Source organism: Neoarius graeffei, chromosome 9 (assembly GCF_027579695.1).
Source record: "Neoarius graeffei isolate fNeoGra1 chromosome 9, fNeoGra1.pri, whole genome shotgun sequence".
Classification (NCBI taxonomy): Eukaryota; Metazoa; Chordata; class Actinopteri; order Siluriformes; family Ariidae; genus Neoarius; species Neoarius graeffei.
This window is the reverse complement of record NC_083577.1, coordinates 43,387,412-43,459,500: the sequence shown is the minus strand read 5'-3', so window position 1 is coordinate 43,459,500 and position 72,089 is coordinate 43,387,412. Positions and strand designations below refer to the sequence as shown.

The window sequence follows — 72,089 nt, the reverse complement described above, 5'->3', positions numbered from 1 at the left end:
GCTGAATGTGGATGGTCTCACAGTGCAACAGCAAGCAAAGCCCAGGTGGCTGAGAAGGAGAAGCAGGCCAGGCTGAGGCACGCAGCTAAACACAGGAAGAGGGCCTGTGAACTCCTGGTGCAGGCCAAAAAGAAAAAACAATAAAATGGCTGTAAAGAAAGCGTCCACTTGAATTGAATTGTTGTCCAATAAAGACATGTTTATGGAAAGTTATTTTGTACTGTATTAAATTCAAGATGTCACTGGTTGCAATTTTTTTTGTAACGTAGACTACGAAATGTACTTTTGCGCGCGTGCCGTGTGTCTGTGCACCCTTCTCACCTTTTTCACCCCTGACCAGTTTGCATGCCTGCAACTTGCCCAGAGAGTCTCTTAACTTTATCTTCCAACTCTTGCATTGTGTCTGACGTGTCATTAGCAATGTCTGCTAGCTCTTTCAAGGTTTGGGTTTGCAAGCCCATTTGGGCTTTAAGCGCTGATATTGCTGTGTCATTCTCAGTTCTCAATGTAGCTATCTCCCCTCTCAAGGTGGTGGTTACCTCAGCAATCTCCTCCTCGATCTTGTTGCAGATTTCGGACTTCACGAGCGCTAACTCTGAGTGGAGTGTTGTTATAGCTTTTAGCACGTCGTTGCTATCCGCTTGGTGGGCGTTGTCGCCGGTCCTGACCTCCGTGGTTGAGCCCGAGGCTTCGTGTTGGCCTGTCTCGTCATCGAGGTTGAGTTTTGTATTAACTTTTCTCTGCATTTTCCAGGCGTCTCCTTTGACTCACAACTTTCTAACCTTAAGCCTTGACGGTTTTCCTGAGTTTCATTTACAAGGTTTTGTTATATTGGCATTTTTAATTAAAATCTGCCAGAGCTACCGGTGAGCGCGTCCTACTCGCTCATCGCTCAACAACACCTCCCGGGCTTGTGTGAAACGAAAGTTTTCTTCATCTTAAAGACCTCACCTTGATCTCCACTGTTTCTGTTAACTGCCATTTCTTAATAACATTACAATCTGAGGAAACCGCTACCTGAAAACACTTTGCTACATTTTTGTAGCCTTCTCCTGCTTTGTGAGTATCAATTATTTTATTATTCAGAATGCAAGGGAGTTGCTTAGAGGAGCCCATGGCTGTTGATTTTATGGACAAGTTTGAGGAGTCAGAGAATTTATACAGCCTTGAAATCTGCATCATCTGACCTTTCCTAACGAATAATTTGAACAAGCCACAGCTCAATAAGCTAATTAAGGTCTAGAACCTTGGTAAAAGTTACCTGAGAACTCAAATGTATTGGGGTGCCCAAACTGTCGCATGGTGTTCCTTTTTCTTTTTTCACTCTCCAATTGTACAAAACAAAAATAATACACAAATATTGCAGAAAACACTGAAAATAAATGTCGTCTTTACCTTTATGCCTTTTGGTGATCAGTTCATCTTCTCGCTTAACTATTCACAGTAACGGACATTTTCAGTAAGGGTGCCCAAACTTTTGCATGCTACTGTATCCTGTTTTAATGAGAGTCAACCCACAATCAGTGAAGTCAAATCAGTCTTAGTTGAGCAAGTCAGTAACGGTATTTCTTACTTTCACCATAAATTTTTATTTGTATGACTTTGGTCTATAGCTGTAAAAGGCCTCGGCCTTAAAACCGGTTACCGCAGTGATGTCACGCACTCAGGGCTGGCTGGCTCAGTGGGGCAGCTTGAATGCCAACTTTGCGGTTGATTTTTAACTCTCTGAAATTATATATATATATATATATATATATATAATATATATATATTTTTTTTTTATTCCCGTTTATGCAGCATACAAGAGTCAAGGATGGAGATGCTATCCACTCCTCAGAAATTTATTTAAAAATAAAGGGTCTGCGTATCTCCTTTAACTGTCTGAGCTTATCTGTGAGCCAGGGTTTTTCATTATTGTAACTCACCCTGGTTTGTGATGGAACGCAGCAGTCCTCACAGAAGCTGATGTTGGATGTCACAGCCTCTGTGTATTCATCCAGACTATTGGTAGCAGTCCTGAACACATCCCAGTTTGTACAGTCCAAGCACACCTGAAGGTTCTCCGCAGCCTTATTGCTCCACATCTTTGATGTCCTCACTACAGGGTTCCTCAGCTTTAATTTCTGCTTGTATGCAAAAATCAGGTAGACCATGACATGGTTGGAGTGTCTCAGTGCAGTGTGGGGGATGGCGTGATGGGCATTGCTGACTGTAGTGTAGCAGTGATCCAAAATATTCTCCTCTCTGGTCAGGCATTTTATAAACCGTTTATATTTTGTGTAGTAGTTTGTGGTTGAGGTGACCTTTTTTTAACGTCACCAAGGACAATAATTAGGGAGTCTGGGTTAGTATGCTCCACACTCAGTATCTGGTCAGCCAGCATGCACTGTGCATCCTGCACATTGGCCTGCAGTGGAATGTAAACACCAACCAAAATTAATGAAATTAACTTACAGGTGGAGTAAAAGGGTTTACAATTAATGATAAATGATTCCAGGTTGGGAGAACAGTGTTGCAGGATCAGTGATGCATCACTGCACCAGCTGCTGTTTAATGAAAAAAAAAAAGCTTCCACCACCCTTTGTTTTACAGGAGAGATCCATGTTACAGTCCGCTCTGAAAAGTTGGAAACCAACAAACTGCAGCACGGAGTCCGGAATGAGTCCACATAGCCACATCTCTGTGAAGCATAAGACGGAAGATAAATGAAAGTCCCTGTTTCTCCCCCCCCAACAGCTGGAGTTTGTCCAACTTGTTGCACAGTGAGCGCACACTGGAGAGAAATATCGCAAGCAGCGGAGTGTGAAGTCTGTGCCAACTGAGGGACATGAGCACACCAGCGCGTTTTCCTCTCCTCCAGCATTTCACTGAGTGAGCAAAGGTGAGAGCATCTTTGACCAGAATGTCCAATATTTCCACGGATGACACCAGAAAAGTTGGTAATAAGTCCACTGGAGTTGTTCCCCTGATGTTCAAGAACTCTTCTCTGGTGAAAGAGATTCAAGTATCACAGTAGTGAACTGAGTTTACAAACAAAATTAAAGCCGCTAGCGGCCTTGACGGGCCCTCGCACATGTGGTTCTGCAACCCAGGACATTTCGCCACCCAACAAAAGTCACATGTCATGTATTCATCAAATGTTCAAAGGTGATGTGCATGTTGCAAATGCCATGACTGCTTGACAGATGAGAAATAGACAGACAAAGACTCTGTGTGTGTGTCTTTTTCTGTGGTGTGAAAATGTACATTTATATATGTACAAAACTATACATGTGTTTCCTCCTTATCTCCATCTCGCGTTGTAATCTTAAGTCATCTTAGCTTTCTTGTGTCTGCAGTGTGTGTGTGTGTGTGTGTGTGTGTGTGTGTGTACATGCAGAGTTTTCATATGTCTGCAACAAAATGCACAATGATGGCAGGTCACTATTATTGTGTGTGTGTGTGTGTGTGTGTGAAAGAGAGTGAGTGTGTTTATAGATGTTGCGTGTGCATGTGAGTGCATACTTCTGAGAGTGTATGTGTGTATGCATAAATATGCATATGACTGTGAGTGTATGTGTGTGCACAGAATTGTATATGTCACCCATTCTCATGTGATTATTCATGTGTGTATACGATTGCAACTGTGTGTGTGTGTGTGCATGCGAGTGTGTTGGTGGTGCTATGTCAGGCATGTCATAGATCAATCCGTCAAAGCATTGAAAGTTTTTGGCACATTTCCTGCTTGGCCAGATGGTGATACTGTGCTAGGCCTGTGAATTAGACATGTCAATATCATCAGAATCACGATATCCAATATTTTGTAAAGTTTCAGATCAATCCATCAATGAATTGAAAATTTTTTGCCCATTTACTGCTTGGCCAGATGGTGGCGCTGTGCTAGGCATCTGAATTACACACATGAATATCATCACAATCATAATACACAATATTTTGTAAAGTGTCAGATCAATCAGTGAAGACATTGCCAATTTCTGGTATATATTTCTTGCTTGGCCAGGTGGTGGTGCTGCACTAGGCATCTGAATGACACATGTGGATATCATCACAATCATAATACACAATATTTTGTAAAGTATCAGATCAATCAGTTAAGGTATTGCCAGTTTCTGGCACATTTCCTGCTTGGCCAGGTAGTGGCACTATAACAGGCAGGCCCATTGGGTGTCAGGTTATCATAATAATCATAATATCTATTGAAGTAAGAAGTGTCTGACCATACAGTCAATGCACTGTGGCTTTCTGACATGTTTCCTGTTTATGTGGCAAGATATTAAATCATAAGGCCATTTCAACATATTAAAAGATCTCAAAAATCCCTTTTTCAGTTTAATATCAGCAACATCTTGACATCACGTATAACAAATTTCACATGAATCTCATGAACCGTCTAGGAGGAGTATGTTAAAAATGACCATGTGTCCAAACGCATATAAGCCCAATTACCTCACTTCCTGTTGGGCGTGGCTAATGCAATGTATATCAGAAAGTTGTTCGTCTTGGGACGAACTACATACCTACTGAATTTGGTATGTGTAGCTGAAACTATATGCCAATCCAAGGACTCCATGACATTAAGGGGGCATTATGAAGTCCCTGGGGCATACCCGGGGCCAAACATCTGTGGCTGAGAAGCGGTTACAATGACTGATGTGTGTATCAAATTTCATGAGTTTTTGTGCATGGGAAATGCCTCAAAAAAAGCCAAGCACGACAGAAAAATAATAATAATAAGAAGAAGAAGAATCCTTCGAAAAACAATAGGGTCTTCGCACCGAACGGTGCTCGGGCCCTAATAATAATAATCCTTCGAAAAACAATAGGGTCTTCGCACCGAACGGTGCTTGGGCCCTAATAAGAGAAAACAACGTGCACCAACACACCAAGGCAGCCATCCATGGCGCCATCTTGGTGTAAATCTCAGAAACACTGGGCCTGACATAGTAATACATCCTGAACAGGATGCCTTGTTTATCGCAGGGCATCACATACAAACATTCAGACTTGGGTCAATTTAAAATCTGGTATCAACAATCCACCTACTGGCATTCTGGCAGATGTAAGAAGATCCCACATGGGCATGGTGTGAACCTCCTTATGTGCAGCCAATAAGTCATTTAAAAAAAATTATTTATTTATCTTTCTGTAATTACAAACACTGCCATTATCAAAGTTATAGTTGGGCGGCATGGTGGTGTAGTGGTTAGCACTGTTGCCTCACAGCAAGAAGGTTCTGGGTTTGAGCCCAGTGGCCGACGCGGGGCTTTTCTGTGTGGAGTTTGCATGTTCTCCCCATGTCTGCATGGGTTTCCTCTGGATGCTGTGGTTTCACCCACAGTTCAAAGACGTGGTTAGGTTAACATGGAGTGGCCTTGGGCTGAGGTGCCCTTGAGCAAGGTACCTGGCCCCTGGCTGCTCCCCAGGCACTGTGGTGTGGCTACCTGCTGCTCTGGGTGTATGTGTGTGTGCATGCGTGTGTTCACTGCTTCAGATGGGTTAAATGCAGAGGATGAATTTCACTGAGCTTGAGTGTGCATGTGACAAAGGCAGCTTCTTTAAATTTGCATTAGCTTTTATTTAATCTTTGATTTTTTCTTTCAGTTTAGTTTTAGCTAGTTTTACAAGTGTATAAGTCACTTTAGTTTTAGTTTGAAGATCTGACTAGTTTTAGTTTTTATTTAGTTTATCAGGTGTCCATCTTTAACACATGGCAAAACTTAAAGTGCCATTCCACCATTGGATGTATTTTTTTGGCATAAAATACAATATATTTTATGACAACATGACTAGACAGAGAAATCTTTTAGCTTCAAAATGATATATCAAACATAATTTTTTGACAACGACAAGTATATTAATTTTGCGACCAAAGTCACCTACCCTTTTAATTTCCGTGCGGTAGTGAAACGTGATGTCATCGGCAGGTTCCCCTTCTTGTGTACCACGTCACGTGTGACGTGGCACAGATTATCAGCAATGGCGGATAGAACGCGATTGTCAGCTTCGGAAAAGAAGCGAAGGAAAATAGCAAGTGATGCCCAAAGGAGACGGTCGATGGTGAATATCGGCACAGCAATCGACAAGTGGAAATCGCGTTCTATCCGCCATTGCTGATAATCTGTGCCACGTCACACGTGACGTGGTACACAAGAAGGGGAACCTGCCGATGACATCAAGTTTCACTACCGTGCGGAAATTAAAAGGGTAGGTGACTTTGGTCGCAAAATTAATATACTTGTTGTCAAAAAATTATTTTTGATATATCATTTTGAAGCTAAAAGATTTCTCTGTCTAGTCATGTTGTCATAAAATATATTGTATTTTATGCCAAAGAATACATCCAATGGTGGAATGGCACTTTAAGTGCATTTTGGGTTAATCGCCATTTTGAAGGCATTCTGTGGTCAAGGCCACATCCATTTTTTTTCTAGGTTTCCCACCTGGAGTCAACTAGAAGTACTTTCTTTTCTTCCTTTAAAGGAAAAAAAATATTCATCACATGTATATTAGAGCACAGTGAAAATTATTTCTCTGCATTCAACCCATCTGGGGATGTGAGCATACACCCAGGAGAGCACAGGGCAGATGCCTTTCTCGAGGGCACCTTCAGCTATTCCTGCTGGTGCAGGGAATCAAGCCAGTGACATTTTGGTCCGAAAGCTGCTTCTCTAATCTTTAGATCATGTGTCATTGGTGAGATAGTACAACCGTGTTGTGTGAAAGGCTGCACTAAGAAGTCCTGTGATGAAAAAGGTAGAAAAGTTAACCATGGGGCAAGACGACAGCGTAAGACACAAACATCACTTTTGCCAAGTCGTGTGTGTTTGCTCTGGACATTTTCATATAGGTTCTTCAACAACAACAACAAAAAATCTCTTAATGTTAATATATGTGCTGGTTTTCTGTCTTCTAAAAAAAAAAGCTAATATATCCATCCATTGTTTTGGAATAGCCACACTAGTAAACAACAGCCACCCAGGCAGGGCAGCAGACACAAGTTGTGGAAGTCCAATCGGATTGTTGTGAGCATACACATCCTCGTCTCCAGATGGCAGTAATGTAACAAATCGTGCAGAATCATCTATAATTAAAGGCGCTAGCAGCCTTGACAGACCCTCGCACATGTGGTTCCGCAACCCAGGACATTCCACCACCCAACAAAACAGTCACATGTCATATATTCATCAAATGTTCTAAGGTGATGTGCATCTCCTCCTTATCTCTAGCTCACGCTGTAATCAAGTGTACATTTTGCTGCAGACATATGAAAACTCTGCATGTACATTCATATGTCTACAGCAAAATGCACAATGATGGCAGGTCACTATTAGTGTGTGTGTGTGTGTGTGTCAGAGGGAGAGAAAGTGTGTGTGAAAGAGAGTGTGCTCATAGATGTGTGTGCATGTGAGTGCATACTTGAGTGCATGTGTGTATGCGTAAATATGCATATGACTGTGAGTGTGTGTATGTGTGTGCATGGAATTGTATATGTCACCCATTCCCGTGAGTATTCATGTGTGTGTATATGATTGCAACTGTGTGTGTGTGTGTGTGTGTGCGTGCTACATGTATATGAGTGCGAGTGTGGTGTTGGTGCTATGTCAGGCATGTCATAGATCAATCCATAAAAGCATTGAACATTTTTGACACATTTCCTGCTTGGCCAGATGGTGATACTGTGCTAGGCATATGATTTAGACGTGTCAATATCATCAGAATCACGATATCCAATATTTTGTAAAGTTGCAGATCAATCCATCAATGAATTGAACATTTTTCCCCATTTACTGCTTGGCCAGATGGTGGCGCTGTGCCAGGCATCTGAATTACACATGTGAATATCATCACAATCATAATACACAATATTTTGTAAAGTGTCAGATCAATCAGTGAAGGCATCGCCAATTTCTGGCACATTTCCTGCTTGGCCAGGTGGTGGTTCTGTGCTAGGCATCTGAATTACATGTGAATATCATCACAATCATAATAGACAATATTTTGTAAAGTGTCAGATCAGTCAGTTAAGGCATTGCCAATTTCTGGCACATTTCCTGCTTGGCCAGGTGGTGGCGCTATAACAGGCAGGCCCATTGGGTGTCAGGTTATCATAATAATCATAATATCTATTGAAGTAAGAAGTGTCCGACCATACAGTCAATGCACTGTGGCTTTCTGACACGTTTCCTGTTTATGTGGCAAGATATTAAAATCATAAGGCCATTTCAACATATTACAAGATATCAAAAATCCCTTTGCAATGAAATATCAGCGATATCTTGGCATCACGTATAACAAATTTCACATGAATCTCATGAACCGTCTAGGAGGAGCATGTTAAAATTCATCATGTGTCAAAAAACACATATTCAAAACTCTATTCTTTCCTTGGCCAGTTGGTGGCACTATACCAGACAGGCATATTGGGCATCTAGATGTCATAATAATCTCATCTCATCTCATCTCATTATCTCTAGCCGCTCCATCCTTCTACAGGGTCGCAGGCAAGCCGGAGCCCATCCCAGCTGACTACGGGCGAAAGGCGGGGCACACCCCGGACAAGTCGCCAGGTCATCACAGGGCTGACACACAGACACAGACAACCATTCACACTCACATTCACACCTACGGTCAATTTAGAGTCACCAGTTAACCTAACCTGCATGTCTTTGGACTGTGGGGGAAACCGGAGCACCCGGAGGAAACCCACGCGGACACGGGGAGAACATGCAAACTCCACACAGAAAGGCCCTCGCCGGCCCCGGGGCTCGAACCCAGGACCTTCTTGCTGTGAAGCGACAGCGCTAACCACTACACCACCGTGCCGCCTGTCATAATAATCACATTCTCTAATAACTTGAAAGTTTTCAGCCAAATCATTAAATGTATTATGACTTCATGACACATTTCCTGTTTCTGTAGCGATTATTAAAATTCATAATATTGCCATTTCAACATATTACAACATGTCAAAAATCCCTTTGCAATTCAACATCAGCAATATCTTGGCATCATGTTTGCCAAGTTTGACATGAATCTGATGAACCGTCTAGGAGGAGTACGTTAAAAATGACCATGTGTCCAAACGCATATAAGCCCAATTACCTCACTTCCTGTTGGGCGTGGCTAATGCAATGTATATATGACAGTTGTTCATCTTGGGACGAACTATACACTTACCAAATTTGGTATGCGTAGCTGAAACTATATGCCAATCCAAGGACTCCAATGCATTAGGGGGCACTATGAAGTCCCTGGGTCACACCTGGGGCCAAACGTCTGTGGCTGAGAAGCGGTTACAATGACTGATGTGTGTTTCAAATTTCATGAGTTTTCGTGCATGGGAAATGCCTTAAAAAAAGGCTAGCGTGACAGAAAAATAATAATAATAATTAAAGTCGCTAGTGGCCTTGATGGACCCTTGTACATGTGGTTATGCAACCCAGGACATTCCGCCACCCAACAAAACAGTCACATGTCATATATTCATCAAATGTTCAAAGGTGATGTGCATGTTGCAAATGCCATGACTGCGTGACGGATGAGAGATAGACAAAGACTCTGTGTGTGTGTGTGTGTGTGTGTGTGTGTGTGTGTGTGTTTCCGTGGTGTGAAAAATGTACATTTATATATGTACAAAACTATACATATCTCCTCCTTATCTCTATCTCACGCTGTAATCTTAAGTCATCTTAGCTTTCCTGTGTCTGCAGTGTGTGTGGGGGGGATTTTTGATTTTTTTTGCAGTGTGTGTGTCAAAACATTGAAAACCTTTGGCACATTTCCTGCTTGGTCAGATGGTGATACTGTGCTAGGTATGTGAATTAGACGTGTCAATATCATCAGTAGCTGTCGGTCCACTAAACAAAAATAATTAGGTGTTGGGGAATAATCTTTTTATGACCTACACTTGATTGACTTTATGATTCTGCAAAGCATTTTAGGGTCCGTCATTTATATCAAAAATCAAATATCCCAAAGGGATATCAAATATCCCAAAGGGAGATCAAAAATCCCTTCACAATCTCTTGGTATCAGCAATATCTTGGCATCAAGTTTATGTTTGACATGAATCTGATGAACCGTCTAGGAGGAGTACGTTATAAATGACCATGTGTCCAAACGCATATAAGCCCAATTACCTCACTTCCTGTTGGGTGAGACATCATCCAAAGGGTAGAACTTTGAGTAGAACTCCAAAGTTTCGTGCATGGGAAATGCCTCAAAAAAAGCCACGCGTGACAGAAAAATAAGAATAAAAATTTTTTCCCCATTTCCTGCTTGGTCAGATGGTGTCGCTGTGCTAGGCATCTGAATTACACATGTGAATATCATCACAATCATAATACACAATATTTTGTAAAGTGTCAGATCAATCAGTTAAGGCATTGCCAATTTCTGGCACATTTCCTGCTTGGCCAGATGGTGGCGCTGTGCTAGGCATCTGAATTACACGTGAATATCATCACAATCATAATACACAATATTTTGTAAAGTGTCAGATCAATCAGTGAAGACATTGCCAATTTCTGGCACATTTCCTGCTTGGCCAGGTGGTGGCGCTATAACAGGCAGGCCCATTGGGCATCAGGTTATCATAATAATCATAATATCTATTGAAGTAAGAAGTGTCCGACCATACAGTCAATGCACTGTGGCTTTCTGACACATTTCCTGTTTATGTGGCAAGATATTAAAATTATAAGGCAATTTCAACGTATTACAAGACATCAAAAATCCCTTCCCAATTTAATATCAGCGACATCTTGGCATCACGTATAACAAATTTCACATGAATCTCATGAACCGTCTAGCAGGAGCATGTCAAAACATTCATCATGTGTCAAAACACACATACTCAAAACTCTATTCTTTCCTTGGCCAGTTGGTGGCACTATACCATACAGGCACATTGGGCGTCTATAAAAAAGGAAAGGCTTCAGCCAAATCATTAAATGTATTATGACTTCATGACACATTTCCTGTTTCTGTAGCGAGTATTAAAATTCATAATATTGCCATTTCAACATATTACAACATGTCAAAAATCCCTTTGCAATTCAACATCAGCAATATCTTGGCATCATGTTTGCCAAGTTTGACATGAATCTGATGAACCGTCTAGGAGGAGTACGTTAAAAATGACCATGTGTCCAAACGCATATAAGCCCAATTACCTCACTTCCTGTTGGGCATGGCTAATGCAATGTATATATGACAGTTGTTCATCTTGGGACGAACTATACACTTACCGAATTTGGTATGCGTAGCTGAAACTATATGCCAATCCAAGGACTCCATGGCATTAGGGGGCGCTATGAAGTCCCTGGGCCACACCTGGGGCCAAATGTCTGTGGCTGAGAAGCAGTTACAATGACTGATGTGTGTATCAAATTTCATGAGTTTTCGTGTATGGGAAATGCCTCAAAAAAAGCCAAGCGCAACAGAAAAATAATAATAATACTTCGAAAAACAATAGGGTCTCGCACCGAACGGTGCTCGGGCCCTAATAAAAAGCTGCTAGCGGCCTTGACTGGCCCTCTCACGTGTGGTTCTGCAACCCAGGACATTCCACCACCCAACAAAACAGTCACATGTCATATATTCATCAAATGTTCAAAGGTGATGTGCATGTTGCAAATGCCATGACTGCTGGACAGATGAGAGATAGACAGACAAAGACTGTGTGTGTGTGTGTGTGTGTGTGTGTGTGTGTGTGTGTGTGTGTGTGTTTCTGTGGTGTGAAAATGTACATTTATATATGTACAAAACTATACATGTGTCTCCTCCTTATCTGTATCTCACGCTGTAATCTTAAGTCATCTGCTTTCCTGTGTCTGCAGTGTGTGTGTGTGTGTGTGTGTGTGTGTGTATACATGCAGAGTTTTCATATGTCTGCAACAAAATGCACAATGATGGCAGGTCACTAATATACAGATTTAGGCACTGCCTAAAAGCGGAGCTCCCATCTGTTTCTGGGTTGTAGAATTTTCTAATATCATAGCCAGTCTCTTTTTGTTTTATTTCTTTACACACTAGCACTGGCCACTAGGCGGTGTGTATGACTGGTAATTACTAACACTGACCACTAGGCGGTGTGTCTCATCTCATCTCATTATCTCTAGCCGCTTTATCCTGTTCTACAGGGTGGCAGGCAAGCTGGAGCCTATCCCAGCTGACTACAGGCAAAAGGCGGGGTACACCCTGGACAAGTCGCCAGGTCATCACAGGGCTGACACATAGACACAGACAACCATTCACACTCACACCTATGGTCAATTTAAAGTCACCAGTTAACCTAACCTGCATGTCTTTGGACTGTGGGGGAAACCGGAGCACCCGGAGGAAACCCATGCGGACACGAGGAGAACATGCAAACTCCGCACAGAAAGGCCCTCGCTGGCCACGGGGCTCGAACCCGGACCTTCTTGCTGTGAGGCGACAGCGCTAACCACTACACCACCGTGCCGCCCATTAGGCGGTGTGTATGACTGGTAATTACTAACACTGGCCACTAGGCGGTGTGTATATAACTGGTAATTACTAACACTGGCCACTAGGCGGTGTGTGTATGACTGGTAATTACTAACACTGACCACTAGGCAGCGTGTATGACTGGTGGTATACGTTCACGGACAAACCACAAAAAATCGACTCCATGGGTTTACCATTTTTTCTTAGGTACCTGTATGATGCTCCGCTCGGAGCTCCACTATAGGGGTGTTCACATGGCACATATTTGCATCGATGCTGCACCGATGTATTTTGTTGCGATATATCTTATACCGGTGTAAATTTTGTGGAGCGTTCACACGTCACAACCCTGCTTACTAGAGAGAAGCGTGTTAGCACCGGTGCAGCCCCACTTGCAGTCACACGGCAGTTTTTGCGACCATGCAATAGTCGCAAAAACTTTATTACTGTAATTTCCTTTGATAGTAATGAAGTTTTTATATCATTTCCTTTTATTACTATCATTTCCTATCATTATTACTATCATTTCCGATAGTAATAATGCAGAAATGAAATATGCACATGCGTGAAAATGTACTTCCTTTTCCCGGTTGTCATGGCATCATCAAGCGCTGGGAAAACAATGTGGATGAAGACACCAGTGTTGCCAGATATTGCTGACGTTTTCCAGCCCAAAATATGTTCAAATCCGCCAAAATGCACTTAAAACCGCCCAATCTGGCAACACTGGAAGACACGCAGTTCTGTTGTTGTTGATATTCGCCATTTTGGAAGCGCAAAATACCAGGATGCAAATTATGCAATGCCCGTATGTAATCAACTCTCCTCACACGTAGCGAGTCTACCACTGTAGCGTTCAGACGTCCCATTTTATATTGGTGCTGCCCCGCAAACTAGCATTTAGTGGTAAATTTCTTAAACCACCTCCCGAGCAGGGTTAGATTTGCACCAGTTTAAGCAGCTTTCAGGGGCTACACTGGTATAACTTTGTACTGTGCGAACGCTCTACCAGGGCAGCCCCGGTGCTACACCGGAGTAAAAGTTGCCGTGTGAACACCCCTTATGAGTGTGAGTGTGTTGGTGGCGCTATGTCAGGCATGTCATAGATCAATTTGTCAAAGCATTGAAAATTTTTGGCACATTTCCTGCTTGGCCAGATGGTGATACTGTGCTAGGCCTGTGAATTAGACGTGTCAATATCATCAGAATCACAATATCCAATATTTTGTAAAGTTTCAGATCAATCCATCAATGAATTGAACATTTTTTGCCCATTTCCTGCTTGGCCAGGTGGTGGCGCTGTGCTAGGCATCTGAATTACACATGTGAATATCATCACAATCATAATACACAATATTTTGTAAAGTATCAGATCAATCAGTTAAGGCATTGCCAATTTCTGGCACATTTCCTAATTGGCCAGATGGTGGCGCTGTGCCAGGCATCTGAATGACACATGTGAATATCATCACAATCATAATACACAATATTTTGTAAAGTATCAGATCAGTCAGTTAAGACATTGCCAATTTCTGGCACATTTCCTGCTTGGCCAGGTGGTGGTGCTATAACAGGCAGGCCCATTGGGCATCAGGTTATCATAATAATCATAATATCTATTGAAGTAAGAAGTGTCCGACCATACAGTCAATGCACTGTGGCTTTCTGACACATTTCCTGTTTATGTGGCAAGATATTAAAATCATAAGGCCATTTCAACATATTACAAGATATCAAAAATCCCTTTGCTATTTAATATCAGCAACATCTTGGCATCAAGTATAACAAATTTCACATGAATCTCATGAACCGTCTAGGAGGAGCATGTTAAAATTCATCGTGTCAAAAAACACATATTCAAAACCCTATTCTTTCCTTGGCCAGTTGGTGGCACTATACCAGACAGGCATATTGGGCATCTAGATGTCATAATAATCACATTCTCTAATTACCTGAAAGGTTTCAGCCAAATCATTAAATGTATTATGACTTCATGACACATTTCCTGTTTATGTGGTGAGTATTAAAATTCATAATATTGCCATTTCAACATATTACAACATATCAAAAATCCCTTTGCAATTCAACATCAGCAATATCTTGGCATCATGTTTGCCAAGTTTGACATGAATCTGATGAACCGTCTAGGAGGAGTACGTTAAAAATGACCATGTGTCCAAACGCATATAAGCCCAATTACCTCAGTTCCTGTTGGGCGTGGCTAATGCAATGTATATATGAAAGTTGTTCAACTTGGGACGAACTATACACTTACCGAATTTGGTATGTGTAGCTGAAACTATATGCCAATCCAAGGACTCCATGGCATTAGGGGGCGCTATGAAGTCCCTGGGCCACGCCTGGGGCCAAACGTCTGTGGCTGAGAAGCGGTTACAATGACTGATGTGTGTATCAAATTTCATGAGTTTTCGTGCATGGGAAATGCCTCAAAAAAAGCCAAGCGCGACAGAAAAATAATAATAATACTTTGAAAAACAATAGGGTCTTCGCACCGAACGGTGCTCGGGCCCTAATAAACTGAATGAAGGAAAGACTAATGACTTTTGGGGGTGAGGTGTGATCCGGGATTTGCAGGAAGTGAGGTAAATCCAGGAAGTGAGTGAGATGGAGGAGATTGAGGAGGCAGACGAAGGTGATGATCTAGCATCAGGCGACTACAATGAGAGAAATACATACTCAGGAGAATGGCAGAGGGTCAATCGAGGATGTAAGAAAAGGAAAGAACTAGAACCTGATGAAGAGAGGAGAGAGGAAGGTAAAAGAAATGAAATAAAAGTTATCCTTAGATTCCAATTCCCGTGTACTCTAAATCCTTTAAAAGTTAGCGAGGCAGTATACAAGCTAGTAGGTGAAGTACAAACAGTCAAAACTTTAAGAGATGGCAATTTGATGGTTGTGTGTAGGGATAGAGACCAGCAGCAGGGGTTAATGAAGTGTAAAACACTATTGGGGAAAGCGATAAAGCCGCAAGTGTGGGAGGAAAAGGGAAAGTGTATGGGTGTGATATCTGGAATATCTACTGAGTTGACAGAGGAACAGATCCGAGTTAACATGAAAGGGGTTAGAGTCACCAAGGTGAAACTTTTGCCTATTACAAGAGATGGAGTTACAAGTCCTAGTTTGTCAGTTACGATAGCTCTGGACGAAGAGCGATTACCGAAAAGAGTTAAGATTGGGTATGTTAGTTATGCAGTACGATCATACATTCCTCCACCAACAAGGTGTTTTAAATGCCAAAGGTTTGGGCATATTGCTGCAGCCTGTAGGGGTAAAGCCAGGTGTGCTAAGTGTGGGGGGGGAACATGAATATGGTAATTGTGCTGTAGGAACTAAAATAAAGTGTTGTAACTGTGGAGGGGAGCACAGCGCTGCTTATAAAGGATGTGAGGCCCATAAAAGAGCAGTACGGATTCAAAACATAAGGGTGAAGGAGAAGCTTACCTATGCTGATGCAATCAAAAAGGTAGATAGCAAAGTACGATCTGATGCTAAAGCAGTGTCTGTGTCTCAACCTCCTACTCAAACAGCTGCACAACCTTTGAATTACAAAATTTCTGAAGACACCTTGATTGTGGAGAAGAAAAAATTTGTTGCCTTCATAGTGGAAGTTGTCAATTGCTCAGCACAGACAGATAGCAGAACAGAGAGAATAAAGATTATCACAAGAGCAGCAGAAAAGTACCTTGATATAGGGGAATTATCCTTTGAGTCTGTAAATGCAGTATTAGCAACCAGAGTTTCTGAAAGTCAGCAATCATGTGGTGGTGTTTTATAATGGTACTGTCCATATTACAGTGGAATGCCAGGAGTTTAATTGCGAATGGGCAAGAATTTAAACATTTTTTTTGAGGAACAGCAGGTTAAACCAAATATCATTTGTATCCAAGAAACATGGTTAAAGCCATCACTTGACTTTATAATCTATGGATATGTAGCAGTACGCAAAGATAGAAGCCTAGGAACAGGTGGGGGAGTAGCCACATTTATTCAACAGGGACTTAATTACAAAGCACAAAATATAAATAAAGAAATTGAATCAATATCAGTGGAAGTATTGGTGGGTTTAAAATAATTTTAAAATAATTAACTTCTATAACCCTTGCCAAAGGATTAGAAGAGATTTTTTAGATAGTTTTTGTGTGGAGGGAGATTGTAGAAATATTTTATGTGGAGACTTCAGTGCTTATAACACATTATGGGGAAGCATAAGAACAGATGATAATGGGAGTACTGTTGAGGAGTTTATGGATGACCACAATCTAGTCTGTTTAAATGATGGAACAGGCACTAGGTTTGATCTAGTACATGGAACAGAATCAGCACTTGGCCTTACCTTACTTTCAGAACGATTAGCAGGAGTCAGTCGGTGGGAAGTTCTTAATAATAACCCATTAGGAAGTGATCATTACCCAATTTGGACCAAGATACAAGAGCAGAATGTTAATTTAGAAGAAAACTCGTACCCAAGATGGAAAATGAGAAAGGCTAATTGGGGGCTATATAGTATGAAGGCAAGTGGCAAACTTATGGAGAATATGTCAAACTTAAGCAATGATGTTGAATTAGTAAATTCCATAATCACAAATATATTATATGAGTCAGCAGAGGAGGTTCTGGGTGAGTCTTCTGGGATAAGGGAAAAGAAAATGGTGCCATGGTGGTCAGATGAATGTAAAAAAGCGGTCAAAGCCAGAAACAAAGCATTCAGAATGGTGAAATCAAATCATTCCTTCAATAATTTAATACTATATAAAAAGGCACGGTCTCAAGCTAAAAGAGTAATAAGGGAAACTAAGAGGAATTACTGGAGGAGTTTCTGTAATATTACTGGATCAGAAGTTAAGGTCACTGAGGTATGGGGAATGATCAGAAAGATGGGAGGAATAAGAAGGGATTTCTCTTTACCAGTAATTAAAGATAGTGATGGTGAAGCAGTAAATAATGATGAAAAAGCAGAGATGCTTGCTAGGGCCTTTGTTAAAGTGCATAGCTCTAAAAACTTATCAAATGAGTTACTATGGAGAACAAAAATGATTGAAGATAATGGAAACTTATTAGGAAAGAAAGATATAAGTGAGAGTGCACTTGATAAGAATTTTACATTATTTGAACTGAAAAGAGCGTTAGTGGGTGTTAAAAATACATCTCCAGGTAAAGACAGAATTTGTTATAAAATGATTGAACAATTATCTGATGTGGCTAAAAGTGTGATTTTAAAGTTATACAATAAAATTTGGGAGCAAGGTAAGCTGCCCTCTAGCTGGAAACATTCAGTAGTGGTACCTATAGCTAAACCAAGTAAAGATAAAGCAGAGGTCAAAAGCTATAGGCCTGTAGCACTAACATCCAATCTTTGCAAGTTGATGGAAAGGATGATAACTAAGAGGTTAGTATATGAGATTGAAAAAGAAGTCTTTTCTCTCCACATCAAAGTGGTTTTAGAAATGGCCGTACTACTATGGATCCAATAATCTGCCTAGAAAATGAAATTAGGAAAGCTCAAGCAAACAAGGAGTCAGTCTTGGCAATGTTCTTTGATATTGAAAAAGCATATGATATGCTCTGGAAAGAGGGTCTTTTACTTAAGTTGAATAAAATGGGAATAGAAGGTAAAATGTTCAATTGGATTAGAGATTTTTTAAGGAATAGAACTATAGAGGTAAGAGTTGGAGCGAGCCATTCAAATATCTACTCTATAGGAAATGGTACCCCACAGGGTAGCGTCTGCAGCCCAATTCTATTTAATATAATGATTAATGATGTTTTTAACAATATTGACTCCAGAATCAGTAGAGCACTTTATGCAGATGATGGGGCACTGTGGGTGAGAGGCCGAAATTCTGATAGTCTGAGGAACAGAATGCAAATAGCTATAAACGAGGTTGAAAGACGGTCACATGAGTGGGGGTTTCATTTATCTGTTGAAAAGACACAAGTTATATGTTTCTCAAAGAAAAGGGTTAACCCTACAGTAGACCTCAGGTTGTATGGGCAGCCACTCAAGCAAACGGATAATTTAAGATACCTTGGTGTATGGTTCGATATCAAACTTTCTTTTAAAGTTCATATTCAAAAGGTTATAGACAAATGTAAAAAGGGAATTAATATTCTGAAATGCTTAGCAGGGAATGACTGGGGGGCATCAAGCACATCCTTGAAAAGAATTTATAGTGCCCTAATCCGACCAGTATTGGATTATGGATGTATAGCATATAATTCAGCAGCCAAGTCTTCCTTGTTAGAGCTAAACAAGATACAAGCCAAAGCCCTCCGTATATGCTGTGGTGCCTTCAGGACCTCTCCAGTCCCAGCACTTCAGGTGGAAGCAGGGGAGATGCCACTGGACCTCAGGCGACTGAAATTATCAGTGTCATACTGGCTAAACCTACAGGGTCATGACGATAATCACCCAACCAAACAGGTACTAAGGGAATGCTGGGAGTATGGTCGACCCATACGCAGTTTTGGGTGGGATGGTAATCAGCAGGCAGATCAATTGGGGATCAGTGACATTCCTCTTTGCAAAACAATTACAAGGTCAATCATTCCCCCTTGGTTATTTTATTTCCCTATTGTAAATTTGGAAACTAAGGAGACTGCAAAATCCAGAGTTTTTTATCAGAATGTACAGCAGTATTTAGAAGTAATGTATGATGACACGACACAGATATATATGATACAGATGCTTCTAAAGACGAAACTGGTAAGACAGGAGCAGCAGTATTCATCCCCAGCTACAATGTAAGTATTGGGAAAAGGACGTCAGATCACTTGTCAATTTTTTCAGCAGAAATGATGGCTATTATACTGGCCCTGCAGTGGGTGGAGGAGGTAAAGCCTAGTAAGGCAGTTATTTGTTCAGATTCTATGTCTTCCTTAAATAGTATCCAGAGTGGAAAATCTACATGCCGACAAGACCTCTTAGATGAAATTAACCACCTCATATTTAAGATAAATCAACATAAAATTTTTATTCAGTTCACATGGGTTCCAGCTCATAAGGAGGTTGAGGGTAATGAGAGAGTGGATAAAATGGCCAAAGAGGCCATCAAGGCAAATGAGGTTGAGTTAGAAGTCCCATTAAGCAAGGCAGAAATTAAAGTAATAATTAAAGAAAACATCAACAAAATGTGGCAGGAGAAATGGAATACAAAGGAGAAAGGAAGGCATCTATATAATTTACAAAAGGAGGTGGTGATTACGTAGAAGGGGTGGTGAACTGAAACGACAGGAGGAGGTTTGGTTGACTAGGCTGAGGATAGGGCACACAAGTCTAAATAGTGGGTTGTATACAATAGGGAAACATCATTCTGGGGCCTGTGAGGGCATTGAGAAAACCTGTAACTACAGACAACTTATTAAGTCAGCCATTCACACAATCAGCAGTAACAGCTCGAACACAGTATTTAAAGGACACTCAACTAGCAAACAGAATTTAGTTTTTGTTGTTGTTATAATCAGTCTGCAATTTAATGTCCCTTGAGATCACACCTCAGCCCGGTAGATGTCAGTAATACACATCGATTGTTAACCGCCAATAAATCGACAGAAGAAGAAGAAGACTAACTTCTGTTCCACACTCCAATCCAGTAGGTGGCGGTAATGCACGTTTAAGTTGGCTTGCCAACCGCCATTAAGCCCAAAAGAAGACCAAATGTCCGCATGGTTAAACAGAAACGACACTAGCTTGCTTAATAGAACGATGGTAGGAGACAAGTCATGTACACAGTCGCCTTGGCCACATCTCGAAAAATATATGAGCGTCTCTTTAGTGTAGGATAAGATATTTTCCGACCAAAGAGAAACCGCCTCTCGGATGCAGACTTTGAGAAGCACCTCTTGGTAGAGGAGTTAGCCCACATACTGCCCTCACACACACAAAATGAAGGCCTTTTCTTTTTTTTCGCAATTTAACTGTTTGTATTAATTTAGTAATTGGTTAATTTGTTAACCAAATATGTTTTTGTGTTGCCTTTTTCTTTCAAGATGAGTTTTTTTTGCCATAGTAACTGGTTAATTTGTAAACTAAGTCAATATTTTGAAAAATGAGGCAAGCCTTTTTCTTTTAAAAGAAGCTTTATTTCACAGTGAAGTTATTGTTGATATACTTGGATGGCTTGACCTGTCCAGTTGTGTTTATAGTTAGCCTACATTATTACTCCAGGCATTATTTGACCATCTTGGAAAATGATTCCTTGTTAAGGGAGGTCCTAATAAAGAAATTAAATGCATTCCAACAGTCTTTTGTCTTGGATTTCACTAAAGTGGCAGGTATGTTGATAACCACAATAGAATTGACTTGGTATGATTCAACTTAAACAAGTATTCTCATGTTGATCTCCACGTGAAGTTGGTTCAACTTAAAGTAGCTTCTCATGTAGTGAACTACTTTTGCTGTGTTTGTATAACTTGGCTTACTCCATTTTTCTGGGTGGTAGCTTCTGTATAGTAAAGCTTCATTTATTTCAGAGTAACTGGTAACTTACCCAACACTGTGTGCGTGACCAGGGTGGCTGCGGGTCCTTAAAAAGTCTTAAATTTAATTTTCCTAAAATAAGGCCATTAAAAAGTCTTAAATTGTCTTAAATTTCAAACCCTGTGGTCTTAAATTTATGGAGATTTTACTCAGCCATATCGTTAAAATGTGGTACACTTTGGATGGGGAAAAAGTTTAATAGTTTTTGATGCTCACAATTATACCGCGCAGGCTCTGAATCCACCGGTTGCTAGACACACGCGTACTTGACAACCACTCAGTGCCTGATCTGTTGTGTAAGCAGCCCCGCCCCTCTCTGCTCCCTGAGTGGAGCCCCGCCTCTCTCTGCTCCCTGAGTGGAGCTCGTCGCCTTGGTAACGGTGCTCAGGTGCAGGGAAGAGACACAATATGACAAGCAAAGAGCGCTTTTTCTCAGAGTTCCCTCTCCTCGAACAACACTGATTTACATGGAAACGAAAGGAACTATTCACAAAATTCTTTCACACTGAGTGCTACAAGGCTCCCATGAACACATTGATGTAAGTTTTTTGTCCCTAGTGTAAAAAATGTGGACAATAGAGTGAGTTAAAAACAAGTGACATTTCTAATTTTGTAGTAAAAGCGCTGTCAGGTTTATAATGGGAGTCTATGGGGCAGCGCGGCTGTCCTCTCCTTACTTTCAGGCTTCTCATTCAAAAAACTGTAAATCCTGTCGCTCAGGTAGACACATTGTGTGAATCAAGACAAGTGTGACTACAACTTTTGAGAAAATTGTGTGTAGAGTGAAAATTGTGGCTGAAAACAGTTTAAATGAGAAAGTTAGAGCTTTTTTTTTTCAAGCTGCCTACACTCTAAATTCCTGAGCCCCGCTGGTGTGTAACGCCATAGACACCCATTATAAAGTCTGAATTTCTCCAGATTTGCTCATGGTGTTTGATCTGTGACTGATAAAGTATAGAACCTAGCAAAAAAGTTGAATGCCAGATCCACACAGGAGAAGTTTGTCTCCATTTTAAAGTTTGAATCATGTCTCTAGGTGAAAGCATGCCAGGGCAGCGGATGTTTGAAAAACATTGAAAATGTGCGATTTTTTTCAATTAATTCCATAGAAAATTAATGGGAAATTTTGTGTGATTTTTTTCGCGACTACGTCGCGAAAAAAATCATAGAATGCTGAACAAAGTAATAGCATAGTGAGTCCGATCGAGCCACACGTTTTGATGTATTGTTTGTCTGTGTGTGATGTACGGTTATTGGGTTATTCGAAATCGAAATTTGTACAGAAGATGAAAAACGGAAGAACAAGAGTTTGCTGTGCTTTGCTCCCTATATGGGAGTCAATAGTTTGCAATGCATAGCACTGCATCACTAATAATAAACTGTGCACGCAGTTCCCAGGATTATGTATTTTCCACAGACCATTTATTTATTCACTTTACTCAAATACAAAGTAAAATGGCAGTAAATCATCTTTCTTTTCTTGCGTATTGCATCATGAGGCGTTCCTGGCTTGTAAATCTCTTATTTTCGGTGCATGACACATTCACGCAGCTGAGCATGCTATGAATTAACAATGACAACGGTCTGCAGTGGGGCTACACAATTACACACTCAGCGAACATTTCTCCATTTGTGTATGCAGATACACTCCAACGACTCAGTTTGGTTTCATTTACAACCAACGGTGTCTTTTGATGCCAGCACGTAATTGAACGAGAGAAGACTGGTTTACCGGAGACAAAATAAGCGTCATCTCTGCTTCTGTTCCCTCTGATGTCGCCTCCGACGGCCCCGACACACTACTGCCTCCGCCAAGTGCGCGCGCACACACCGCATGTCGGGGGATGAGTCCCTTGATCAACGAAATCGGCGGGGAATTTGTGGTTATTATCGGTACAAACAGCTCGAATCACAACTTAAATGAGTGCGGTTCAGTTTGACATTATTGTCAGTCCGTTAGATAAACATTTAATTTTATTAAAATCGAAAATTAATATTTAGAGCCTGTGGGCTACAAAAATAATAGTCACTAAAGTAGTCGGCTGGACTTAATTGTGTAGTCGGCTGTATGGCCGGCAGCTGGCGCTTGTGGAAAGCCCTGTCGAATCAGCTCTGCGCATGCGCCGTGCGGCACAAAAAAATGGCAGCCACCATGAAGGAAGGAGATCCGGAGTTTTCAAACATTTGCTTAAGTGTGAAATCGCAAAATGGTATTCTAGCGAACAACAAAATAGTAAAGATTCAGAAAAACAAATCATTCAGTGATCATTTTAATAGTGTAATTTCATCCGAACTAGGCCTAACGGTCGATTTAGGGTGTCTTCAGACCAGGATAGTTCGATAGTTCACTTGCTTTGGTCCGAACCAAATGTTTTTGTTTTTTGTTTTTTTTCATTTTGGTGCGGTTCGCTTTCACACTGTACATTTTTGTAAGCGGACCAAAATCTGTCAACAAAGCCACGCGCCCTGAGGTCGTTCAGCTATTGGTCAGAGACGACACGCGCACAAAGCGTTAAGTTCAAAAGTAGTCATGGAGGCTTTCCGTGCTGTTATTCTTTTTAATATAATCAAAGCTATATGTTTTTTCCAGTTCTTACTGTTTTCACAATTGTGCGATTACTATGCTGTTGTACGTAATTTATCAACGACGATGACAAAGGGCAAGGCGGCTACGGAGGATAGCGCTGATGAGCGCACATCATGTTGTGACAGTTCTGGCTCTTCACGCAATAGATGAATTTCTTTTTTGCGTCGCTAGTACCGCCACTTTTTGAAAGAATGTCCCTAATTTTAATGTAGGTCTGACGGAGTTTCTTCACTTTTAGCCGACATTGTTCTGGGGAGCGCGTGAACCCCTTCTGCTTCATTTTCTCACTGAATACAGCAAACACGGTGGCATTTTTGTGTGTTCTCTCCAAAAGCTCAGATATGTGGACATCTGCCCATATATCCACAAGGGTACGCGTTTCTTCCTCGGCCCACGTTTGCCCCCTACTCATTTTTTGTACTCGCCTACCACTGGTGACTGAACGAGCCTTGACAACCGAAACAGTGGTTGCACTTTGCGGTGGAGTGTCAAGACTCTGTTTCCCATAATGCTCGACAAACGACGGAAGCTCCCGAGGTACAAAAAAGCAAAACTGTCAGATTAGGTCCGGTCTGTTTTCACACCTCCAAAAGATCCGCACCAGGGTTCCTTTGGTCCGGACTAGTGTTGCCACCTGTCCCGGTTTTTCCTGATTGTCCCGGATTTTCATGGTCTGTCCCGGAAAAATAAAATAAAAATCCGGGACACTGAATGTCCCGGTTTTTTGTACATGATGGGCAAAATGTGTATTTCAACTTGCGAGCCAGCTGAGAACCAGTTTGCTTTTCCAAGCTCACCGTGCTAAGCGGAGCCATGTCATTACGTCGCTGTATACGTCATTACGTCGCTGTATATGTCACTTACGTCGCTGTATACGTCAGTTACGGCGCTACGTTTGCATAAATCTTGGCGCGAATATCTAAGCAAAAACAACACGGAAGAAGCAGCAGCAGCAACAACAACAATAATAATAATGGATGACTTCGCGTTTGTACAGCTGCTGCTTCTCATCGCCTAAAAATGGCGATCTTTCATGGTCTTTTTATTGTTGTTGGTCTTAACAACTCCGCCCCCCCGCTGACGTAAGCGGTTCTTTCCTCTGGCCCAGCAGAGAGTTGGTGCGAGCCTGGAACCGGTTTTTCTGGCCCCAGAGCCAGTTCTTTGTCAGTGGAAACAGAAAACCCGGTTCCAAACTAAGCACTGGCCCCGAACCAGCCCTGGAACTGCTTTGGTGGAAAAAGGGCAATGGAGGATGCTTGGACTGATAAAAGAAACAGACTCTCTGTTGCAATGGTGAAGGCTGAGCTTCAAGTCAGGCTAAACTTTTAGTTGTCCTGTACTGAGTTCAAGACATTCATTGAAAATCAGCCAGGACTCATAGCAGCAGCAAAGAAAAACACCAAATATAAATGGAAGATTAGGTAAGGTTTTTGTGAATTAAATGAAATAGTGTAGTACATACTCCTGTATGTGCCCAGTTATATCAGTTACATGTCCTCCTATGTATTTGTTTAGCCAAGAGCAGCAGAGGCACAGGCAAGCACAAGCAAAGCACACACCACACTCTAAGCAATCAGGTAAGCTGTTGGACACTACACCTTACATTGTTACATTCAGGTATTCTTAGATACAATGAAAAATTAATTATTTATTTTTATTCCACATAAGCAAACAAACAGAACTTAATTACAGTATGTATTCCCCTTTTACCTGTGCCCACTACTGCCCCCAGGTGTCCACAACCAAAAACTGTTGGAAATAAACCAAAATAATGAAGACCTGCTATATTATGTAAAGCAATTAACTAAACAAATAACTAGCAAAAGCGTCATTTTTACTAATTAGAGCAATACAATTTCAGCATAGAAGGGCGATTTTTGTCTTGGGTTAGATATGCGAAGGGCGCCGTTGCTTACAAGCAAAAAGGTCGATTGGATGGTCGAAATGTCCAGGATTTTTGTCAGACACAGGTGGCAACCCTAGTCCGGACCGAGTCCGACCTTGCAGCTCGGTCTCGGTCCGCTTGTTTGGTCCGGACCAGAGTTCGGTGGTTTGTATTCAGACCAACCCAAAAGGTCCGGACCAAGAGAAATTTGGTTCGTTTGGTCCGGACCAAACAACGTATAGGTGTGAATACGCCCTTAGAACTACAAAAAGTCCGTGTGTCGGACATTTTAAGTACCTTTGTAAAAGTTTTGCAAATGTTGCAGTCAGCATTTAAAATGCTAACTTAAAGTTTTTGTACAAGTTTCAGTTGATTAAACTGTCATTTTATTAAATGTGTCTGCTTTTGTAATAAAAAAAGTACTGAAAGAAAAAGCAAACACATCATTGCGATTTTCTTATCCACCCATTAAAAAAAGAAAAATCCCTCCCTCCCTACTGAATTTTTTTTTTTGCTCACCCGGTGGACAGGAAACGGATTTTTTTTTTTTTTAAGGATGGCCTTGGATTCAAACATTGTGATTGCATTCTGATTGTCACATAGTTACAAGTTTATCCGATCCTTATTGTGTTCTGAGTGTGTGAATGCCTGTCAAGGAAAAGAAATGAAGTACTTCTACTAGAATAGTGTTTTCTGGTGAATGTTTACAAGAACAATAAGTTACATTAAATTATATAGTTTTTTTTTTTTTCAAAAGAGTACGTTTTTGCGTGACTTTAGATTTGGTCTTCATTTTTTTTGGAACATGGTCTTAAAAAGTCTTAAATTTAACTTGGACAAACCTGTAGACACCCTGGTGACACACAGCGAGCCTTATCTTTGGAGTTTTACGACAGCTGACGTTACATTACTGCCACCTTGTGGAACTAGTCTGTTACTGTCTCGAGGGGGGAAACGAAAACAAAGCTGATGTTACCTGTAATTATATTTCTTTTTAGTTCATGTAGTTTTAGGTTGTTGGTTTTTTTCAGTTTACAAAATTATTCTTCACTGCTAGTATTATTTTTCATTAACCATCTAACCCTCTGGTCATTTTGTCATTACGATGATCAAAAATGAATATTAGACACAGAACTCTCTCTACTATATTATAGTGGCTGTATCCTGCTGTGTGAAACAAAAGTGCAAAATTAGTTAAATTATCAGTAATGCACACAGTTCAGTTTGCTGGATCTGTTTCTGAAAAATTCTATTCATCTCTTATCTGAACATGTTTACTTTTCAGAAGTAAACAAATAACTAATATAAACTTCAGTTATGTAAGTTACTTGGTGGCACCACAGTCATTAGTTATACAGTATTCTATGCACATTTACTGGATATGAGCAATCATGTGCTCTGATAGCCGAGTAGTAGAGTAGCTAATCAGCTCATATACTGTGAGTAGAGAAAAACAAAAAGCGTGTTGCTGAACTAACCGAGGACAAAATGAAAACAAAACCCCCAAAAATACACAAAAAAAGGCAACAAAGTATGGAATAAAAGCATTTGATGGTAAGAACATTTTTCAAGAATTATAGCATTTTTCACAAACTGCCAGTGTCATTGTGCCAGTTTGTTTACATTCTAAACGGAAATGATTTTGTCGGATGTTTTGTATAAAGATTATATTTATTGAATTTGCAAATAAAAACGCTGTTTCTCAAAATCCAGCAAATGTGAATAGAATAAAAGTTATTCCACCCACTCATTGTACATGGCTTATAGTGCATGTACGACTCGATTTTGTGGAATAATTTAATGTCTCAATTAATATTTCTAATTCTGTAGCATACAACTTATCAAGGTTAAATAGACTTGGTTTTGTTCATAATTAGCTATTGCAGCCCTAAATAATTTACCATCTTATTTTGATTCCAGGGGCGGCATGGTGGTGTAGTGGTTAGCGCTGTCGCCTCACAGCAAGAAGGTCCGGGTTCGAGCCCCATGGCCGGCGAGGGCCTTTCTGTGTGGAGTTTGCATGTTCTCCTCGTGTACGCGTGGGTTTCCTCCGGGTGCTCCGGTTTCCCCCACAATCCAAAGACATGCAGGTTAGGTTAACTGGTGACTCTAAATTGACCGTAGGTGTGAATGTGAGTGGTTGTCTGTGTCTGTGTCAGCCCTGTGATGACCTGGCGACTTGTCCAGGGTGTACCCCGCCTTTCACCCGTAGTCAGCTGGGATAGGCTCCAGCTTGCCTGCGACCCTGTAGAACAGGATAAAGCAGCTAGAGATGATGAGATAAGATTTTGATTCCACAAAATCCAAATTATACTCCAGTCACAAAGCGTTTGGGAAGATAATGGGGTCAGCAGTGCTCACACACAGGTGCTCTCTGTCCCACACACACTCTTGCACGCGCACACACACTTCATATCCTGCCTTTAGACACCAACAACTCAAGTGCCTTAGGCTATGTTCATACTGCAAGCCTTAGTGTGCAATTCAAATTTATTGTGAAAATTTGATTTCCCCCCTTTTTGTTAAGTGTGACCAATATCAGATTCCATTGTGAACTGGTCATGGCCCTGAACTGCATATGCAAAATAAAGACATCACGCAAAGGACACTGTTGTATGGAACTAAACATGTAGCACAATGAAGTCAACGTTTAGCATTTCGTTTATAAGTTGATGTACAGTGGAAGCCAGCAAATGCATGAACAGATGATAACGAGGATGATGATTAGACAGAGCACTCTATGGAGTATAGAACCAGCGCCAGGAGTGGCGAGATTGACATGAATGGCTTCAATGAAACATTTCATCCAAAATTTCAGGATGACCTATTTTCAATGACACCTGTCAGTGCCTCTCTACAAGACACTTGCAGCAAGACACTCATCAGACCACATATGAAAATGGCCATTGTCAGAACTGAAAAGGTCAGCTTCCATATGATTTGTACTGTTCATACCCTTATGGGAAACCCCCCCCAGATTTGAGTCACATACTGTATGAGCAAAAAAAAAAAAAAAACTGATTTGTGCCTGCAGTGTGGACATAAACTCCACGTTCAGCATGATTCATTTTTTTAATCACATAAAAATGCATTTAGATAAAAAAAAAATTACATAAAACAAGTTAACTGAACATTAGGTTCCAGAAAACATTAAAAGAAATTAGGCTAGTTTTTTGGGAGGCTAAGGGTGTGGAACTGTGAGGATACTCAGAGTAAAGTGCAATTATAACAAACTGTGCACAACTAGATTTCCTTCATTTTGTACCCAAACAGCACCAAGAAAGAGACAAAACCTGATGCATAATAAAAATGATTCAAATAATACAAATATTCTAAAATTGAGAAATGAAATCCACTTTATAAAAAGTACAATTATTTAGTAAAAAAAATTAAGCTAAAGTGCAGCCCATTGAAGTGTAACAACCAAACAAAATTAAAAAAATAAAATAAAAATACAGGAGCATACACAACATAGAAAAAACAATCTTAAAATTACAAAAATTAATTCTGTTCCATTCTTCTTGTACCACTGGGCTAGTGCTGTGTAGTCTTGTATAAACTCCATGATACTTGCAATACTCATTATAGAAACAGCCATACTAACTTGGGCACTCACTGTGAAAATACAGTACAAAGCACGAAGAGGCTTCAGATGACAACGCTGATGGCACTGCGAGAGCTCTTGTCCTAAGACACAGGAAAAAGAAAGGATGGCATATTGGTTTGGCAAAGAAAATTTGAGGGGTGATAGGACAAAGATGCACTCAGATTCTCCCTCCAATCACCCTAAAATCTCACCGAGTTGCGTTCACTGGTCCTCTTGCTATGGCCTGGTTGGATGTCAATGGAAGAGTAACTAGGTGGTTTCTCAAGCCAAACTCGGTCTCGTGATCTTGGCATCCCTCTGTGACTCTCATCCTCCTCCTCCGAGCTCCAGAAGCTACCCTGAGGTGTGGGAGAGTAGCTCCTGTCTCGATGAGGAGTTGCCCGTTCCAGTTCCTTTATTAGCTCTGCTTTACTGCGAACACGTGGGCGAGACCTCTGCGTGCTTCGATCTCCCCTGTGTTCTCGTGAGCCTCGGCCCGAACGCCGGTCATTCCTGTCAGACTCACCACTGTAACTGCGCAGGATCCCATGCCGTGATGACTCTGGGTACCAGGAATCGTCATGGTTATGACCTGTGCGGTTTGAGCTGCCACTTGATTGACTGGAGAGTCGGGGTACCCTGCGGTTCTCCCTTGGGCCTCTGCGGGAGATCAGGCTTGGTGCCCGGCCCACAATGGGGGGCAACTGGATAACCCTGCGTTCTACACCATGCACACCCATTTCATCCAAAGCTGAAAGCATACTAGGAGGTCCAGGGGAGAAAGGCACAGCTTGTGTTAATGGCTGCATGGGCTGTACATTCTGCACAGGCTGGGGTTGAACAGCTACTTGCTGAAGAGGCACAGCCTGAAGATGGGTTGCCACATACTGAGTTGGAGGTTGGAGAAGTGGGGCTCCCACATCCAACCCTCTCACCTGACTCTCCAGGAAGTCTAGCATCTGACTGTTGCCTTGGACACTACCACGTACACTCCCATTGGCTTGAACACCATGCCCAAGTACCATAGGTGGGCCAGGTTGCAAGGGAGGAGCGACCATTTTTGCCATTGGTATACTGTGTTTAGAAGAATGTTCTGAGAAGGAACCTGTGAGTGACAGATTTGAGCAAATTATGTTTATCATAATTAGAATATATAGGAGACATAAATGTGTGAAAATTGCACTTTTGGCCAAAGTTAAAATCACTTCAATATGTCATAAGTGCATGACAAATTGATGACAAGTTGTGTTGCACACCTGAGTAGAGCAGAGGGTTTGCCTGAGATGATCCATTAGACCCAATGGGGGCATAAACAGGTTGACCATGAAGCCAGGGAGCCATGGCTTTCTGGGCCTCACTCATCATCCTGTGTTGCATCACCACTACAGAGATGCAAGACAGAGTAAGAAACTTAAGACCTGTCATTAGTTTTACAAAAATACACTACATTTTATAAATATATGCTATAGAAAAACTATTTTAAATGTCTTTGATCTTATACTTTACACCATAAGAATGCTATGTATCGATTTTGTGATACTTTGCTGCTGTCTGTCATCAGTCAGAAAGTGTCTGAGTGGCTTTAGCACCAATATTAAGATCCTGTATGGTTTGTACCTTTCTCTGGGCAGCAGCATGTTTTTGGACAGCATGGGCAACGAACATAGCAGCAGCAGTTCTGAGGGCAGCACTGACAGCAGCAGATACAGAGAAGTATGATCAGAAGCAATGCCCCAAGAACGATCAACAGCACAGTCAGCCAATCTGAGACAAGAATAGACAACATATTACATTCTATTCATCAACAACTTTTAACAGCTCTTTATAAGCACTCTTAATATTTAAGAAATGGGCCTAAAATGCCACTGCCACATATCAAAGCCAAATGTGTACTGTGTTCTCTGTGAACAAGATATATGACCAAAAAAAAGAGGTTGCAAGAACCTGAGCTGGTACTACGTACGGTACACAATGAGTTTGATTTCCCGATCAGAGTCTCCAATGGTGTCTCCAGCTGCATCAATGGAGCAGAAATACACACCATTATCCCACCACATGACCTCGGTGATGATCAGATCAGCTTCTGGAAATAAATGCAATAAACCCAAATTAAACTCGTATATTCTGAGTCTGCCTTAGTGTTTTGTCTCGTGGTAGACTCACTGTTTTGGATGGTGATCTTGCGTTCACGGTATTCTGCTCCCAGTATGGGCTCATTAGTGCCTCTCTTCTGGATAACTATGCGGATGGTGCGTTGGCGGTCAGGACAGTCATTGGCTGGGTCTTGCCCCAGACTCAGAGCTGCCTGGTATGCTGGCGACACAGAGAAGAGATTGATGTAATATTGCATTAATATTAAAAGTGCTGTTCAGGGATTTTAGCTCTTCTTTTACAGTATTGATTCTCTGAATCTCTGTTCAGGTTATTAATATGACCATCCTCCTCCTCCTTCCACATTTCCATGCCTGATACAGCTGTAAAAGGACTGACTCGGCAACCTGAGGGCATTCTACTAGCAGTTTGAATCCAAGGCTCTCCAAAGCTCACATATAAGCCTGGCAAATCTACAAAGAAACCTCATTTCTGCCACATGATTATCAATATAATCAATTACAAACACACAAAGCAGTATTGTACACAATGCAAAAATGGTGTTATCATTACTACAATTAATTAGAAGTAATATAAATGAAACGAAAGATATAAAACCTCCATGACTGCATTTTTTTTCCACTTCAAGTTCACAACAAAGTGTACCTGTTGAGTAATACTGCAACACAGGGTCCATGCAGAAGGACTTGTAGCGCCATGTAACCAGCACGTCTTGCTGGTTGACTGAAGTAGAGTAGTCGCAGCGTAAGATGACGGAGGCAAACAGAGTGGTGCTTCGTTCTGTATGTGGAACTGTCACCTGGATGGCAAGCACTTCTAAATAGGATGGAAGTATAGATTTAAAAAAAAAAAAAAAAAATCACTCAGGCCTATGAGAAACTATCTGAAAAACACTCTCGTCAGTTTATCAGGTACCATCAGTGGAAGGGGACTGATGAGAAGATTACAAATAACATACTGTCAAATAATAACTCCGATCTGTTAATAGCATCATGGAATTGGTGGTCTATTTGCAGTCCCTTTCCACTGATCATCTTATATGGGATGATGATCCGTGGAAAGGGACTGCAATTAGATCACCAGTTCCATGTTTTTAAGTATAAATAATATTATAAACGATATTAGGCCATAATAATTGGAATATTATAATTGTAAATTTTATATTCTTTTGTTATGAGATTTTTAGAATATATTTTAATTTGTGGTTTCCACAAGCATGTTTCTGTGAAGCGAATATTTTTTAGGCTGAACGGGCTTTTAAATGTTAATTAAGTAAAGATTATTATTATTATTATTATTATGTTCTATTTATATGTTCTTTTGTGATGTATTTATATTTATTATTTAGTTCTATTTATATGTGTATATGCATCTTTTATTTATTTATTTATTATAGGGCACACTGTTATTGGACGGCCCCATATGGACAGTTGAAAGTCACACTTGGAAGATGCTCTGGACTCTTACAGTAATGCTTTTATGGCTGAGGACTACAGTTGACTTGCTAACTTTAGGACTGCAGTTGTCATGAACAGTTTTGCACTCAAGTTTCCATCAATGAAGATTTTATAACATCAACGAAACTGACTTCATGTTAAAACTGTTAATGTTATAGTCATGTTGTCTGTTGTTGCCCAAATGAGGATGGGTTCCCTTTTGAGTCTGGTTCCTCTCGAGGTTTCTTCCTCTTGTCGTCTGAGGGAGTTTTTCCTTGCCACCGTCGCCACAGGCTTGCTCATTGGGGATAGATTAGGGATAAAATTAGCTCATGTTTTAAGTCGTCCAAATTCTGTAAAGCTGCTTTGCGACAATGTCTATTGTTAAACGCGTTGTACAAATAAACTTGACTGTTATTGGAGCCTAGCTCTGTTGTGTGACCCTCACCTTTTTATTATTATTATTATTATTATTATTATTATATTATTGTGTTTATTTACTGTATCTGAGGTGGAAGCTTAATAAAATAAAATAAAAATGCTATTAACTGACCGGAGTTTTTATTTGACAGTATGTTATTTGTAGTCTTATCACAGCAGTGATGACATTTTTGTGTGTTTTGTACATTTGTTTGACAAACAAATTGCTTGCAAAGAATGTTTTCCCTGTACAATTAGTGTTTCTGAAGCTTTTTTTTTTTTTTTTTAAATACACTTATGGTATGAAAACATCGTTTGGACAGCTGCTAAAATATAAACGAGACTTACCTGGGGCTCTGTATGTAATAACTTATGCTTATTTGTAGAAAAATAAATTGGCCTCGGTACACAAACAAGAGCCGACTTTTAGAAAGCTCTGTGAATTATTTTACATTAAAAACACGCTCAACGATTGGTCAATACCTGTCACGTGATCAGGTTTTTATTTATTAAACAAAAAGCGTGGCTTAAGGAAAAATTAACAGACAATTTCTTAAACCTTTACAAAACCAGTAAGTTTTTTTTTCTTTGTTTGTTTGTTAAGAAAAATATAAAGCAGTCCTATTTACCTTGAGTAAACAGGTAGCAGAAGAGCACTGCTGTCAGTGTTGGCTTCTCCATGGTTTTGCCACGCACTAACTTCTCCTCGGTATTTTCACCCAAATATCACACAAGTCGATTAATTCGCTGAAGTGAGTCATCTAAAAGAAGCATATTTTACAGTTTAAGACTATATCTTGCACTTGTTTCACTCCGTTTTCAGGTATAAAAGTAGTCCATATATCGGCAGGCCGCACTCTCAGACACTCTCCTCCCCCAGAAACAGTGACATCATTCACCTCAGCCTTGCACAGGTGCATCTGTACAAACACACAACATGGCCGAAACCCTGCTTCACATTAGCTGCTTACTCCTTATATTATAGCCCTACTTAGGATACTAAATAACGGAATATTCACGCTGTGTCGTTTCTAATGCCAAAGTCACTGCATTTAATTAGTTTTGTGCAGTATAACTGCTGTTTGCTCTGATATAAAACAGTTGTTTTGAATGTCTACCACAAGGTGGCGATTAGCGGTTGCCAAGGTTTCTGCTCACACTCGACGATACAGTGTACAAACACAATAGAGTCTGGCTCAACTTTAGGCTTCTCCAGACGAAGATGGGTTTATTTTATGACATATCCTATGTGTACCCGAGGTGTCAGTAGCCAACAAACTATTTGTACCTGGGCTGTATAGCCAATGTGGCTATGTACACTTGGGTGTATATAGCAGCACCCAGATGCCAACATGCTATTTACACCCAAACCCTATTACTAACCAAATGTAAATAGCCAAAAAGCAGCCGGGTGCAAATAGACACTCCAGTATTTTATTATCTGTGAAAGGTGACTGAAAAAAAAACAGCTATACCAGTTCCATCCATCCATTATTTGTAGCCGCTTATCCTGTGCAGGGTCGCAGGCAAGCTGGAGCCTATCCCAGCTGACTATGGGAGAGAGGTGGGGTACACCCTGGAAAAGTTGCCAGGTCATCGCAGGACTGACACAGAGACACAAACAACCATTCACACTCATGGCCAATTTAGAGCCACCAATTAGTCTTTGGACTGTGTGGGAAAGGCCCTCGTCAGCCACTGGGCTCAAACCCAGGACCTTCTTGCTGTGAGGCAATGGTGCTAACCAATACACCGCTGTGCCGCCCGCTATACCAGTTATATTCATCTTTTTGCACATGTCCTGTTTTGACACTCAGAAAACAAAGTACATTATTGTACCTTTAGGGGTACAACATGCTATTTACACCCAAACCCTATTCCTAACCAAATGTAAATAGCCAAAAAGCAGCCAGGTGCAAATAGACACTCCATTATTTTATTATCTGTGAAAGGTAACTGAAAAAAAAAACAGCTATACCAGTTCCATCCATCCATTATCTGTAGCCGCTTATCCTGTACAGGGTCGCAGGCAAGCTGGAGCCTATCCCAGCTGACTATGGGCGAGAGGCGGGGTACACCCTGGACAAGTTGCGAGATCATCGCAGGGCTGACACATAGACACAGACAACCATTCACACTTACGGTCACTTTAGAGCCACCAATTAGCCTAACCTGCATCTCTTTGGACTGTGGGGGAAACCTGAGCACCCAGAGGAAACCCACACAGACACGGGGAGAACATGCAAACTCCACACAGAAAGGCCCTCGTTAGCCACTGGGCTCAAACCCAGGACCTTCTTGCTGTGAGGAGACAGTGCTAACCACTACACCACCATGCCGCCCGCTATACCAGTTATATTCATCTCTTTGCAAATGACCTGTTTAGACACTCTCAGAAAACAAAGTACATTATTGTACCTTTAGGAGTACAACGGCTTGTCACTAGGGCAGAACTATCTAAGGTATTTATTTGTACCATTTATATACTGATTGGGAACATATATGTATCTTTTTGACCCTGAAAAGGTACACATAGACCAATAATGAGCCCTAGAGGGTACATTAGTGTAGACTGTACCTTGGGGGACAGAAATGTATGCCTACTGTATCCGTTTCTGACAGTTTACACTGTAGTCTATAAATTCAAGCTGCTATATTAAATGAGAGTTGTTGTGTGAAATTACTTGAGAACATGCAAGATAATTTTCCTGCTGAAGGTGTGTATGTCTCAGCACACAGATGCATGTTATCATCCAATATGAACTGAGTTTGATTGGCCTTGATAGTAATCAGGGGCTGTAAAATGACCCAAGAATGCCCAATGCAAAAAATTAAGTCACTGCTCTGTGCATATTACAGTGCCTCTGTACTGAGTATTGTATTGAGGTGAGAAGACTTATCAAGCCTGCATTTTGCCACAGAAAACATAACTTTGATAACTTGTTTGATAGAAAGAAATAGCCAGCATGTTTAACCTCTTTTAAACCAGGTTGTGGTCTGTACGTGTAATATTAAATGTTACACGTACAGACCACCATAAATGTGACATCCAAGAACACCTGTAAGCACCAGTTTCATATAGCTTCCTGCTATTGTCATCTCATTTCCTGGGAAAGAAACATCCTTTCCTTTGCATGTCCTGTCTAGCTTCCTGCTTGGCTTTGAGTAAGTGCTGCTGAATATATGACCTGTTTTGTTTCTGAGTCACTTCTTCTACTGCAAAGTGCAAATCCTAGCAGTGATTTGCTACACAGTGAGCACTAATACAGATCAATTATCCTGGTGTTATTTTATGTCTTTCTTAATATAATGAGGCGTGTGTTCATGAGCAGTGTGTGTTTAGTGTTTTACACTGATATGCGATAAAGAGCATTCATATTTTATCATGAATACACACATTATGAGTCATAGTAATTAAATATCAAACAACTTTAAAGAGAGAGTGTTTACATTTGTTTTTAATTCAAACAAGTGAAATACTTAATGGTGTATTATCAAAACTCAGTCCATACTTCCCATGCAGAAGAACTGAAATGCAAACTTAATCTCTAGTGCAAACATATAAAACATCAATAATAATAATAATAATAATAATAATAATCAAAAAGGTACAAAAATACAGTACTTAACATCAAGACTTTTAAAATAAATGAAAACAAGGTTTTATGAGGTCTTTTCAGTCTACAGGGTTTTGTGTAGTTGAGAGACGATTCACTACCCATTTGTTTTCCTAGTAAGAGCTGTATGAGTCCTGATAGGTTCAAAAAAATATGAGTAACATGATGGCTTTAAATGCACTGACAGAAGCATGCATTCATGAATGAAAAACATATACATTTTTCTGCACACAAACACAATGCACACAGGTCTCTTCACGACTAATTCCAAGCTCCAGTGTCATTATTTCTCTGATTTACATGGTATGTATTCATGCTGCCTTGTGCATTTCAATAGTACGATGCAAGTCCAGTGTGATCAGCACTGTGGATACTCAAGGGCTTCAGACAACGAGGGAGTCTCTGCTTAGATGAGTGGTCTGTTAAAAACACCAAGAGCCACATAAACAAGTTAGCTTGCTTAGTTAGGATGAGGCTCTGCAGATGATAGCAAGCACAAGCTCCAGGACAAAGCCCTGTTAGTGATACACAGTATGATACCTATATAAAATTATAAAACAGAGACCTAAAACCCTAAGCATCTAATACTAACAATGCAATTCACAAAGCATTTCTTGTAAACAGAAGCTCTGAAAATATAAGCTCTGTTATGTAAGACCATACTACAGTATAGCTTTTCTTAGTTCTTAGACAAAGCACATATCTGCCGAATAAACATTTCATATTGGCAGTCAGTGTGAAACATTGGCAGTCAGAAACATCCTGTTTCTGAGGCACTTCTTTAAATAATTATTCTAGGGACTATTTAGATCTCGTTCCTGAAACAATTAATAGACACCAGATGAATGCTGAAATCCTAAAGGTGTCTAATTCTCTGCATGTTTCTTCACATCTGTGGTTTTTAATTCCTTTTCCTTTGCTATTTAAGTGCACCTGAAATCACTTGTCGTGCCATCTTTGTCACATTTTGTAGTTTTGAGTTCTCGGGGTGAAAATTTAGGTGGCATCATAGCAGGACCCCTACAGATAACTCACCAGTTTTCTGGGTCTGTTCCTTTCCTCCCTGAGCTCCTGCAGAGTGTGGGACGTGCTTTGATTAGGGCGAGTGTAAGAGAATGGCCTTATGGCTGGCTCCATGGTCCGACAGCGCTCTTGTTCCACAGGTTCCTCAGTCCGGCAGCGATCTACCTCACAGTATGGGGGCAAGGATTCATCCTCCTCCGGTCGGTTGCTTGATCTGCTGTAGTAACAGTCACTGCTCTTCTTGGAGCTCTTTGATGGCGTGTCACTGTCCTCATCAACTCGCCCACCACATTCTCCCTGCCCCCTTGTCTTACGTTCCAGCACGGACGTCAAGTAGGCGTCATTGTATGACTTTCTACGAGTAGCATACTGTTCGCTGTTGGTGTAATGTCTCCTTGGTGGGGACAAATGGGGGCTATGGCGCCGCCAGTTGGTATCATCGTCATCATCATCATCCTGGAAACCACGTGGCCTGTGCTGATTTGGACACCTCAGTTCTATGTCAAAATCTTGCTCGGGGTCACGGAGATCATGAAAGTCACCCCTCCGTCCAACTCGGTGCCCGTAGTTCCTTGCAAATTCCTCCAGTTCATCTAGAGACCCTGTGCGACCCCGTGTGCCAAAGGCCTTCCTGGGCAGGTGCTCTGAGCGGCAGCTCCACCTGCAAAAAGAAGCACACTAGAATTATCATACACAGCTCAAATCTTGACAAAGGACATAAACACAAGCACAAATACACATATGAAACTTATACCGGCTATCATGCTGTTCTTCACTGCGACTGCTTTGATAGTGTGTGGGCCGGAGTCTCTGAGCTGTGGAAGCTGTGTGGATCTGTGGCTCATTGCTGCGATCACTAATTGGTGGCAGAGCTTTCTTTTGCACTTGCCTATAGGTGTGCCTGAAGTCCACATCACCATCATGCAAGGAGCTTAACTCTGATACACTGCCAGCTGTTGACAACAAAAGATTATTATGAAGACACACAAATATCATAAACTATTGTCAGCAAATTGCAATAGAAATTCTATTTTCATTAAACAGTTTCTAATGTACTGTACAGTAAATTTGCAAAAGACAGTTGCAAGAAAAAGCCATTGATAAACAACACACCAATATATATATATATTTTTTTCTTTTTCTCTACGCGCTATTTGCACTGTTATTGGAGTTGCTTTTAATCTCATTGTACATGGGTATAGTGACAATAAAGGCATTCTATTCTATTTTAATGAGAGCTAAAGTTCTATCTGGGTTAAGAATGAATGGGAGATAGAACTAAGGTCACATAATGTACAGTAGATATATGGGTAAAAATGTGCAAGCTACACATTTGTGCAACTTCCATATAAGCTTGATGATGGTGATGGAAATGTAGGAGACCCCAGATTTCCAATGATAAAAACCTCTCACTCACACTTGCTCTTTCACACACAAACACAAAGATGGCTGAAAAACACGACTGCATATCGGCTTACATGGGTGACCTGTCCACTTGGCTGTATGGAACTTTGCCAGGTCCCTCTCTATGGAGTACAAAACTTTTATTGCATCCTTAAACTGCATATTCTGGGCCAATTTCGTGTTTTTTTTATATGAAAGTATGTTCATTTACACACTCATCCAGAAGGGTAATTTTGCACAAGGCCATCTGTCTACAGGAGAAAAAAATAAAATAACAAAACGCGTCTGGAAAAATCCCAAGGGAGTCTGGAGCCAGATTCATGACGTTATCTGCAGAAGCGCCAGCAGGCTGCGAGAGCTTTGCACGGTTTCAGTGCACAGCCTGTGTAGACCAAGCGTTCCCATTTCTCTCTCATTTTCCGGTCTTTTGGAAAACGATGAGTACTAATCCCATCAAGATTGGTGTTGCTACACCCTCCTACGATACATCTGTTAACCATTTTAATAATTACGCGATAACGTTGAAGAAATTTGCAGAAAACCACCAGGTCGTTTTCTCATAAACAAACCAGCGCTGACGTAGGATTCAGAGGGAGGTGTCCCGCAGATGACGTCACGAAAATCAATGTTTGCCGGGAAATTCAAATGCCAGTATTTTTCAGAGGTGGACCAATTCGCCTCAAATGGCTTGATTTCAACTGAATTTTTCTGGTATTGTGCAAAGTAAAAAAAATTGCAGAGAATGCAGAATGTTACAGATATTTGACCAAAGTTTAATATAAAATAGGAGAATTACGTTGATCTTGCTCCTGAATTTACCCATGATATGCACTTTAACCTGACTGGCCTGGAGACAACAGTGGTTTGCTCTTATTCCTTAATTACCATCAGTGTCACATAAATTCATACCATATGAACCCTTTCCTGAATTAATTTGATACCTTACACCATTCCCACACCTCTAACATCTCACTGACTTTTCTACAAGTTTTGTTCTGTTCTACTACTTTAATCCTGCTTGCTGGTATCTTTTCATTTTCACCGTTTATATATCCATTTTATGTATTTTCCTCTGTGTAAAGCACTTTTAATTGCTTTTGTGAACAAAATGTTCTATATTAATAAACTCACCTTGCCGTGAGTCACTTAAAGAAATAATCAGGTATAAAAAGGTAACAATTTTCCACTTATCTCAAATGTTATCAGGGTAATCAGCCAAGACACATATGGTATTCAATGTTTGTGTTGTTTGTTTTTGTACTGAGTTACGAGGCTAACCAATAATTATAAGGTTCTATCTGACTATCCACAGAAATATTATAAACTTTATTTACAGGCCATTGAATATATGTGAGATGTCTTACAGCAAAATATTGCTTAACAGTATAAAAACAGAAAGCTGAAATGTATGTTTATTTGTAAACTGCCTGTACTCTAACATTCGTATCAGTCAATCAGCTAATGTTTTTTAGGATGAATGAAATCAAATTGGAGTAACATATCGGAATATGAAATAGAAAACTGGATACAACACGGAATTTAATGATCTTAAACAATGTGAACTTCAATTTCTTCAACTTTGTCATTTTGATGTTTCTTATTACGTGTGTACAGAGAGTCAAAACATGTGTTGAACTTCACTGACCTCTAGCTGTATTGTTCTCCAAAGACGGGGGGACTGCAAGCACTTTCAGTTCAATCAGAGAAGGTGCTGCTTGAGGAACCATGGGAACACCATAGTATGGTGGATATATGGCAATCTGAGGAGGTTGTCCAGCCTTAGCTATTTTACCTGCTTCATACACTGAAAAATATATTAGAAAATATTGAGCATTAAAAATTACAGCAGTGGAAACATAAAGATATGTGCCATATGAATAGGGGTGTGGTTGAGTACTCACAGTGCTTTGGACAACAGCATGCATCAGGGCAGCAGCAGCAACGTACATAACAGCAGCATGAGTGGGGGCAGCACTGACACCAGCATACTCCAAGCACCACCAGAAGCAGAATGCTACCCAAGACTACAGATCCCACAAACACCCACTCTGTAACATACAGAAAGAAAGAGAGACAGAAGAATGTCCATAACTACTCAGACTCACACTAAGCATTCAATCCTGTAGGAAGTTTCAATCTAAGCAATCTAAACTCTAAAGGCAAAACCAGTGCAGATTATTCAGACTGTGTGCTGTCTCTTGCAGCCCCTGTTATCTCTGAACTCAGTCTGTATCTGGACTAATGATGTATTTCCTCTGGACATGAGCAAAACTTTCAGCCTTCAGCACAAATCACATACTGATGAAGAACTCTGGGTTTTGTAACTGACTAACTTACATGTAACGTGGAGTGTTTGAATCAGATGATGAATCCGATCAATCAGTCAGATTAAGGATAGTTCACTATAAGTTGATTGAGCATGCGACCTAATGCAAGGTTAATTGAAGAGCTAGAAAGAAGAGTAGGTAGGATAAGGTGAAAACACTGTTTTAATGCAACCATTGCCGGAGAGAACAGGAAGAAGAGTTTTGATGCAGAAGTACAGGCAGGCAACAGAGAGCAACAAAGCCACCCTACCTGGCATAATCTCCAGCTCAAACTCAGGCAGAACATCATTCGGTACACCTGTCTTACCTGCAGAGATGAGAGGAGCACAGGTGAGCGGCAGCTGAAAGGTTAAATGTCTGGGCAAGAGGCTAAGATACAAGCGAGGCATGTGATTGAAGAAAGGGTTTGTAAAGATCAGAGACTTCTAATCATCCAGAAATCATCCAAAAAACATGCAGAAATGGGGCTTAAGGTTTTTTTTTTTTATTTAACTACTTACAGTCATATAAAGCATGCAAAATCTGTTAATCTCAAACAAGAATGGAAGTGTGTGAACAGGAACCAAAGGCAAGTAAATAGGAATACAGAGAAAATGAATGATGTTTGCTTGTGGCATTTAATGCAGGTATTTAAGCAGAGCAAGACAGTCAGGTGAACAAAGTATGCTTTATAATGCCCTTTTGGAACCTCATGTGTGTAATGTGGTCATGTGATAGGGGTTAGACGCACACTCCTCTCTGGCAAGGTAGCTAATTATAGCAAGGTGCAATATTACTGCTACATTACAGTTCAGACATCACATGCATGAGTGACAGCAGGGAAACGGCACAGCACATGCCTGTCTCACATGACAAGTATGTTAGAAATCTACAACTTAAATTCTTGTGTTAACTTATCACACAAAACATATATTACATAAAACAATTTCCATGATGATGGTAATGTTCCATTTTTATTGGATTTTATATATCTAGAACAGTCTCTTCTAGGGCTTTCATACTGTGCATGACATGCATGAAAAACATGGAATGATCCGTAAACCTTTCTTAGCTGATTGTTATCATTAATTACAATAAGCACAGGACTGCAGTAAGAGTAAACACAATTTACTTAATGATATACATAAACACCTAGCAGAGATAAGAAGCAATGCTGAAATGGTTAAACAGACAAAATATACAACTTCATAAAGATCTTAAGAAGTTTGGAACAACTATTTACATAGACAACTGGTATGTGTAACTAATGCAACTTCGTTTAAAAGGTCAAACTGATGTTAGGATACATGGATTAGTAGGACTGCACGTTAACGTGGATTTCCTAAAGAGTTTGTTGATTTCTTCCCATCTCCCAAAAACATGCCAGTAGGTGGATTGGCTAAAACCATCCCTTGCTGTGAATGCGTGTGTGCATGTTGCACTGAAATGGACTGGTGTCCCATCCATGGTGTATCCCCACCTTGCACCCAGTGTTCCCACGATAGGATCTGGATCCACTGTGACCCTGACCAGGATAAGCTGTTACTAAAAGTGTGTGTGAGTAAGGACTTGTATTATTATTCTAGATACTGCTTTTCTGTGTATATGATAATCTAAATACACTGTTCAGGGCTCGAAATTCATATATTTTTTTCACCGGCCAGCCGGACTAGTTACCTTCCAAAGTAACTAGCCAAACAGAAAATCAACTAGCCAAAATTTGTTCATGTATGAATTTTACTTCTGTCAAAAATAATACAAAAAAGAGAGTAGTTGCCATTGTTTATGACTAATGTGCATTTATTTCAAGACCCGAGTATTTTGATACTGTTGTTATATACATAAATGAGAACAACACAGAGCACCATAATATAATCCAAAAAAAAAAATGCCAGATGACTGACCCCTTACTAGTTCTTTTAGGAACCAATTCTTCCGCTTCCATTTTTAATTTGTCGCTGAAATTGACTGAGCTTACACGGTAGCCTAAGCAACATCAGCGATTGCACGAACTGAGTCAGCGCTGTAAACAGTGTTGCCAGATACTGCTGACGTTTTCCAGCCCAAAATATGTTCAAAACCCGCCAAAATGCACTTAAAACCGCCCAAGATGTAAAATGTACTTGATGCCTATCTTGTAAAGTAAAAATATGCAGCTAAAGACCAGTATACTATTTGTAAATCGAACAACAATGCAAACAACTTCTAAATGGCAACATGAGACTGTCAGTGCTGGAGGTGAAAAATCTGCTGTCTGGTACTCGGCTATGTATGGTTGAATCAGATTATAACTTTGCAATCACCTGCTGTGTCCTGAATCCTACATGCACCAGTAGGTGACGCACACGCATAATATCATGTAGGCTATGTTAGGCTACGATGCATATCTAACATCTGCATTGCTGAGGTCATCTTACTCCAAGAACTTATATACTCAGTATTCTCGTACAAATCTACAAAAGAACTCATTTTCCCGTGTTGGTGTTAGGGTATGGAACCAGATTCCAACTTCAATAAGATCTTCATCTAAATTGTTGTTCAAGAAAAAAGTCAGACATCACCTTTTTTCCGATTTAAGTAGATATGGATATGATGTTGACATCTCCAAACTCTTTCTTTCTACATAACTTTATTTCTATATATAATTAAGAGCTATATATATATTTATTTATCTTAGTTTTAACTTTAAATATTATTTAATACCATGCATGAATTGTTATTATCAGTATGACAAGTATACCTCTCTGTCTCTCTCTGTATATTTTTTTTCAATGTTATTGAATGATATATTGCTGTAATTTATATCGAATAACAAGTATTGTCTCCTCTTTTTCTTTTTGTTACCAAATAGTTGTTAATTTGTCAAGTATGTTTTATTATCTTTTTCATACATATTTAAGTATTATATTAATTCATATAAAATATTTTTTTCTTTGTAAACATGAGTCTGCCTTGATTAGCAGTGCGCTATTCAGACCCTCCAGGATTTCGCGATGTTGCGATTTGCAACATCAACGCAAATTCAACCAATCCCCACGAATTCAGGGCGGTGTTGCAATTATAGATAGTTTTCACATGACGTCACAGAGTCGGGGATTCCCTAGTGGCGGCCATCTTGCGGGTCAAGCTTACCGTACGGGTGACTGAGCACACATTGTAACGCGCGAGTACAAAGTCTTCAAAAGAATCCAAGCAGGCTATTTAAAGCTAGCAATGGTGCACACCTGTTGTATTCATGGCTGTCGTAATAGGTCAGATGATGAAGTCAAGCGGCGCTTTTATGGAATTCCCACTGTACGGGAGCACGAAGGCGAGCAAACAAAGAAACTCAGCATACAAAGGAGAAATCTATGGCTTGCGAGAATCAACTGCAAGGATTATCAGCCTTCCAAACAGGGCAAAATCTGCTCCGATCATTTTATAAGTGGTAATTTGTTTAAATAAACAATCGTGTTTAAGTTTGTTTTTGGAAACCAAAACATCATGTGAACAATCTCTGGAGAATGCCTAACTGGAACCACTGAGTGTACGTTTACATTGTAATGTACACTTAATATCGCTCGTTTGTCACGTTTCTATTTGAAACTTGTCACTTCACTCACGCAAGGGTCATTTTTGAAAAACATTTTAGGTCTATTCTGTATGATTTGATTTGTGTTTGGGATGCAAACAACACGCCTTTTGGCGGATGCCGCCTGAATCGCGCAGATCCGATTTTTTTTTAGGGGGGGCGTTGGAGTGTCTGATTATAATTTCAAAGTAAATTCTGTATTAAAATTACTAAATAAGCAAATCCGTTACAGTCCATGAAACAGGAAGTATAAGGATGAGAAAAAAACAGTTTAAATCAGAAAGCTGCGCACATTTGCGCAGCCCGAGCGGTGTGCAGGACTGCGCAAATGTGCACAGCTTTCCGATTTAAACTGTTTTTTTTCTCATCCTTATACTTCCTGTTTCATGGACTGTAACGGATTTGCTTATTTAGTAATTTTAATACAGAATTTACTTTGAAATTATAATCAGACACTCCAACGCCCCCCCTAAAAAAAAAAAAAATCGGATCTGCGCGATTCAGCCGTGAAAAAGGCGGCATCCGACAAAAGGCGCGCTGTGAATATATAAAGTTGTATATATCAGACAGCCTTTAAAGTTTGATTAAGTCAGTTTCAGGCTTTGGAGCAGGCTTTGGCAGCCCTGCATAGTCACTTGAAAATGCATCTTTGTCCACTTCGTAGGGGTCAATTCCCCCAATCAAGGCCAGTTTGGCTGCATACCGTTGTCGTGAGATGTCGTCTAATGTATCTATATACTTCTGTTTGCTTGATTTTACCGACATTGATCTTTATTTTAGAAAACTGACTATATAACTTCATAAATTCGTCCGAGATAACGTAGCCGGTAATGGCGATGGTCCGTTTTGTTTGCCCCACAAGATGGCGGCTGGAGGGCGTTCCCCGGAATGCCGTGACGTCAGTGAAAACTATCTATATCCAATCACCGCAACTTTCCCGCAAATTTGACCAATCGTTGGCGTCGTCTTGAGGTGACGTCGACAAACTACCTTCCGCCTTACTTCCAGTGTTGCCAGATTGGGCGGTTTCAAGTTCATTTTGGCAGGTTTTCAACATATTTTGGGATGGAAAACATCAGCAGTATCTGGCAACACTGCTTACTTCCATGTTTCCGTTCAAGAGAAGCAGCATGTGCGAGTCAGTGTTTATGTAGGCTTAAATTCTGTTACTGAAAGTGTGTTATGTTTACAGTGAAGGACTGTGTGCACTTTACATTATTTTTTTTTTTTACTTAATGCAAGAAATTAATGGATGCCAACATTTTTGCCAAAATGGTATTTTATTTTCCATTGTTTAGGCAGCTTCAGCATCATACTGTGAGATTCTGTTCAAATTGTTGTTTTTTTCTTCTATGAAGCCTGAGCCATTTATTTTATTAGTTTATAATTATTGTTTAATTTAGTCTTCAGGAGAAACTGCCTGCACACAGTACTAGTATTAATAGTTTTTTTTTCCTTAAATGAAAGCTGAGGCATTTATATTATATTTTAAGGTAACTTCATGTTGTGCTGTGAGGTTCTATGCACTTTAACTTTTGAACCAATAGGTGCATTTGGATAAGTAAAGCCTATTTTTCTGCATTTTTGTAGTCCTGGTAATCTTTTGTATTGGTAAAGTTGTTTATAGGACCATTTCTCAATGTCTTTGTTCTTTTAATCAATAGTTTTTCAGTAATAACTTTAATATTTAACATATCACTCAATTTTAATCACAAAAAGAGAAAATCGCAACAATTTCTCGCAACTTTCACTTCCTCCCGCAATGTAATCGCAACAAAAACCTAAAAAACACCACAATTTTCATCGCAATTTTTTGGAAAAACGCCCCGCAACATCAGACATTTTAGCCCGCAACAGTCACAAAAAAAGGGAAATCCTGGGGGGACTGACTATTTGCAGACTCGTGTAGTCCATTATATGTTTATATGTAATTGAAATAAAAGATTGAGATTGAGATTTTTATTTGTCTTTGTGGCAGCAGGGGCGTGGTCAAGCGCCGGTCTGTGACAGGAGGGCGGAGTCAAGGAAGGTAAGTGGCAGAATCACTACACCTAACGGCAATTAACCTGTGTTTGTGTGTCTCCCCAGTGACCGCGCCCTATTTAAGGAGAAAGAGCGAGAGCAGAGGGAGCTCTCTCCACAACCAGATGACTGGAATGTGTGTGCGTGCGTGGATGACAGAGAAAGATATTTCCACTGAAAAGTGAAAATAAAAGAGTTTTGCGAACTCAGTCTCTGTCCTGCTGTCCTCTGTGCTCCACCCACACCTAGTGAACGTTACAGTCTTTTATTTATTTATCTTTTTATTTATCCTGTTTGTTTTATTAATTTTATAGGCCTAATTATTCTGCTTAATTTATTTTTGTCTACATCCATGTATTTTCTTCATCTGTTATCCTGATTTTTGTGGATTTGTTAGATTGTACCTGTTTTATATACTTCAATAAAAAAAAGTTAAGCTATGATGCATGGCTGAATGTAACATGAGAAGAGAAAATGGAGAATGGATTGCGTCATTCTTATTTACGAGTTTATGAGTTCAGTTTCTGCACTACATTACACACATTCATATTAGTCTTACAGTTACATCGACATTTTTTTGTTTAAATAATATTTACTGAGATTAATGTTTATTGTTAATGATTAATTTAGGCCAATGCTCTGTGTCGTGTGATGCCCACGATCTCTGATTGGCTCACAGAAGTGTTTATAATGGATTGGATTGGATGTAGACTAGTGGACATAGAAAGTACATAAAATGTGCTGCATCAAAGTCCTTCTAAGGCTATAGAAGTGTCTCTGGCTGCATTCTCACACAGAACGTTGGTGCGAAATATTTATAAACATCTGATAAAAACCCGCTGAACTAACGTCAAACCCGCCCAATTTTTGTCAACCAGCCCAAGCCATTTTTTGCCCGCAAAGTAGAATTCAAAACCGCCCAATCTGGCAACACTGGCTGTAAACCGAAACTAGGAAATCTTCCCGCAAGTTCCTTTCAGTACCTGGATGTCGCCCGGGATTGGTTGGCGAGTGTGTGACGTTATTGTTTTTTTTTTTACCCTTAGGCAGCCTCTCACGTTACTGCCTGAGGGACAGGGAGAAAACCACCGGAAAAGGTTTTAAACAAATGCAACAACCACGAAACAAATGCAAGTCGGCAGATGACCATAAAATACTCGATAGTTACGATATAATAATTTTATGTATCTCACACAGAATTTTCAGAGATATATCGAGTATATTCGATATATCGCACAGCCCTAGTCTGAATCTTCACTTCATATATATATTTTTTATTTTCAACTAGCCAGCCGGGCTGCCTAGTGACAGGAATTAATGACAAATTAAGTCGCCTCGGGCGACCGGACCACCGCGAATGTCGAGCCCTGCTGTTGGATAAGAGCATACCTAATAAACTGTTCTCTCTCTCTCGTGAATGTGTACACCTTCTGCCTGATGTGATGCCAGTGCCTGATGCTGACACAATTCTACTGCTGTGGCTCCTCTTGGCCTCCAGATTTACATGATTCATCCTGATACTACTAGTGCATCTCAAAAAATTAGAATACCATGAAAAAGTTCCTTTTTTTTCATAATTTAATTCAAAAAGGTAAACTTTAATATATTCTATATTCATTACATGTAAAGTGAAATATTTAAAGCCTTTTTTGTTTTCATTTTGATGATTATGGCTCATGAAAATCAGAAATCCAGTATCTCAAATTATTAGAATATTCCCTAAGATCAATCAAAAAAAGGATTTACAATACAGAAATGTCCAACTTCTGAAAAGTATATTCATTTATACACTCAATACTTGGTTGGGGCTCCTTTACCATGAATTACTGTATCAATGCGGTGTGGCATGGAGGTGATCAGTCTGTGGCACTGCTGAGGTGTTACTGAAGCCCAGGTTGCTTTGATAGTGGCCTTCAGCGTATCTGTATTTTTGGGTCAGGTGTTTCTCATCTTCCTCTTGACAATACCCCATAGATTCTCTCTGGGGTTCAGGTCAGGCAAGTTGGCTGGCCAATCAAACACAGTAATATCATGGTCAGCCAGTGCCGTATTAAGCCAATGCGGTGCCCCTGGGCACTATACCTCAAGTGCCCCCCACCACCACCACCCTGCGTGCACTAGGGGTGGGTATTGCCAAGGACCTCACGATACGATACGCATCACGATACTTGAGTCACGATACGATACGATATTGCGATATATTGCGATATTCTACATAGTTCACTGAAAAATGTAAACTGCATTATGCATCTTAAAATCCGAGTTGTATGTACATCAGATGATAGTGATAATTCATGGGACAAACTGAGTCAAAACAATGTAATTCAAATTATCCATGCCATTTTATTGTAACTATACAAGCGCAAGTTACAACATATTTGCAGGAACAACACACTGTCTGGAACACATTGAAAAGTGCAGTGTGCATCTTAAGTCTCCCTGAGCACAATTATGAAACAAAGTGCAGTGTGGGTCAGTGTCCACACACTGAAACTGAACTGAAACCTCAGTGAATCATGTTTCTTCTGAACTTTGAGTAAATACTCAAAATAAAATGCAGTGTCTTGCACACACTAAAATTGAAAATGCAAAATAAAGTGCAGCTTCTTGCCTTTGGCCTTAAATGACAAAATTAAGTTCACAGTTACAGTAAGTCACACATCACTGAAGTAGACGGGAGGACTTTGGCGCTGTCCAGTGTAGTTTGCTTCGGGTCGGGTTTCGGTGGCTCCGGCTGAGCTAATATGTCGGGGCAGTGTCGTGCTAAGCAAGTTCGCAAGTTTGTTGTGTTACCTGAATATCTAATTGGAGCAAAACAGGTTTTGCAAAGTGTGTACTCTTTGTCCAGCTCAGTTTTTTTTCTCCTTTCCTTTGGAACCCAAAGTGCCTCCAAACATCTGCCTTAAAGTTCGGCGGCGTCTCTAGGTTTACGTTAACAGTCATGCTTGCTTGTTTTTTTTCCTCACTGCAACCACCGGGAAAAAAAGAGAAGACGAAGAGTGCCTTGCAGTGAGGTAGCGGCACAACGACACCTTGTGGAGCGGAGGTGCGGAAGTCGTACTGGATTTACAACCCGTCTGAAACATGATTTATTATTTGAAAAAATATCGATATTCAAATTTTGAGTATCGATATTGAATCGGAAGACAAAGTATCGCGATATATCGCCATATTGATATTTTTGCCCACCCCTAGCGCGCACGCGTTCAGTAACCTCCTGCACACACTCACAAACCTTGCCCTTTGCTGTCAAAAATAGTAGCATATACATAAACAATAGTACACATAAACAAGGTCATTCTTCCTCATTGAAAATTTATTAAGTAGGCTACATCAGCCCATCAAATTCACTGAAAACAACCAACGATATGCATGTAGGCATATTGAAATGTCTTATTCAAAAATGAGCAGCATATATTTGTATGTCTCAATAAAAACCTTCAAAGCATCCATACTCTATTCTATCCATATTAAAATGTCTCAATTCAAAATGTGTATCAATTCAAACAGCATCAGCAATTTAAACAGCATCCATCTATATACAATACAGCATATTCAAATGTGTCAATTCAAAATGTGTATCAATTAAAATAGCATCGATCTAGGCAACATATTCAAATGTCTCAATTCGAAATATAAATTCAAATAACATCCAGTACGGGCCCCTCCCCGGGGTCTCCCTCGCTCCCATCTTCCTCAAGGGGATCCTCGTCGTCGCCGACCCCTCAGCTAACACTGGCTGTGGTTGTAGCATCTCCCCGGCTAGTGCTAGCAGGGCCATCTCCCTCACTACCATCGCTGATTTCACTAGCTTCGGCTTCAGCGCTGGTAGTGACAGCAGTTGTCGATGTTTTTATAAAAAAAACGATCTAACACTGGAACATTTTTAATTGCAGCTACACGCCTGGAGTCTCTTTTTTTTATTTTCTCTTCGCACAACCACTCAATTGATGTCTGTCCATTTTTCATTTCTACCGCGGTTTTTAAAAAATTGATACATTTCACCGTAGGTGGACTGGCTCAACTGACAGGTTGAGGAAAGGGGGGTTAATGGTCACATAGGCCACTCTTGCTCAGAATTATGATTATTGTTGTTGTTCTTATGAAATTAGTGTTCATAATGAATTATATATGACTATTTAACAATGTCAAGTGTATAACCATTTTAAGTGTACAAACATTCATGAAAAATATTTTTAAAGTTTCTATCACGTGGTGCCCCCCCACTGGCTGCGAGTGGTTAGTGCCCCTGGGCACTGTGCCGCAGGCCCATATAGTTAATCCGGCCTTGTGGTCAGCAAACCATTTGGTAGTAGTTTTGGCACTGTGGGTAGGTGCTAAGTCCTGCTGGAAAAGGAAATCAGCATCTCCAAAAAGCTCGTCAGCAGATGGAAGCATGAAGTGCTCTAAAATCTCCTGGTAGATGGCTGTGTTTACTTTGGACTTGATAAAATACAGTGGACCAACACCAGCAGATTACATGGCACCCCAAATCATCACAGACTGGAAACTTCACACTGGGCTTCAAACACCTTGGAATCTGTGCCTCTCCACTCTTCCTCCAGACTCTAGAACTGTGATTTCCAAATTAAATGCAAAATGTACTTTCATCTGAAAAGAGGACTTTGGACCACTAAGCAACAGTCCATTTCTTTCTCTCCTTAGCCCAGATAAGACACTTCTGACATTGTCTCTGGCTCAGGAGTAGCTTGATATTAAGAATGCGAAAGTTGTATCCCCTTTCTTGAAGATGTCTGTTCGTGATGGGTCTTGATACACTGACACCAGCCTCAGTCCACTCCTTGTGAAACTCTCCCAAGTTCTTGAATCAACTTTTCTTGACAATCCTCTCAAGACTGCGGCCATCCCTGTTGCTTGTGCACCTTTTCCAGCCACCCTTTTCAGCAATGACCTTTTGTGGCTTACCCTCCTTGTGGAGGGCATCAGTGATCATCTTCTAGACAACAGTCAAGTCAGCAGTCTTCCCCATGATTGTGGTTGTGTGTACTGAACTAGACCGAGAGATACACTGTGTTCATACTGTTTTACTCAAACTCGAAATGAAATATTCTAATATTTTGAGATTTTTTTAATGTTTTTGTACTGTATGCCATACTGATTAAAATTAAAATAGAAAAATGCTTGAAACATTTTAGTTTATGTGTAATGAGTCTATAATATATAACATTTTCACTTTCTTAAATAACTGATGGAAAATATTGAACTTTTTCGCAATATTCTAATTTTTTGAGATGCACTAGTATTTCTGCTTGGAGCTTTTGCACTTGTGACTCACTTTCCGCTGTTATGGACAGTCCCACATCAACACCCAAAAGACAGTTTGTGCACAAGTCTTATGCTTTCTTCACTGGATAATCTCACTTGGATACTGTTGTACAACCCCAAATCAGAAAAAGTTGGGATGGTACAGAAAATGCAAAATAAAGCAGTGATTTCCAAATTCTAAACACAAGATATTTCATTTTTTGTCTGGTCAACTTCATTTAATTGGATATGCATCCATTTCTGCATTTCAGGCCTGCAACACATTCTAAAAAAAGTTGGGACGGGACAATATAGGACTAGTAATGAGGTAAAACAATAAGGACTTGTCTTTAGGTGCAAAGCTGGGCCGAGGATCTCCAGCTTGTCAACAAATGCGTGAGAAAATTACTGAAGTGCTTAAAAACAAATGTACCTCAAAAAAGACATGGATATAGGAACATAAGGACACAGGAAGGGATTTGGATATTTCACTCTCTATGGTACATAATATCATTAAATTATTTAAGGAATCTGGAGGAATTTTGGTGCATAAAGGGCAAGCGCACAAGCCTAAGCTGAACACCCATGATCTCTGATCCCTCAGACGACCCTGCATCAAGAACCGTCATTCAACTATAGCTGATATAACCACATGGGCTCAGGACTTATGTTGCCAAATATGGATGTTCCCAGAGTTACATCCACAAATGCCAGTTAAAACTTTACTGTGCAAAAAGGCAGCCTTATGTTAATTGTGTCCAGAAATGCTGTCAACTTTTCTGGGCTTTCAGACATCTGGGATGGACCATCACACAGTGGAAACATGTACTGTAGTCAGACGCATCAGTATTCCAGGTCTGTTTTGTAAGAAATGGACATCTTGTGCTCTGGACCAAAGACAAAAGGACCATCCAGACTGTTACCAGCCACAACTCCAAAAGGCAGGATTTGTCATGGTTTGGGGTTGTGTCAATGCCCTTGGCAAAGGGAACTTACACTTCTGTAAGTGTGGAGGAATGTATGCTGCCTTCAAGACAACATATTTTCCAGGGATATTTCAACAAGACAATACAAAACCACATTCTGTACACATTACAAAAGGCATGACTATGGAAGAAGAGGGTGTCTGTTCCCTCTGTCCCCAATAGAGAATGTGTGGTGAATTTTGAAACCAAAAAAAATATGACAACGACTACCCCATACTGATGCACAATTTATGACCTGTTTGCAGGAAGAATGGGACAAAATAACACCTGAAGTGCTTCATTACTTGGTGTCTTCAGTCCTTAAACATCTTTTAAGTGTTGTGAGAAGGAATGGCAACATTACAAAGTGGTAAATGCTTTACAGTCCCAACTTTTTTTGAAACGTGTTGCAAGAATCAAAATTTAAATAAATGTTTATTTTGAAAACAAAAAAAAATCATGAGGTAAAACATCAAACGATGTGCTACTGTATTGTTTTGAAGGAAATACAGGTCAAAGACTATTCACTGTTTTCAGTTTTGATTTCAATTTCAACATACCATCCCAACTTTTTCTGATTTGGGGTTGTACCAAAGAACTGCTGCTGTAATCATAAATAGTATGATGCTCATACGAAACATTCTTTCAACACACTTTGTATTATATAATTTATATTATATATCATAGGAAAGTAAGAAACTAGGAAATTGGGAAAGTAGTGATTATACTGTATCACCTAGAAGGGGCTAGGCTGCCATTCGAATTGGGTTTCTTCCTCATGTCATCGAAGGTAGTTTTTCCTTGTTGCTGTTGACTCTGGCAAGCTCATTAAGCATCTAGATCTACATCTGGATTTCTATAAAGCTGCTTTGTGACAATGTCTATTGTTAAATATGCTATACCAATAAAAGTCAATTGAATTTAATTAAATGTAATCTACAACTTCAGTCATACCCCTTTTCCACTAAATCAGTTCCAGGGCTGGTGCTGGTTCACAACTCGTTCAACTTGCGAGCCAGCTGAGAACCAGTTTGCTTTTCCATAGCTCGGGGTGCTAAAGGGAGCCACGTCATTACGTCGCTGTATACATCAGTTACATCGCTGCGTTTGCATAAACCTTGGCGCGAACATCGAAGCAACAACACGGAAAAGAAGAAGCAGCAACAACAACAATAATGGATGACTTCGCGTTTGTACAGCTGCTGCTTCTCGTCGCTTAAAAATGGCGACCTTTCGCGGTCTTGCTATTGTTGTCAGTCTTAACAACTCCCCCCCCCCCCCCCCCCCCCCCACACACACACACACACACACACACACACACACTGACATAAGCGGTTCTTTCCTCTGGCCCAGCAAAGAGTTGGTGCTAGCCTGGAACCGTTTTTTCTGGCCTCAGAGCCAGTTCTTTGTCAGTGGAAACAGAAAACCCGGTTCCAAACTAAGCACTGGCCCCGAACCAGCCCTGGAACTGCTTTGGTGGAAAAGGGGCATGAGTGCATGTAGTGCTACTGGCATGTACATTAGTTTAACTTAGTTTTATCCAATTCTGTTTACTCATCCACCAATCCAATTATTTCAAGTACATTAACCAAGAAGATGAGAGCAGCACCAATAGCAGTTCTTTCCACAGAAGCACACAGTACCGATTAGGGGAGACTAATTATCCATTCTGACTCATCACCTATCAGTCAAAAAAGGGGTCGAGGGTACACCATTGCCACAGTAACAATGTAGGCTTTGTTTGGAGGTAGGAAGTGTCCTGACTCACTGTCCAATCAGCATCTAGGCATGGCATTTCTTCAAACCTACTGCTTGAGAAAGCGTTGTATATACAGTTTAATTTATACTAAGTACATTTTCAAAATGGGAACATTTGCAAGTTTAAAGTCTATTCCCACACCTTTACCTATTCAAAGTATTCAGTCTCAGAAAATAAATTTGGGGGAATATACACAGGAGAAGGGTGGTACAGTGGTGTAGTGGTTAGCGCTGTCGCCTCACAAGAAGAAGGTCCTGGGTTCGAGCCCAGCAGCCGACGAGGGCCTTTCTGTGTGGAGTTTGCATGTTCTCCCCATGTCTGCATGGGTTTCCTCCGGGTGCTCCGGTTTCCCCCACAGTCCAAAGAGAGCTTAATTAGCTACTCTAAATTGCCTATAGGTATGAATATCTGTGTTCAGCCTGTTGGACTGACTGCGCTGAGTTAGCACAGCTACAAAACATTAACGGAGCACTCAGGCAATATGCTTTCTCCTACCCTGGCACCATCATAAAACACACGCAGAACAGTAATTTGTGAGTCAGAGAAAGGCAACAGAGACAAAGAGGAACAAACTGAAACTGAAGGGAAACAGTGAGGAATGAGTAGGACATTAGCCACAGTAAGTCTAAAATGAACACAACACAGATAAGAATGAAGGAGTGTCAGGTTCAAAGTTGCATTCTCTGGAATACCACGTTGCAAATAACTTTAATTCAGACCGGTCTTTTATCCCAGGAGTTCATTAATGTTTTTACAATCAGGGATCCCCTTAACTGTGTGTGTGTGTATATATATATATATATATATATATATATGAGAGAGAGAGAGAGAGTCTACCTCACCAGTACAGATTTATTGATGAAAATAATCCAACTATATAAATGATTAATTCAATCATCTCATCTCATCTCATTATCTCTAGCCGCTTTATCCTGTTCTACAGGGTCGCAGGCAAGCTGGAGCCTATCCCAGCTGACTACGGGCGAAAGGCGGGGTACACCCTGGACAAGTCGCCAGGTCATCACAGGGCTGACACATAGACACAGACAACCATTCACACTCACATTCACACCTACGGTCAATTTTAGAGTCACCAGTTAACCTAACCTGCGTGTCTTTGGACTGTGGGGGAAACCGGAGCACCCGGAGGAAACCCACGCGGACACGGGGAGAACATGCAAACTCCACACAGAAAGGCCCTCGCCGGCCCCGGGGCTCGAACCCAGGACCTTCTTGCTGTGAGGCGACAGCGCTAACCACTACACCACCGTGCCGCCACTAATTCAATCATTATCTCATTATTTAAATTTGTACATTGTTTAGCCTATTTATTCAGGCTGCAGAGCTTTTATTTCCTCGAAGAGAAGACATTTTTAATTAAATTTGTCATTACACTTAAGTTGACATTATTTATAGGCCTAGTTGTTTTTTATAGTTATTGAGGTGTGGATTAAATCCATTCACATTCATTCAAATGACCATTAATAGGCCAAATAACTATAAGAGCACAATAATAAATATAAGTTTCATAATAGTGGGCTGTGATTTCCACCACTGAAACAATATTAAATCATCAGGGATCCGCTGTGTTTCCTTCACAGACCTTTCTTTTAGAAACATGGCTTTAGCCTCAGTAAATGGTCTTTGGATGCTCTCAGTGGCCACAGTAGACTCAGTGCATTCAGCAGGTACTCTATGTAGTACTCTTTTTAGCTGTAACTGTTTCTCTCTGTCATCTCTTTCTTCGTTTGCCAATAAGCAAGAGGTTGTGACATGCCTTGCGTCTGAAAAAGGCAACGGGTTAAGAGTGGCTTATAATGCTCATGGCAATAAATTACATATATGTTGTCTAGCAAGGGAGACTGGACCTTGCTTTATTCAGCAAACAGAAATGTAATCGCTGAAGTCACATAGCGCCAAAAAATTCAAGGGATCCCTGCAGCTTTTATTCTTTTTGCACATGGACCTGTACTTTACATGCGAGTGACCTTAGAGGAGACAAATGAACAAAGGAGCCTCTTATTAAGCAACAGATCCCTGTTGAGAGGCATGCGCCATTCAGCCGTTACCATGGAAGCCCTTGTAAGAACACTTAGGAATGCAAACCCTGGTGTAAGCAAGCAGTTTTCATTGAACACTCATCCAGACACAACAAACACACATCACCAAAGTACACAAGCAGCTTTCTGCTTACAAGCATAGCTTGTAAGCAGACTTTACTTTACTAAAATAGGCCATTTTAGTAAAGTGTTATACAACTTGGAAGGGAACCAACAAAGGTACAATGGATCTAAGTGCATAAAAATAATATAAAACTGTAATAAGTAGTAATAACTTGATTGTCATCGCTCATGGAAACTACCATATATACACCAAGTTATAACTATGAGGGCCCTCCAGCTTGTGAAATGTTCCTTTTTAATGGATTCAATTGGTACACATAACCAACCAAATGAGACAGCTGAAGTATCGATGCAATGTTAACTTGCATATTGCTGATTAATATTTACAATACAATTATAATAACAATCTTTCACAATTTAACAATTTCATAGCGAAAATCTGTGCACTACTTTCAAAATAAGAAAAGCGTACCACAAATGTTTTCTGCAAGGACACAGATTATGCACAAGACCTCAATCTCAAAACCCATTTCAAGACTATAACATAAAATAAAACATCGTCACATATTAACCACAACTGTGTTACATTCAGAACTGGAGACTTAGGCCCTGTCCACACGGCAACGGATTCAGGTGACTCCGATACAATTGCTTATCGTTTAGGCCTGGCGTCCACACGGCACCGGCGTTTTGGGTGCCCAAAACGCAATCTTTTTGAGAACGGGTTCCAGAGTGGAAAGATCTGGCAACGTTGCCGTTGTGAAGTCGTCTGGATGAGTAGAACGGATTTGTTTATGATGACATCACAACCACATGACTGTGAGTGCTTCACGCCGGGTAGAAGTGTAACGAATATCACCAGGAAAAAGCCTTACAGAGCACTAGTGAGAGTGAAACACGAGCTCGGATATTATTATTATTATTATTATTATTATTATGTTCAGTGTTAGTTCACAGTAGTAATGCAAGAAGCAGAATAGTGACAGTAATAGTGAAGCAAAAACATGCAATTGTACAAACACTGCAGCTCTACAGCAAAATATTCATTTATGAAATGGTCTGATTCTTAACACCAGTAGTGCCAATGATCTTCTCATTGCGATGCGATGCGAGTTGTCAACAAATCCTATAACTTGGTTCATGAAACGCGCTTACAAAATATTTTCACTGTGAATATTTATTGTGTAATGGTGCAATCCCGCCAGCAAAAATAGGAAAAAAAAGGAGCGATCTCACCTCTTCAGATGTTGATTTAAGTCTGACAATACATTCCTCAAAAAGGGCGTAGAGGAGCAAATTAATCCAATTTATTCCGGACCATTAAAGACGCCGCCTTCCGCGTAGAATCATACGTCATCCTCGCCGCCATATTGGATAGGTCAAAGCGGAGAATAAAGATTCATGTGCTGCCTTTAACTGTACCAACAGGTTTACCGTCCAAACGAGATCACATGGGATTACCTTTTACAGGTGAGAAACAAATTAATCCATCAACGTGTAGTATTCAATTTATTCCGGACCATTAAAGACGCCGCCTTCCGCGTAGAATCATACATCATCCTCGCCGCCATATTGGAGAGGTCAAAGCGGAGAATAAAGATTAGCTGCGTTTAACTGTACCAACAGGTTTGCCGTCCAAACGAGATCACATGGGATTACCTTTCACAGGTGAGACTGGAAAAATACTTTTCATTGTATTTGGTCATTATAATGTAATTTTACAAACAGGATTTTCCTGACTTTGTGGCTAATATGAAGTCTCGCGCATTATGTGCATGCGTCCTTACTTCTTTTATTGTTCTGGTGTCTCCGAAGGGACCGTCTTACAGCGCCCCTAGAGGTGTGGCATGTGTATTGCATCGTTTTCAGCAAGCGTTGCGTTGCCATATGGACCTGATATTTTACTGATTGTTGCCCATTTGGACGCGATATATTTTTAAAAACATCTCGTTGCCGTTGTCGTGTGGATGTAGCCTTAGGAATGTTTTGTTCCCAAAGGTCATCATAGCTGTTATGTTGCTCACTTAGTCAAGCATCACTGCTTATCACAATTAACTCACAATTACTCACTAAGTTAGATCAATTAGACATACTGATTATGTCAGTTTGAAATAAAAAAAAAAGTTAAAACGCCAATTAAAAAAAAAAGCAGATGATTATGTATTTCCCACAATGGTAATATAGACTAAGACCACTGTACAAACATTGTACATTTTGATCAACTGCCAATTCTCGCCCACCAGCCCACTCTAACTATACAACAGTTACCAACCTGGGAGGGTGGAGGTTTTTAGGGTATTTCCTCTGAGATATGTTAAACCAGCTAACCAGATCTTTTCAGAACTGTGCTCATGCTGCATCACAGGGCAGAGTAATACGCTGGGAGGAAATGTGCTGAATCAAGGCTACGTAAGGAATAAAAGTGGGGTGGTACAATACCCGTTATAACCCAAAAATTGATAATTTTTCAATAATAGAACTTCATGAGGTGTTTTATTCCTCTTATACCACAGTAAAATGGCAACACTAACAATTATTTTATTTAGCAAAGAACAAAATGTCATACATTTATTCCAGTCATTGTTACATTTAATGTTATGGAACATCTGTAAAACAAGTAAGTTGTTACTATAGAAACAACAATGTATTAGAACACCAATTCTGATTCAAATCGGAGTACGAGACCAATCAGATTCAAGAATTCAACAGCTCTGTGGTATAACATCAAATATCCACTATTTTAATACCGTAGCTCTTTTTAAATGTGCATTAGCGGTTCTAGTCTGTGTTGTGAAGGATATGACTCACCCAGCACCAGCAGCTCCACCTGGCCTTCATGCCTGCCCTCCACATCATGACCACTGGCCACTTTACATAAGTACACACCACTATCACCCCACTGTAGCTCTCCAATACGCAGGTCCGCTTCTGAAGAATGAGCATTTTGTTAAAACGTAATCACTCACTAGACAAATTAACAGCTTTAAGATGTTCTTAAAGCATCTTAAAAGTTTACGAAATGCTACGCTTCAGTGCATTTACTTATAACTTTAAGATTTCTTATAGTATAACTTTAAGTGACTTTCCATGACTTCTTAAAGATTACAAAATGCTTTTAAAAAGAATGTTTAGGATATCACTTAAAGTTACTAAATTTAACATTTAAATGTACTTAAAGTCACTCCTACTTTTAAGAATACCAATAAAGGGTATTACTACTATATTTAATGAATTTAAAAAGTGCAGTAAACATACTTAAATACACTACTAAATTTAAGGTTGCCTTAAGGTTTACATTAAATGCAATTAAATTCACATGTTCACCTAGTAACTAGTCCTAAGGCAAACCTTTATACACAAGTTTAGATATCTGTTTCAAAATTGTAAAACAAAAATGATCAGACTTTCTAGTGTCAAGATTGTCAAAGAACAAAACAAAACACACACACTACTCATGATTTATGCATAATGTATAAAATGTGCAATCCTGTGCTTTGCTGCTAAATAAAGGGGATAATAATACTTTGTTTAGTAAAGGCATGGGGGAGTGTGTTTGTTTTTGATAAGGAGTGATGTGGGGTGTTTTGTGAGGAACAGAAGAGCTGAAAGTATTCCTCATTGAGGCCAGAGCCTGACCATTGTATAGTCCAGAGAAAAATTGTGCCCTATTTAGGGAACAGGAAAAGTAGAACACAATTGCCAGCATTTCCTGTAAAGACAGATTACACAAACACAACCCCAATCACCAAGACAAATACACTGTATGTTTTGAGATTATATTTCCACTGAAACTAGTGTAGGATTAAATGTGATTAAACAAAATCATCACATTTCAGCTAATGGTGTGCGATTCTATCTAAAATCTATCTAAAATTTATCTGCCCCAAACATGCTTTTGAATTTAAATCAAAACACCTCAAGCTGGTTGGTTCCCCTTTCATGCAGCATCTGAAACAATCCAGATGATGTCACTGATTAGTCATTAACCAGGCTAGCTCCCTCCTTTTAAGTCATCACATTTAGTATTGCCCTAATAATTACATCCTGTGTGGGACCAATTCAGAATTGCTGTTTTATGCTTATCCAAATTAAACCTCTACCGGAGTACTATACAGGCATCTTTATCTGGCATTGTGCATATATTGTCTTATATTAAATGAACAGATACATCAAATGGCCATTTGACCAAGATTAGGATACATTACTGTTGATAATGGAGATATCTCTGCCTTTATATTGTTTAGCCAGCTTCAAGGATTCTCCTTGCTTGGAGGCCACGATTTGGACAGTACGACTTTTATCGGAGCATTCCAAGTGGCTATTGGCCCCCGGCTTCGAGCTATAGGCTCCCAGAGTCTCAGAGAAGGTAAATGACTCTCTGGTTCGGTCTGTACAGTAAGACTTATACCACCACTGCACCACAGGGGGATTGATGGAGTGGGTGTTGTACTGGCACTGCAGCACCACAGAGGAAAACAGCATGGCAAACTTCTTATCATCCTTTACCGTCACATGAAGACAGTAGCAAGTCAACCCTGGAAAAAAACAGAGAGGAGAGGATCAGATGATTTGACACTATCCATGAATTTGGATGGAATTCAACAGAATGATTCAATAGAATGGTAAAAGACAGCTTACTGCCTTGAATTAAGGAAACGAACACAGTATGGTTGAATCTAACTTCATTCAAGAGAATAACTTCTGAATATCCAGTATATTTAGAAGGTACTATAAGCATTGCAGATTATATTTTCGGCAACTCTCATGTTATAAATCCTATAACGGCTTTAACTCTGAAAATGAGTACTTTTGATATTTGATTATGTTCCAATCTGTGTACATTCACTGGCTAGTATTAAATTAAAACAAAGACATGAACATGGCTTTTGCCTTCATTCTGAGCAAAATCCTCTCTCAGCTTTAAAAAAAAAAAAAAGACACACACACAAAAAAAAAACCAAACAGAACAAATAGAAAATGATAACCTGAAAACACAAACACCTAAAAACATCTGGACCTAGTCATCCACTGTGTGTGTGTGTCTGTCCATGAAAGACTGTACTTGTATTTGTTCAGCTGCGTGGGAGATTACCAAATAGCAAGCTGGACAGAATCAAAAGAAGGAGGACCTGCTTAGTGTGTGTGTGTGTGTGTGTGTGTTTTTGTTTGTTTGTGGCTGTGTAATTAAGTAAAATTCCTGACTGTGTGTGTGTGTGTGTGTGTAGGGGGGCAAATGAGGTAGGTTTTTTTTTTTTGTCAATTTAGAGAGGTCACGGTCTGCTGTTCATCTAGTGTGGTGGTGCTGTTGAGATCTAAAAATTCCTAAACAAGAGGAAATAACAGGAGGACTCTGGGCAAGGCACTCAGACGCTGCATAACTCTGGAGCCACATTTCACAATTCAAAAAGGTGAACCCTGTTTTAAGATCTGTTTAGAACAGACCTGTTTGAGACCTGTTTCCACTTGAGGTCTATATAATAAATGGTAAAAACCCCACTTGACCATGATCAGACTAAAGCTGACCACCGATGTAGCCTCCATTTTCTGAGTCTCCTAGCCAGGGCAGTAAAGACTGTCTCTTTCTCCTTTTGTTGTCAGCCTGATTCATTGTTCGTCATTATGGAGAACCCCCACCCAATAAGACCCAGCACAAGGTGGTGGTGGTGGTGGAGGGGTTGGTGTTAAAACCCACCAATAAGATAAATCCACTAACCCGGTCAATCGTGAATGCCCAATTAAATAAAAGGAATTTGAAAAGAACCATTACAAGGAATTATATTTTAGTACAGGAAGAGCTTAACTTGCTTTAACCTGTGCAACAAACTATTTTTCACAGTAGTAAAAAAAGAAAAAAAATTGTTTAAAACTTTCAAAAAACTGCATTACTGTAAAGCACTAATATTCTTTTTATAATCTGACCATTCTACAGGGTGGGCCATAAGTTTCCATACATGGGGAAATGAACATGTTTATTTTCATTTTTCAGATAATCTTGAAGCATGCATTTGTCACAAGAAGAGCAATTTGAAATCATACTGATGGCCAGATCTCAAACAATGTCAACCATGTGGAACATATTTTATGAATAAAATCTTTTTTTTTTAATTTATTAGTATTTTTTAATCAAGTTTAACTTGCCTTATATATGCAAAATTATGGCAGATCCTGTATTGAAATCAACAAAGTAGGTCAAAGTGAGATTTTCCATCCTTATGAAAGCAAGGGCAAGTAATGGATTTATTAAGAGACACAGGAAATAGAATCAGACTTTAACCACTTCTGAGACAGATCTGATACAATGTAGGCTCATTCCTGTGGTCTCTCAGCCTGAAGGAGGCATTCATCTTCTGCCACAATTCCTCACTGAAGAACATTCACTTTTGGGTCAGCAAAAATAAATAAATAAATAAATAAATAAATAAATAAATGCCTGCTTTTGAAATGTGCACACAGAGACACACAAGGCAAGCTATACTGTTTGGAAAACACACCAGACCTAGCAGACCTGCATTTTTGGATTTTTAAATCTTTATTAGCTCACTCTTTTTTTTCTTTTTTTTTTAATCAGTGTCTCCCTTTCCAGTGTAATCCAGGGTGCATCTCATACAATCAGTGAGGAGCATAAACACGTGGAAAACAGACAGTAAAGCTGAACTGTGGGATCAACCTGTTGCACACTTCTCAGGTTTTACACCTTCTTCTGCAAATAATAGTTTGAAAGACTTACGTGAAATAAGTACAACGGACATCCAATGACTCGATATAAATCTCATTGTCCAATTTAAAGCAAATAAATGTACAGGTATCTGGTCTTCTTGTTTCCTCAGACCCTTGTTCCAGCCTCATTCTTCACTCAGTGAAGCAGATGGATTAACATCAGAGAGACCGAGAAGAGAGTGGAATGTACCATTTTACACAGGGGGCACACATCGAGAACTAGGGCTTACTACTGTGTTTAAATCACAGATTGTCCAATAAAGTATGCTTGTATGCACGTTTTTAATCTTTACACGCTTTATTCAATTAATAAACTGAATATAGGAGACGTTATAAAAAACAAAAGTTGGACATCACTTTACGTACACTACCCATCTTCGAAAATAGGCACATCCATCAAGGAAAAATAAAATCAGAACTGTTTTCATTAGGCTTATACATTCAAATAATCTCGATAATATACACTACCGTTCAAAAGTTTGGGGTCACTTTGAAATTTCCTTATTTTTTGAAAGAAAAGCACTGTTCTTTTCAATGAAGATCACTTTAAACTAATCAGAAATCCACTCTATACATTGCTAATGTGGTAAATGACTATTCTAGCTGCAAATGTCTGGTTTTTGGTGCAATATCTCCATAGGTGTATAGAGGCCCATTTCCAGCAACTCTCACTCCAGTGTTCTAATGGTACAATGTGTTTGCTCATTGCCTCAGAAGGCTAATGGATGATTAGAAAACCCTTGTACAATCATGTTAGCACAGCTGAAAACAGTTGAGCTCTTTAGAGAAGCTATAAAACTGACCTTCCTTTGAGCAGATTGAGTTTCTGGAGCATCACATTTGTGGGGTCGATTAAATGCTCAGAATGGCCAGAAAAATGTCTCGACTATATTTTCTATTCATTTTACAACTTATGGTGGTAAATAAAAGTGTGACTTTTCATGGAAAACGCAAAATTGTCTGGGTGACCCCAAACTTTTGAACGGTAGTGTACATTTTAATTAGCAATTTTGATAAGCAGTGATGCACAGTTCCTTACAACGCTATTGTAAGGATAGTTGCTAATGCTATGCATTAGTATTTTTGGTAACATAATTGTTGCTAATAATAACATTCTGCCCACTATTAGAAATATTTCTACATATTTTCTACCAACAAACACATCAGCATTGTATATAATCAGTCGAGTCCAAACCTCTACATTGTGCTTCCTAGTAGTGTACGACAGTGCCACTGGAATGAGAGTACATATCCAAAGATCACATGACAAATATATAATTTTTCATCTAATAATTAAACAAAAAAAACAACAGTTACCCCAAAAGTGAATCAATTTGAAACTACAGGCCAAACCTCTTTTGCAATGTCATTATAATACATAACAGTGATTGCAAACAAATTAACAACATGTAACTACCATCTTCAAAAGTAAATTAGGTATCTTCCTTACAATTACCCATTATAAGTCTCCACATAAATTTCACTGGTCATTGTAACAGTGACAATCTTCCTAATGATCATGACGATCAGTAGGCCTGTATTGATCTTGGCGCTCACGACGATCTCTGTGGTCATTATAGTGATCCTGGTGATCGTCATAACGATATCTGTAGTTGTCATAGCGACTCTGGCGATCATCATAATCTTCTCTGCGGTCATCAAACCTATTTCTGTCATCATCATAGTAGTTCTGGCGGTAGTGACCTCTGCCACTGTCATAGCGATCATGCATATTATCATAACGATCCCTGAGATCGCTGTAATGTTCTTGTCGATTATTGTAACGATCTCTGTGATCATCAAAGCGATCCTGACGATTATCATAAGGATCTCTGTGATCAACGTAGCGATCCTGCTGATCACTGAAACAATCCCCGCGGCCATCATATTGATTTTGTTGATCATTATATTGATCTCTGAGATCATCATATTGACTTCTGCGATCATCATAGTGATTCTGCTGGTCATTGGAATAATATTTGCGGTCATCAGAACGTTCTCTGTGGTCTTCATTATGACCTCTACTGTCGATGTTCCTGCGGTCATCATACCTCCCAGAATGTTCATCTTTATGATGATCAGCACAATCAAACCGTCGATTAAAATTACAATCATTGTCCTTTTCAGCCGTCATCTCATACCTCTCTCTCTGGTCAATATGACCTTCAATACTAGTCTTTCTTACATCTCCAGAACCATCTTCTTGCTTCTCTTGCTTTGGAACGTCATGGTATTCTATCACTGGAGGTCTAAATAAAAGAGACTACATTTAGTGAAAAGAGCACATAATTTTTGTTCCTGGAAAAAAAAAAACAGTTTTGGGGTAAAACACTGGGATTACATTCTCATGATCATAAGAGTTTCTATGAATAAATCTTACTCCATGGCAAATTCCTCTGGCTGATCTTTGTCTCTACAGCAGCAGTAAATTAGTAGTACAAGCACTGCAACTCCAGCAACGCAGCCTCCAATGATTCCTGCTGTAGTTCCAATTTGCATAGTAGCTGCAAAGATCAGGTAGACATTAACATGGGTGGTAAGGATAAATGTGATCAGACTTAATAAAAAATCTCTATGCTTCTATGTGTTTGGGAAATGCAGCTCTGGACAGTTCTGTAAAGTAAGGGAAAGTGTAAGGGATCACTCACGGGGCATGACTGACAAGGTGAGGTTGCACTTTGCAGACCTAATCTTATTGGCTGATGTGCAAATGTAGTAACCTGATGTGTCCATTGACACATTGAACAGAGAAAGCACTCCATCCTCTGTTCAGGAGTTGGGAGAAATGAAATTATGTCACAGTCTTATACATGTACACTAGATATAAAAAGTATACACACCCCTGTTAAGATTGCAAGTTTTTGTGATGCAAAAAATGAAACCAAGATAAATCATGCCAGAGCTCCATAGCCACACTCCAAAATCTATGGAAAGCCTTCCGAGAAGAGTGGAGGTTATTGTATTAGAGGAGGTCCTATTGGTGGAGTGAAAGTTATGCTGTTATTCTAAACAGCAAAGGGGGACTAAATCTGGAATGGTATGTTCATTACAGTGTCAGGTGTCCACATACTTTCTGCCACATTGTACTTTGTTAACACACCATTTTGCTTATAATACCAGCAGTCAGTATTTTTGAAAAAGAGTCTAACAAAACATATCTTGAATTGGCAATTATATTCCACTATTCCATGCAAAAATGCTCCAGATCTATCAGATTGCAGGGGGATTGCCTATACACAGACCTCTTCAAGTCATTCTAAATTTAAAATAAATAAATAAATTTATTAAATTTATTTAGAAAAAAAAAAAAGAAATAATTTAGACCTGGGTTCTGGCTGGGCTATTCCGATACATTTATCTTCTTCTTCCAAAACCATTCCTTTGTTGACTTAGATTTGTGTTTTAGGTTGTTATTTTGCTGGAAGGTAACATTCTTCTTCATTTTTAGCTGTCATACAGAGGCCTGCAGGTTTTGTACCAAAATAGATTGGTAGTTGGAGCTATCCATTATTCCCTCTATCTTGAGTAGAGCCCCAGTCTCAGCTGAAGAAAAGCAGCTCCAAAGAATGATGCTGTCACCACCATGCTTCTTCATATGCATGGCATCATTTGGATGATAAGCTGTCTTATTTTTGTGTTAAATATATCTTTTAGAATTATGCATAAAAAGTTCTAAGTTGATCTCACCAGACCATAATATATTTTGCCACATAGTTGGGGTTATTGATCTATGTATGTACTGTATGTATGTATGTATGTATGTATGTATGTATGTATGTATGTATGTGAATAAGGGCTTCCATCTAGCCACCCTATCCCATATCCCAGATATGTGAAGAATATGAGAGATTGTTGTCACATGCAGGGAGTGACCAGTACTTGCCAGACATTCCTGCAGCTCATTTAATGTTTCCATAGGTCTCTTGGCAGCCTCTTTGATAAATTTGTATCTTGTCTTTTTGTCTATTCACTTTCATTCATGACGTGTATGATAATTACAGTTGAACATGAATTTGAATCCGATTGTGTAATTTTGAGCATAGTCATATGCCCGATTATAAATGGGTGTGTTACAACCAGGTTATTGTAAGTTTTGATTTTTTTTTTCCCCACTGAAAGGTTTCTATTTGTTTTTCACATGAATTTTGATGGTCACTAGAATTTTGTTGGTTGCAGACCAACATGCTATATCACATTAATCTGGCATGATTAATCTTGGTTAATTTTTTTTTTTACATCATAAAAACCCCCTGCAATTTTTATTCATTGAGCAAAAAAAGTGTAGACTTTTTTAATATCCAATGTATGACAGTTGTGTTAAATAAAATAGGACAATTTGTAAAAGCACACACATACTGTCAGTGGCTTTGGGTGGAAATGGTCTTGGGATGTTTTTGACATCATAGCTCTGCCACTGGTAGGTGGGAGCTGGGGAACCCTCTTCAGAGACACAAGTCAAACTGATATTGTGTCCATACTCTGCAGTGCCTTTAATCTTACAGACAGGATCTGATGGTGCAACTGTCAAACAGAAACAAATAACACAGTACACATGAGGTTAGGTCAGAGAAACACATCCACTTCATAACTACAGTGTCGTGAACATTGTGTTTTTCTTTATGCATTTATGTCCACATGCAAACCAGCATAATAACTTTAAGAATGCTGCAAAATGATCTATGATTAACTACAGATATGATGAACACATTCTCACCCAGGACCACAAGAGACGTTGAATCTGATGTTTTTCCCTCTGCATCACCAGGAATCTGGACAAGACATCTGATCCGTCTGCTCTCTCGCACAGTGACTTGCTTCAGTAATAGTGTTGACACTTTTTCATTCATATCACTTTGAATATGGGCTTTGTCTTTGTACAGTGGATCGATATCTACATGGTTATCACTGGAATAGAAGGTCCCAAAAGAAATCTGTATTAGAAGGAAAGAATAAATTGTTTCCTTATTTGAAAAGCACATTAATTTCATTCTGTATGCATATCAGGAAAGGAAGGGCTTAAGAAAAGGAAAACTTTTTAAAATATAATTTATGCAGTTGTCTGTATTGTCTTGTCCAGCTTGTGACAACATTTCATACCTCTTCGTCATCAAATGACCCATCAGGTTCACCAGTCCATGAGATGACAATGAATCGGTTAACGGGATTTTTAGGCTGAAAATTGCACATTATGGTCACTTCGTCACCTTGGGCAACTTCATAGATGGACTGTGTAATACTAACTTGCAATCCAAGAGTCAAAGAAATCACTATAGAAAACATGAACATCACAGCAAATCATTCATTCGTCTTCAGTAACCAGATCCACAGAACATGTGTTTGTAAAAAATGTCAACAATCTACTGACTCAGGTGCACACAGTATATTATATTTTGTTCACTTAATAGAAAACAGAAGGACCACAATATCCATAAAACAGAAGATAACAGGATACATGGTAGTATTTCTTACTGTCTTTCTTTGTGCAGATATCTACCACTGCTCAAACACACACTGTGCATGAAGAAGATGAGCTGTCGTTGCTGCATAGCGATACTCAGGTACAACTGTATAGCTAGATATATCTACATATCAAAGTACGCCAACAGGTTCTGTGTAGTTAATAAAGTGAGCATTAAGGGAGCACTGAGCTTAAAAACTCACACAGCCCCAATACACCCATACAAGTGCAACATACACTACAGAGTAGGTTGTGTGGCATTACAACATAAAAGGATGCATAAGTAATATTATACTTGCAAAGAGCATCTGCTGCTAACTAAAGGATTGCAACACATAGAGAAGTTTAAATCCAAATACATAATATATATAAATACATTATCTGTAATACATTTACTGTCACATGCAAAAGTAGCCCATTAATAATGAGATTTACAATACAGAATTTACAATACAGTACAGATAGTATTACAATAGACTTACAACATTATATTCACAATACAGTGAAAGTATATATAGTGCCCTCCACAATTATTGGCACCCCTTGTAAAGATGAGTAAAAAGGGTTAGAAAAAATCCACCTTTTGGTAAAGTAGCTTCATCTCACACTGAAAAAATGAGAAACATCCAACTTTTAATTGAAATCAGTTTATTCAGAGAAAAACGAATCCCACATCAAGAAATACTTATTTTCAGCAAAAACACATGCAAGAATTATTGGCACCTCTGCATTTAATACATTGTACAACCTCCCTTTGTCTGTAAAACAGCATTGAGTCTTCTTCTATAATATTTTATAAGGTTGGAGAATACAGAGCAATTCTAAACTTTTTTACTAATCTTTACAAGGGGTGCCAATAATTGTGGAGGGCACTGTATATACTCTTGTTGTATTGTGTTTTATATATATATATATATATATAAAAAATTATCTACCTGTGAACATGTGTCTACTGCCAAAATACCAAATACATAGGCAGACTCAAAGTATAGATTCTAATTATATATTCATTAATAGGGTTTAAATTATTGTAAGACGTCATTACTTAGAATAAATAACAACAAAAAAATCAAATAATAAAATAAATAGTCTTTTCCTGATACACAACAATATTGATTAGTCAAAAGCGCACACTCAAATATTACCTGACATCAGCAGTATGCTGATTCCACAAACTCTCACTTTCCATATGTCCATTTCACTTGATTATTCCAATCAAATGTAAAGATTTTTTAAAATTTATATATATATTTTAGGTAATTAACAGTACAGATACTGGTTTAGTGTCTGCACACTTCCTTATGACTGTTAAGTTAATATGTGTGGTGATTAAAACAGCTCCATCTGCACACTAAACACACCCTTTTCACCCTTTGGACTTTCAGTGAACTTACCTAGGCTATCTGTTCTCTACTGTCCTATCTCACCACTCAAGTATAGAAGTAAACATTAGAGATGTAAGCATGTACAACTACACAACTGCTTTAGCATTGAATCTGCACTGCACTCAAAGTACCAAGCAATTAGCCTATAATTATGCATAACAATCACACAAAGTAGTAATGTCTTAAAAATCAACAGCTTTCAGACTGGTGATATAATATTAATTGTCCCTGTTTTGGTATTTGTTTATTTTTGGGATTCGTTCTTATCACCCCCCAGGTGGTGGAAACAATCCAGAGTACTTACAATAGGCCACTGTTTTCAGGGGCGTAAATGGTGCCATGCCCACTTGTGACCAGCAGATGGCAATATAGATTTAGTGTCAAGAATTGTTGATGCATCAACTTTTTTATAAACCCAGTTATAAAAGGCTACCAGACTTAGTCTCTGTTTAAGAAACTGGTCTTTAATGTATTTTTTTTTTTTTTTGCCGAAAGTCAAACATTTAACATGTTTCAGATAGAATAGATTTATGGTTGCATTTAACATACAGTACTATTAAATGCAGATCTTGTTTCATGCTGTAAACACATGATTAGGACTGTATTATAACTATATAAGGACTTTATAATGAATGAAGTAAAGGTATGACTTAAGTAAACAGGTTTAGTTCAGGCAAGTACACTGTTGGACAAACGTTTTAAAAACTTTATTAAAACAAACACTAAAGGACATGAGGAACTAATCATGTGTGAACTGTTTAATGATTAAAAAAAAACCTTCCTGTTGTTTGCTCTTAATAAAGTAAGTATGAATTAGCTAAGGACAAACCATTATCGTGAGATAAAGGATAACCTAGTATTGTGTTTAAACAAAGATTTACAATGGATTTTTATCACTCTCCCACACCCTGATCATTACTCAAATAACACATTTAGGCATGGTGCATACCTGCTTAATTGTTTGTTTGTTTGTTTGTTTGTTTGTTTGTTTGTTTGTTTGTTTGTTTGTGGTAACGTGATAATATCCGGTCCTTGGCCACAAGACGAAGGCAGTCAAGTAGCCTGTAATTTTCCTGAAGCAAACTTGAACACCAAAATCATTGACAAATCAGAAACTTCGTATTTTTGATTGCTTTTATGACTACAGTCTATCTTGGAATGCTAATGATACATACACCTATAATTTCCCAAAATAATCTGATTCAGATTAGGATAAGCCTACAGTGTAAACTTTCAGACATAAAGATATCAAACTGTGACTGTGACCATCAAGGATACCATCTTTTATCTTGGAAGGTGCATGTGGTGTACCTTTAATTAGCCTTTAAACGTATATCTATGGTCCTCATGATGTAACTATGTACCTTAAATTATTTTTAATATATTGTATACTATATTCATGTTCCCAGATGAAATATATATATATACTAAAGGTTCACAATATATACTGTTCCATGCCAGCAACAAGGAAAACTACAGT

The 72,089-nt window shown here is 39.6% G+C and overlaps 4 protein-coding genes across 5 annotated transcripts in view; 1 reads left to right on the top strand and 3 right to left on the bottom strand.

Annotated features, from left to right (window-relative positions):
* LOC132891236 (uncharacterized) overlaps nucleotides 1-160 on the top strand; it is a 3,794-nt gene extending 3,634 nt beyond the window's left edge. Inside the window, exon 4 of the mRNA XM_060928711.1 lies at nucleotides 1-160. This exon is cut by the window's left edge and continues 603 nt beyond it. The gene's annotated coding sequence lies outside the window, so the exon portion shown is untranslated.
* Nucleotides 161-28,498: 28,338 nt separating this feature from the next.
* ildr1b (immunoglobulin-like domain containing receptor 1b) lies at nucleotides 28,499-33,864 on the bottom strand. The gene is made up of 8 exons (XM_060928710.1): nucleotides 33,624-33,864; nucleotides 31,784-31,954; nucleotides 31,190-31,339; nucleotides 30,990-31,109; nucleotides 30,644-30,790; nucleotides 30,283-30,408; nucleotides 29,239-30,131; nucleotides 28,499-29,127 (listed from the first exon to the last, which is right to left on the bottom strand). The coding sequence occupies exons 1-8, from the start codon at nucleotides 33,673-33,675 to the stop codon at nucleotides 29,089-29,091; spliced, it is 1,698 nt and encodes a 565-aa protein (XP_060784693.1). The 5' UTR covers nucleotides 33,676-33,864; the 3' UTR covers nucleotides 28,499-29,088.
* A 2,622-nt stretch (nucleotides 33,865-36,486) lies between these two features.
* ildr2 (immunoglobulin-like domain containing receptor 2) lies at nucleotides 36,487-63,892 on the bottom strand. 2 transcript variants are annotated; one of them, XM_060928708.1, is made up of 9 exons: nucleotides 63,777-63,892; nucleotides 61,255-61,584; nucleotides 59,858-59,977; nucleotides 41,616-41,672; nucleotides 40,940-41,086; nucleotides 40,684-40,842; nucleotides 38,389-38,587; nucleotides 37,647-38,295; nucleotides 36,487-37,030 (listed from the first exon to the last, which is right to left on the bottom strand). In XM_060928708.1, exons 1-9 carry the CDS (start codon nucleotides 63,820-63,822, stop codon nucleotides 36,995-36,997), a joined length of 1,743 nt encoding a protein of 580 aa, XP_060784691.1. In that variant the 5' UTR covers nucleotides 63,823-63,892; the 3' UTR covers nucleotides 36,487-36,994. The 2 variants fall into 2 exon arrangements, with proteins under 2 accessions (XP_060784691.1, XP_060784692.1); XM_060928709.1 differs by lacking the exon at nucleotides 41,616-41,672.
* Nucleotides 63,893-65,276: 1,384 nt separating this feature from the next.
* gpa33b (glycoprotein A33 (transmembrane), paralog b) lies at nucleotides 65,277-70,421 on the bottom strand. Its single transcript, XM_060930547.1, has 8 exons — nucleotides 70,370-70,421; nucleotides 68,864-69,033; nucleotides 68,481-68,697; nucleotides 68,123-68,287; nucleotides 66,415-66,531; nucleotides 66,147-66,270; nucleotides 65,612-66,015; nucleotides 65,277-65,500 (listed from the first exon to the last, which is right to left on the bottom strand). Exons 1-8 carry the CDS (start codon nucleotides 70,419-70,421, stop codon nucleotides 65,277-65,279), a joined length of 1,473 nt encoding a protein of 490 aa, XP_060786530.1.
* Nucleotides 70,422-72,089: the final 1,668 nt, after the last annotated feature.

Coding starts and splice junctions, on each gene's coding strand:
- ildr1b (XM_060928710.1), bottom strand. CDS start 33,675: ATGGAGAAGCCAACACTGACAGCAGTGCTCTTCTGCTACCTGTTTACT. Junction 30,409..30,643: donor ATGCTGCTGCCCAGAGAAAG/GTACAAACCATA, acceptor GCATCTCTGTAG/TGGTGATGCAACACAGGATG. Junction 30,132..30,282: donor AAACCCTCTGCTCTACTCAG/GTGTGCAACACA, acceptor TGTCACTCACAG/GTTCCTTCTCAGAACATTCT.
- ildr2 (XM_060928708.1), bottom strand. CDS start 63,822: ATGAGATTTATATCGAGTCATTGGATGTCCGTTGTACTTATTTCAC. Junction 61,585..63,776: donor GTCCGTTGTACTTATTTCAC/GTAAGTCTTTCA, acceptor GTTTTTTTCCAG/GGTTGACTTGCTACTGTCTT. Junction 41,673..59,857: donor GGTGGAGCTGCTGGTGCTGG/GTGAGTCATATC, acceptor TCATCTCTGCAG/GTAAGACAGGTGTACCGAAT.
- gpa33b (XM_060930547.1), bottom strand. CDS start 70,421: ATGGACATATGGAAAGTGAGAGTTTGTGGAATCAGCATACTGCTGATG. Junction 69,034..70,369: donor CAGCATACTGCTGATGTCAG/GTAATATTTGAG, acceptor TGTTTTCTATAG/TGATTTCTTTGACTCTTGGA. Junction 66,271..66,414: donor CACCTTGTCAGTCATGCCCC/GTGAGTGATCCC, acceptor TGATCTTTGCAG/CTACTATGCAAATTGGAACT.